General features: G+C 32.0%; 2 protein-coding genes across 2 annotated transcripts; one reads left to right on the top strand and one right to left on the bottom strand.

Moving 5' to 3' along the window:
* Positions 1–12,793: 12,793 nt before the first annotated feature.
* On the top strand, positions 12,794–25,922 carry LOC127699427 (target of EGR1 protein 1-like). The gene is made up of 7 exons (XM_052203035.1): positions 12,794–12,874; positions 17,297–17,421; positions 19,495–19,535; positions 20,551–20,878; positions 23,061–23,320; positions 24,343–24,526; positions 25,133–25,922. The coding sequence occupies exons 2-7, from the start codon at positions 17,305–17,307 to the stop codon at positions 25,664–25,666; spliced, it is 1,464 nt and encodes a 487-aa protein (XP_052058995.1). The 5' UTR covers positions 12,794–12,874; positions 17,297–17,304; the 3' UTR covers positions 25,667–25,922.
* Positions 25,923–29,732: 3,810 nt separating this feature from the next.
* Positions 29,733–50,744, bottom strand: LOC127699683 (midnolin homolog). The gene is made up of 7 exons (XM_052203059.1): positions 50,236–50,744; positions 41,460–41,547; positions 40,977–41,033; positions 39,972–40,208; positions 33,585–33,696; positions 32,718–32,888; positions 29,733–32,221 (listed from the first exon to the last, which is right to left on the bottom strand). Exons 1-7 carry the CDS (start codon positions 50,445–50,447, stop codon positions 32,010–32,012), a joined length of 1,089 nt encoding a protein of 362 aa, XP_052059019.1. The 5' UTR covers positions 50,448–50,744; the 3' UTR covers positions 29,733–32,009.
* Between the last annotated feature and the right edge of the window lie 14,772 nt (positions 50,745–65,516).

Raw genomic sequence — 65,516 nt, 5'->3', positions numbered from 1 at the left:
GAAACTTATTAAAAATCATTTTTAAAACCACAATCATATGTTTTAAAATATTACCTGTTAAACTTTGTTATTTCAATTATTCATGCAAATTCCTATTGTCTTTTTTTCATTATTTATTGACATGATTGGAAAAAAAAATATATAAAAAATCATGTACACACAAAAACCTAAAGCTCCTTTCATAAACCAATTTTCAATTTAAAATATTGTCTTAGTGTGAAAGTAACTGATGTTCGGGTTGAAAATTTAAAGGAAGTTTTTTTTACAAGAATAGAACTTTTTAATTAATTTTTAAAAGAAATTTAAGAACAGGTCGTCTCTATTTTTCTGCATGCATAGGCAGTAACCTCGATAAAGTCCCAGGAAATGTTTATTTCTGAATGCTGTCCGTTTGAATTTGTCAGTAGAAAAATAAATTGAGGTTGGTATGAGTTTTACACAAAACTCCTGTAGGCTCCTGTCCTCATTGATTGCTACATTAAGATGGAAATGATATCATAATATTGTAATTTTGGATTTATTTTGATTTTTTTAAATATTACTATTTACCAGAATATTTTCTTGTGAAATCATAATTAGTAGTGTCCTCATGGAGATAGTCATTCACAATTCCATTGCGAATGCAATAGCTTAGACCTTGTTACTGTAGTTCAGAAATGTTTGTATTATTGTGAAAGTTGCGACAGAATAGGATTTGCAAATATAAAATCTGGCATTTTGAATTTTGATAGAATTATTTGTATGCAGCATTTCTGAGATCTCAATAATTAATCACATATTTGTGTCTTTTGTTCAACAATCACAAACATAAATGCACACACAAATTTCTGAATTTACAGTATGTAAAATTTAACAAAGTTTATTTTCTTTATTCTGTATTTAAGTGGCTTCAAAATCTCACACAATTTTAGTATATTGGTTGAACCTACACAAATGTTGCCATCTTGAATAGAGGTATTTATTCATTTTAAAATTTCATGAAAATTCAACAGATATAATTAAATATAGGGGATATATACAGACACCTACGCCCAATAACCAAAACATATTTAAAGGGCAAGTCAAGCTCTAAATTGTACAGAAACAATTAACAATCCGCTGTCAATACCATATTCTAAAGACATAAACTTCAAATATGACATAAGACAACCAATGACAAGGTTCCTGTCTTGGGATAGGCACATGAATATGCTGTTGGTTTTTTCTTCATTTTCTTTTTTATCTCAAGCCTCCCCCTTTTAAATCTCGATTAGTAAACTAACAAATCAAACATAAAGAAAATATAAATAAAAATCAGTACAGGAAAACATAAAACTTGCAAAAAACCTGTATAATAGATGACAAAATCACAAAATAATAAACAATATTATACCTTATTAAGGAATGCTTCAATAACTGAAAGCAAGTCCAGAGTATTAAACTAGCTGATAACAAATCATGGTTTTCTACGCACTAGAAAATTAATACCTGATACAACTATGCAAAAAAGATTAAAAGGTGAAAAAAGTAGCAAAAATCATGGTGGTATATTGCACTAATGAATAAAAAAAAAATCTGTTAACTATGATAATCTTACAACTTAAAGATAGTTTGGAAATCTGAACAAATGTTATAAAATTTTGGAATAACCTTCATGAGGTACATGCAGCAGGTTTTGTAGAAAATGAATAGATAGAGTCGAGCGCACGGTTTTTCTAAAGTTGGATTTTTCTATATTCCTGTCTGGTCATATGCAAGTGTCTTGAGACTTGGGTATAGAAATATGGCCACTAGTAGTAAACCCATGCGATAGAAGGGGTTCTGTATTTGCTGGGTAGGATGTATTGCACGTGCAACCACACCCAATTAGAATGAATCCGATCTGTATAGGGAAAATACCGAACTTTCTACACGTAAAAAGAACCATTAGATGTTCACTTTGATGGGTCTGTATGTGACCTGTTGCAAAGCAAAGTTTCTGCCCCAATCCAGCACATTCTCATTCAATAACGTCAGTCTAAATTACATGTCCTTCATTCTTGTTGACCCACTTTGCAAAAAACCACCAATAAATATGAGTGTTTATCTGTTCTCAGTCCGTATATACATGAAATATTGGCCACTGTATGTTAGGCAAACAACAATGTATGTTCTCCCTAACCATGAACTGCATATGCATGTATGCCTTTAAACTATCAGAATAAGTAAATTGCAAGGGAACTCGGGCATAATTTTTTAAACAAAATTATGAAGAAAACAAGCAAACAAGATTGTTTATATACATAAATGACAGACCATTAAAGTATTTATACCGTAAAAAAATTAGGGAAAATGTTAACCCTCTGTCCAAACTGTTTTTAATCAAATTCAAATGCAGATCCCGTGTTAGTGTTAATATACACCTGGTATATACTTAGTAATTAATAGTCTGATTACACACCAAACAATGACAATCCTCTTGCTGACAAACCATCATGCCTCCTTACCTTCTAATTTCTTTGTTTTTTTCACGGTTTATCTTGCAGAGAGAAGATGTTATTTTCTGTTGATACTTTCTTTAATATTTTTTTGTGGATTGTCTGTATACGAGAGATTCCCCTTTTATCTGCATCTTGTGGAGTACACAGCTTTGAAATGTTTCAGAGTGAGTATTAACAAGAGCCTCCATATGTTGATTGATTGGGATATTTGCTCTTCAGTTCAAGTAGAGTAAGTACACAATAGCGCTCTTTAAATCTAAAAATGGATTGAAGAGAAGCTTTGTTACACAGAACTCCAGTAAAGGTACAGTCCAAAAATAACAATGAGCAAAACCCATAACGCATACTAGTACGCTATAAAAGGCCCGGCATGTGCAAATGTACAATTCAAAAGAGAAGACCGATGGCCTGTTTTATGCTAGAAACAATAAACGAAAAACCCAAAAATTTACAAAGAGCAAAACCCATAACGCATACTAGTACGCTATAAAAGGCCCGGCATGTGCAAATGTACAATTCAAAAGAGAATACCGATGGCCTGTTTTATGCTAGAAACAATAAACGGAAAACAAATATTACAGACAGCAACTAACGACAATGTCTATTAGTTTAGACAACAGTATGTCACTGAGTTGCTGGTCAATGAGATAACATTTTAGATGGTGCTCTAATCCCTGATAATATATTAGATAGTGCTCCGAGTCCCTATCGGTCCTCTTTCTCACATCAAAGATATCTTATACACTACATCCATGCTCTCTTGTGGAGAGTTCAGGGTCGTAAATTATAACCTGTTTAATAGGAGGCATTGATAGTCAGGCGTCTGGGCCACCTAAACCCTCAGAAACTGAGCATTGTTCATGCTTTATCATACTTTTTGTCCTTTCCGAAGATATTTCAACTTGGTTTAAAAAAAACACATTTTGAAACCTCAAAATTAAATGTGCATTCTATTTTTCAAGAAAATTTAATTATAGTCTCGGTAATATGTAGAATGAAAAAGGCGAGGAACAAAATAAGCGTAATGTCACGACGGCGGCACGCTGCAATATCGTAATTTTCCATGTTTTTTTCTTCATACATCAAACAAATGATAATGATAAAGACTGCAGAGCAAAGTCTGGAGATTGCTAATCATGCTAATGTTTCATACCATTAAAACGAAAATGTGCACAGCGATAACATATCATTTTTAAACAAAGTTCTGTTAAAGGAAGTTTGAGAAATCCCGATTTTAAGCTAATAGAATGCGTTTGACGCTTACGTTACGGTAGAGAACTAGTGTTTGTTTGACCATTGCCACTTAAATTCATTTCTTTTTAAAGTGACATTTTCTGCCCTTTTAAGATCTGAAACCATGTAGACATCACAACTGATGGTAAATAACAGACAAGGAATTGCATATAGAATATTCAATGCAGAAGAGACACTAAAGATAAAAAAAAGTTGAAAATATATACATTAAGTATGTTGAAATGATAAGTAAATAAAACAAAACATTGAATCTCTAGAGTCTTTATATTAATGCTACAAATACCGATTTTCGATACTCAGATACAGTTTAACTACTTCTAAATGCATCCGAAATTTCATAAAAAATCTGAATAATTGTGACAATGACAAGATTCTGATCTGAGATTACAAAACATTACACTTCGCATTTGGAGAGTTTTGAATAATTCTCGGTTTGATAATTAAGCGACAAATGACAAATGTTATAACGAATGCAGAGGCAGTTGTTTGAAAACATACTAAATAAAATACTAGAATGTTTTTTTTTTTTATTTTAATGATGAGGCTACGGGTATGATTTATGTTCTAGAATGTCGGGACAGGTGTCAGGCGTCAAGACAATAACTATCAAATCCCATATATTTTTTTTTTTTTTTATTTCTCGTTTATTATCATTTGTGAGTCGATCTACAATAGGAGGCAACTGCCTACATGCCTCTTCATAATTTACGGCCTTGGAGTTGCCTCATTGGCAATCATACCACAGCTTCTTATTTTTATATGGGTAGTCAGAAAAGTAAACTTGCACAAGGTCATGCTTTTCTCATCCGATGGATGTGTACTGATTGATACTTTAGTTTAGGAGAACAAGTTTTATTTATTAGTTGTAATTACAATTGGTGTCAGTTGAACTAGCGTTCAATACCGGGTAACTAAGATTACTCTTACATCGGTACTTTGTGTATTTTGTTTTTATATAAGCGGATTTTTGTTTGTGATCGTGCCAGTTGAAGAGTCAAGCCGATTTTCAACTATTGTTTTACAGACAATTCTGTTCTTATGTAGTGCTGTTTCATCACTGTCTTAGGTAAGAGAGAGGATTGAACCATCACAAACATATCTAACCCTCCCATATTCTTTTATGTGCCTGTCTAGAGCAGATCTAGGAACTGGTTGTTTGCACCTTTTGATTTCCTTACCTCAATGATGTAACTTGTGATTTCCCTACCTCAATGATGTAACTTGTGATTTCCCTACCTCAATGATGTAACTTGTGATTTCCCTACCTCAGTGATGTAACTTGTGATTTCCTTACCTCAATGATGTAACTTGTGATTTCCCTACCTCAATGATGTAACTTGTGATTTCCCTACCTCAATGATGGAACTTGTGATTTCTTTACCTCAATGATGGAACTTGTGATTTCCTTACCTCAATGATGGAACTTGTGATTTCCTTACCTCAATGATGTAACTTGTGATTTCCCTACCTCAATGATGTAACTTGTGATTTCCCTACCTCAATGATGTAACTTGTGATTTCCCTACCTCAATTATGCAATAAGACCAGCTGTCTCTACCACAGGGACTCGGTTAGCAGATTTAAATTTTGTTGCTGATGATGTCAAGTTTTCGTATTTCCTGTCTATTTGTATTACATAATTAACGTATTTAACGTTGGCATCAATATTTCTTTGTTTTCTAGCAATGTGCAGTTAACTATCCATATCCGTATCCTTTTTCAGTATACGGATATGGATAGTAAACTGCACATTGCTAGAAAACAAAGAAATCCCTTTTTCAGTATACGGATATGGATAGTAAACTGCACATCGCTAGAAAACAAAGAAATCCCTTTTCAGTATACGGATATGGATAGTAAACTGCACATCGCTAGAAAACAAAGAAATCCCTTTTCAGTATACGGATATGGATAGTAAACTGCACATTGCTAGAAAACAAAGAAATCCCTTTTCAGTATACGGATATGGATAGTAAACTGCACATTGCTAGAAAACAAAGAAATACCTTTTCAGTATACGGATATGGATAGTAAACTGCACATTGCTAGAAAACAAAGAAATCCCTTTTCAGTATACGGATATGGATAGTAAACTGCACATTGCTAGAAAACAAAGAAATCCCTTTTCAGTATACGGATATGGATAGTAAACTGCACATTGCTAGAAAACAAAGAAATCCCTTTTTCAGTATACGGATATGGATAGTAAACTGCACATCGCTAGAAAACAAAGAAATCCCTTTTCAGTATACGGATATGGATAGTAAACTGCACATTGCTAGAAAACAAAGAAACCCCTTTTCAGTATACGGATATGGATAGTAAACTGCACATTGCTAGAAAACAAAGAAATCCCTTTTCAGTATACGGATATGGATAGTAAACTGCACATTGCTAGAAAACAAAGAAATCCCTTTTCAGTATACGGATATGGATAGTAAACTGCAGTGCATGGAGACTAACTTACAGTCTAAACTACACAATACAGTAGCACCATATTGTTCCCTCAGTTTTCTGCTGTTTATATGACACTAGAATGGGGAATGAGAAGTTTAACAACCATGACAATTAACAGGAACAATGAAAAGAAAAACGTCGATAAAAATGTCGATTAAAAAATCTCCAGTTTTGAGGCCCAAACTCCAGCTGAAAATTTTCAAATCTCCAGTTGTAACAAGACAACTCTGTCACATGTATGCTGCATATTGCTAGAAAACAAAGAAATGGTGATGCCAACGTTAAATACGTTAAAAATGTAATACAAATAGACCGGAAATACTAAAATTAAATTTTTAAAAACATCGAGTAACAAAATTTTAATCTGCTAACCGAGTTCCTGTGGATAATTTAACTACCAGTATATTTGTTTTAAAATATTATCCTAATAAAGTATGACATCTCTGTCAGACAGGTTTCACTTAACCGTTGGATTTTTTACACACAAGGGGATAACATGAATATGATAGGAACGCAAACAGCCTTCCGATAAACTTTATTGCATCAATTGAATCTATATTATATCAGGAACATATATATTGACCCAGATTATATGTAAGTATTTAAGGGGCCTCGGTGGCCAAGTGGTCTAAGTAGTTCTACTACTGTAATCACTAGCCAGTTAACACTGAGGTTATGAGATCGAACCCCGCCCGTGCGGGTGCACTCGACTCTAATCTTAATTGACTAGGATTGTCAGTTTTCCTATCGAAGGTCGGTGGTTTTCTCCGGGCATTCCGGCTTCCTCCACTAATGAAAACGGGCCACCACCAAATAGCCCAAAAGTGGCGCTTAAAAGTGGCGTTAAAACACCAACAATCAATCAATCAATCATATATAAATATTTGAAGTTAACACTCTTTTTTTTTTTAGAAAAAATGCAAACTTTTGAATCTGATTTTCTTGGCCCCAAAATTTTACCCGCAAAGAAAATATTCTGACTTATGGCTGATTCCAATAACAAAAGGTCACTTCAAAAGAACTATCGGAGAGAGAGATGGACGTTTAAAATAGGCCGTTTAAAATATTATATTGAAAGTACAGTGATATACTGATCATTCACACATGCCCCACCTGATTAAAAAAATCACCGGGAAAATTGCATTTTCCCAACCAAAATTTGGTATTCGAAGAAAGCGATGGTTGAAATCGTTTTCAATTCCATAAAATTGGTTGATTTTTTTGGGTGTATGGATTGGAAAGTGGCAAAATAAGTCACGGAAGGTGGTGCCGGAATCACTCAAAGTGAGAAAAAAAATTTAACTCTAAAATTGAAAATTCTTACAGTTTTTTTATGAACAAAAATTAAATCAGATGTGTGATGTGTTCAAAAGAATACATTGATTTTTTTTTATCGATTTGAAAGGCATTTCTCTAAGTCTTTATTGTAGTATAATGAAATTATAAAAAAAAAAAAGAACAGACATATTTTAAATGGAGATGGGATACCTTGGTAAAATCTATAAAATGTTTTATTTGCAATCTTGAACTCCTAATTAAATCTTCCATAATCAATGTCACGAGGTCATTTGACAAGAGATGTACAGACTGTTGGTATTTAGATTTGGGCATCCTTGTAACACTGCAATCTTGGGAAACTTTTCACGTCCATTATAAATACTAACTTGACTGAATATTTTTGCAAATGAACTGAATATTATATCTGAGAACCAGACTGGATTCCGTAAGGGATATTCTACACAAGATAACATTTTTGTATTACACGCACTTATTGAACTTTATTTTTCTTTTGGGAAGAAATTCTTTTGTACATTTGTGGATTTTAGAAAGGCATTCGATACTGTTTGGCGTACAGGGCTGTGGAAAAAATTATAAAAAAGTGAAATTAAAGGGAAATGCTTTAAAAAGTTGTGTATAATATGTACAGTGGAATAAAGTCTTGTGTTCAGTTTAATGACTGTGAGTCAGAATTTTTCCCTTGTCTAACAGGTGCTAGACAGGGGAGAATTTATCGCCTATTCTCTTCTCGATCTTTTTAAATGATCTCGAAGACTATTTATTTTTGTCAGCTAGATGGACTGCCGTTAGAAAGGATTAAAGAGAAACTTGAGAGTGACTTGCATATTTTTTATAAAATTTTTATTATATTATATGCATCTTAGCAGAGAGTAAAGATGGTTTACAAAAAGCTCTTGATATATTTCAGTCTTATTGTTCATTGTGGAAACTACAAGTAAATGTAAATAAAACCAAGGTTATTATCTTTTCTAAAAGACAAGTAAACCACAATTTCAGTTTTACATTACAAGGTCAAATTCTTGATATTGTAGATACATATTCTTAGGGAGCTACCATTTGATTTTTAGGGGGGGGGGGGGGGGGGGGGCTAGGATGAAATTTGAAAAAAATAGGCAGGACAGGAGTTTTGAGAAAGAAAAAAAGCAGGATGAGACACTTGCAAAAAAAAAAGTCAGGATGACAATTTAGGTAAAACAAAGTCAGGATGAACTAAAAAAAAAAGGCTGGACCGAATAGAGTGAAAAATAAAAAGGCAGGACAGTGATTACAACTAAAAAAAAAATGCAGGACAAAATTTTTCATCCTAGCCCCCCCCCCCCCCCCCCCCCCCCCCCCCCCTCCTAAAAATCAAATGGTAGCTGGTAGCTCCCTTACCTAGGAGTTATTTTTAAACATAATGGTACATTTATTGAGACTAAGAAAAAACTTGTAGAACAAGCAGAAAAGGCAATGTTTTGTGTTTATAAACTTATCAGAAATGAGATATCCAATTAAAGCTATTTGACTTGATGATAGAACCAATTTTATTGTATGGTTCCGAAATTTGGGGATACGAAAACCGCAAAACTATCGAATCTATTTGAAGTTTTGTAAAAGAGTATTCAAAGTAAGGAACACTACGCCAAATTTTATGGTTTTAGGTGAACTTGGTTCTTTGACGTGGAGCATGTATATTTTATAGTTAAAGTGTCAGGGTTTGATATTTTTTATGCCAAATTCTCTCCTGTAATTGTCTATGGTATATTAAAATGATTGGATGGATCTTAACAGCAGTAGACCAATAACGAGAAATTCCAAATTCTAGGGTATAGGGCGTATAGGGCGTTACTTTACATTTCAATAGTCCTAGGCCAGGATTTTATGAACAGGAGGCGTAATTCCGGTTGCCCTGGTATAGGGTCCATGGGGAAGGTCAGAAGCTCCTGGATTTCAACAATTTAGCATCAAATTATGAAGTATTATAACAGACTCCATGATAGACAAATTGGTGAAAATAGTCTGCCTTCGGATCATTCAAATTATGTATTGATTAACATGTGGATATCAAATCTTTGGAAGAACTTATAAATTCAGTTAAAAGGTTATATGAAATGGGCATGAAAAATGGAAAATAAATCTTTAACGATAGCTTTTTCTGAACTTTTGATATATATATATATACCCGTTTTGTTAAAATATACCTTTTCACTGTTTTGGTCTTTTGGACAAATGTTGTTTGTGCTGTATTTAGACCCCTTTACCAAGAAATTTGTTTTGCATGCACACGTATAAAAATTGCGGTTTTTATCCAACGCAATCATAGGTTTGAACGTTGTTTTCAATTTAGTAGATATAAAAAGATGTGGTATGAGTGCCAATGAGACAACTCTCCATCCAAGTCACAATTTATAAAAGTAAACCATTATAGGTCAAAGTACGGTCTTCAACATGGAGCCTTGGCTCACACCGAACAGCAAGCTATAAAGGGCCCCAAAAATTACTAGTGTTAAACCATTCAAACGGGAAAACCAACGGTCTAATCTATATAAGAAACACTTATGAACCACATCAACAAACGACAACTACTAAACATCAGATTCCTGACTTAGGACAGGTGCAAACAGTTGCAGCGGGTTTAAACGTTTTAATGGTACCAAACATTCACCCTTATCTGAAACAATAGTGTAACATTGTATTTATAATATCCCGTTCTAGATAGTCAAATCTGACCCCTTCCAATGCAAGGCAAAAAAAACATAACCCCATTTCAGACAATTTAGCTGAAAATGCAACCCCGTTTGTCGGAAAATACCCGGTATCATATATATAGCGAGTATCCCCCGGGTAGATGTAGAATGGCCATTGGGGAAGTGTCACACAAAACAACCATTCCATGTATAGATTTACTAACCGCTTTGGTTGTTTAAAAAAGGTGTCCAAGTCGACCATCGGATGGGGGAATCAGTATAAAAGAAATCAGAGTATGTGTTTAATTAATGAATATGATAAATTGCCATATTCAATACAATATAAGCAGATAACGATAGTTTTTTTTTGTTTTTTTTTTTTTGAAAAGGGGGGGGGGGGGCGTACGCCCATTACGCCCTTACCTGGACCCGCCCCTGATCATTCTGGACAAGACTTGTACAAAATGATTCAAAACTAAGTAGTATTTTATATCAACTGATGTTATCCTTACAAATTAAAACTAAATATACCTTCAAATGGATTAAATGTGTAGAAGTTATTTTTAATGAATTTTGAATGAGTTATTTTTAAAAACCAGTCTGCATTTTGTGATAAAATTGTTGCGAAGCAAATTTTATGTGACCAGTTTATACAAAAATGGTATAGTGATATACAAAATTCCTCCCGTGGCCTCTTTTATTCGATATTCAAAAAACAGTTTTGTTTGGAAAATCACTTATTGAAACTCAGTGTGTTTATCGAACTTGGTTCACCAAACTACGTACACATCTAATTTACATTTACCTATAAAAACTGGTCGTTGGTACAACTAGTATCCCAAGGGAGGATAGAACATGTAACTTATGCACAAATGGTATTGGAGATGAATTCAATATTGTGTTTATATGTAAAAATGAAAATATTGTGTCATTAAGAAACAATACCTATGTACTACCAGAGACATATAATACATGTGTATTATATGTCTCTGGTACTACACAGCTTACCCGAGTATTCTCAAGTTTGAAGGTTTACTGTCTTATTGTAATACACTATACAAAAAGCTGTCCTTGTTCATCAGAAAAGTTAATGCATTTCTTTGATGTATGGCATATCAATCCATATATGTTGTGTATCTATTTACATAATTATTCACACTGTTTGATGCTAATGAGCTATGTGTATTGACATTAATATGTTAAATTGTTCTTCTGTCATTTTATTTACATATATTTTATTATATATTTGACCTCATGTTACACGTTTAAATGTGTCCGAGTGTTTTCTAATAAATCGTTAAGTCGCAATCAGAAACATATATATACATTTAGATATACTGTTCCCAGCTGAAATATAACGAATATCTTATATATACAACATTTGTTGTTCGACCTGTTAGTCAAATGCGTTTTGTTAAAATATACTTTTTCACTTTTTTGGTCTTTTGGAAAATGTTGTTTGTGCTGTATTTAGACCCCTCTAATAAGAAATTTGTTTTGCATGCACACGTATAAAAATTGCGGTTTTTATCCAACGCAATCATAGGTTTGAACGTTGTTTTCAATTTAGACTTGTTTATATTTTTTCGTTTGGGCTTGTATTATATTTGCCTTCGGGTTTATATGATCCGTTCATCCTATTTTGACTCCTCAAAATTCAAGTCTATCCCAAATTGAGGTAAATTGTATGGTTTTCCAAATACCGTTTCGATTCCTAACATCACTGAAGAGACATTAATTGTCGAAATCCGGATATGGTGTACTAATTTTTGCACCTTTTGTTTGCGGTATACCATCTTTTCCGCAAGTTTATTGTTTTCTGTTTAGTATTAGATTATTAATTTTTAAAGATCCATTTTGTTACATCTTGTGATCCGTTTATTTGGCAATCGCCAATGGCAGTCAGCAGGGTTTAAGAACATCAGTTGTTCGACCTGTTAGTCAAATGCGTTTTGTTAAAATATACTTTTTCACTTTTTTGGTCTTTTGGAAAATGTTGTTTGTGCTGTATTTAGACCCCTCTACGCAATCATAGGTTTGAACGTCGTTTTCAATTTAGACTTGTTTATTTATATATATATATATATACACAAGTCTAAATTGAAAACAACGTTCAAACCTATGATTGCGTTGGATAAAAACCGCAATTTTTATACGTGTGCATGCAAAATATATATATATATATCAAATAAGATAAAATATTTAAACAAATGAAAGTAGATCTCCATCAACTTAAAAAAAAACAAAGAAACTGAGACTTTGGCCGGCCTAAACCACTTTTATCATATGGTCGAACATTATATGAGCCGTCGGGGCCTCGGTGGCCGACTGGTATGAGTAGTCGAACTACTGTATCACAGTGACACTAGCCAGTCAACACTGAGGTTGTGAGTTCGAATCCCGCACGTGGCAGGTGCACTCGACTCCAATCTTAATTAACTAGGATTGGCAGTTTTCCTACCGAAGGTCGGTGGTTCTCCGGCTTCCTCTACAAATATAAAAAGAACGCCACGAAATAGCACAATGGTGTTGAAAGTGGCGTTAAACACAAATAAATCAAACCATTCAAGGCCGAACTTGTTCAATGGCCGAAATGTTGTTTTCAAACAATCCGGAACTGTCCCGCCCGTTAATGTTTTATTTTTAGAATGAGCTATTAGTCGGAAGGTTTCTATGTTTTTCATTGACAAAACATGTGGAGGGAAAAATAGAAAAATAGAAAAAGTGAAAATTATCTTTGTAAGCGAATTTCAGATTTCCAAACAAACGCACATTTGTTTGAAGTACAATAACACAAATATCTAGTAATCACCATCAACAAACAATTAAAACTGGCAAACTGATAAGTTGCATGTTGCTAGTATAAAACATTTCACAGACACAGGCACTGCAGCTGGTTTCATTCAAGGATTTATAATAGTCCAAATAATTATGTCATTTATGACGTCTTGAAAGGCTATTTTTTTTTCTGTGACGCCTTCATCCGACGTCATAACGCATAAGCCCTTTTTTCCGTCTGGATGGTCTTTAGTCTTTAGAAGTGTCAACTTGACAGGTATCGGGTCCGTTCGCGCCCAATACACGTTCGCACCCTACACGTTCGCACCCCACATGTTTGCCCCCTAGGTCCGTTCGCACCCTTTTTTTTTATTCAAAAACCTGATAAATTTTTAGATGTTTTGTAGATGTTTATATCAAAATATTTTTATTTTCATAAATATAAATTCGAGAATTTTTAAATGGAATATAGTTTTAAATTGATTTGATGATTAATTATTAAATGTTAATTATGTATGATTACTGCTAATTGGTATTTATTCACAGCCTAATTTGGTGTTATTGTTGAGTGTTTGAAAATCATGATTGTTGTCATGGTTGTTTTAACTTGCGTTGATGTAAATACTGCATGTATTTAGCTTGGTATGAGTAAAACTTTGAAGATTTTAAATAAAAAAAATAAAAAGAACGTGCATGGGGGCGAACGTGATTGGGCGTGAACGGACCCGGATTCAACTTGACACTATAATCTCTCTGTATTTTCGATCACTCTGGTAATTTTATGTCACTATTGTATAAAACTCATTAGTACATTTGTATTTATGATGTGGCAATGCAGAGAAAAATAAATAAATAATTAAATAATTAATTAAAAAAAAAAAAAAAAAAAAAAGAATTAACCCTTATAAAACCTTAACTATCTATTTTGTGAACCTTCCAGTATCTTTAATAAAGACCCCGAACAAATGTTGAGTATTTTCTATGTGATGTTTGTAATTTTCATTTTCTGTTGCTAATAATACTTCTGAATTAAGTGTTAGTTTTGATGTTATGAAGTAGAGTACAGAGCGGAGTTTCTCTCTAGCCTCCTCATAATTTTCACAATACAGTAGATAATGGTCAACTGTTTCTATTTGTCCACAGCTGCATTTGTCGATGAGTGCTGGGCATATCATTGATTTGTAAGAGTTTAAATTACAATATCCTGTTCTTAAACTAGTAGTTATCCGATATATTTCAGTTGACGGTTTGTTTTTTGGAATTGTATTTTTTACATTTTGTTGAAATGAATAATATCTTCTTCCTTTATCACTGGTGTCCCATCGGTTTTGCCATTTTAACATTACACTGTCTTTTGCTCCTTTTTGTATATCTTGTTTTGTAAATATTGGAATGCTTTGTATTTTTTCTGCCTCCTGTGCTGCTTTTTTAGCTAGTTGGTCTGCTAGTTCATTACCTTGTATATCAGCGTGTCCAGGGGTCCATTCAATGGAAACAATGATTCCTTCAGATTTTAGTCCCAATATACCGATTTTAATATCATGAATAGTTTTGCCGTAATTATCTGATTTCCAATTTGAAGTTAAAATTCCAATTGCTGATTGGCTGTCGGAGAAAATTTTGATGGATTCAGTGTTTTTTCTGTTGTTTGGAATTATAAGAAAATCTATTACCAGCTTGATAGCTACTAATTCCCCTAATAAAATAGATCCTCTATTGGAAACTGGCTGTGTTAACTCCACATGTTCTGTGCTGTTTGATATTAAAATAGCTGCCCCAGCCCCGCATGGACCTGGGTTTCCTTTGCAGGAGCCATCAGTGAAAGCTAATGTTGTATTCTTTTTTAGTTGATGTATTTTTTCCAAAATAATAGTCTTTCCCTGAAATGCTTGTTCCTCTGATCTAGACTTTGAACTTCCGAGATTTTTCAATACTCTGGTGGTGATTTTGAGGCTGCTAACCCTCGGAATTCAAATTGAGACTCTATACAATCAGAATCAATCTCTGTTGACCTCTTCATGTCTTCAGACTATAATACCATTCTTCCAATTGGTGAGGTTATTTTTTCAGGTTCATTTATATTTTTCCAATCTTCAAAAATTTGTTTAATAGGGATAGTGATTTTATATGATTTTATTTTTGCAATTTGTCTTATACCGGCTTCTTCTCTTTTGAGGTCCAGTGGAAGTATTCCTGCTACTACTTCTAAGGCTTCTATACTAGCTGTTGTTGGTTGGTTGAGACATAAGGCTAGTCCTTTTCTTTGAATAGCATTTAATTTATTTATATGCGTGTTGTTGTTGATTTGCCATACACTGCTAGCATATAACATTGTAGACAGCACTATACTTTGATATATTTGTATTAAAATTTTTGTAGATACCTTTGCTATTCCCTTGATGTTTCTGATTATCCCTAAGGACTTTTGTGCTTTTTGCTCAACAGTGTCTATGTGTTTATTGAAATTACATTTTTACATCTAAAGTAAGGCCTAAAATTTTGGGGTTTGGATTGTATTTTAATTCCTTTCCTTGTAACATTATCTTGATGTCCTCCTTTGTCATACCATTTCTGGAAAATACACAAAATTCTGTTTTTTTCTATACTGAGGTTTATTCTCCATTTTGTTGACCATTCATGGATAGAGTTAATATCTTTTTGTAACTCCTTCACTAATTCATGTTTGTCTTTGCCTGTTTTCCAGATTGTCCCATCATCAGCAAATTTACATTTGTTAGAGGAAATTTTAGGAAAAAAATCAATAATAAAGATGTTGAAAAGTAAGGGGGATATAACTGAGCCTTGTGGAAGCCCAATTTGAGTTTTAAACCATTGTCCCTGATGCTTGTTTATATTACATCTTGCTTCTCTTGTCTTTTAAAAAGAGAATTTTCGGCTGAACTTTGAGACGCAATTTTGCCATGAAATTTTCATTGACGGCTAGATATTCTTTCATATTTACAAATTCTTACCTTTTGTGTGTTTGTTGGTGCATAATATTTCAAGAAATATCCAAAAGTAATGATAAAATAAGTTACGATTTCATTTGAGGTGTGATTATATTTTTTATCCTGATGTGAAATAAAAATTGTAGGTCACACGAAAATTACACTTTACCATCTGAGTCATTAACGAAGTAGACCTGTCCACCTGATAAAAGAGGATATTGGTTTCATCCTTTGTCAGGCAATCCCATTTTTGAAATCAAAATGGACTAAAAAAATTTCAATCTATGAAATAAGAAAATTCCCATTTGTTCATGTTTGTGGATATCTCTTTCTTTAAGCTTAAATGTCTTTCGTGTTTTGACGGGTCCATTTCATCTATGAGATGAAAAATCTTACAGAATTATGACAAAAAGGGAAAACAAACTTAATGTAATGGGCTTTTACATAGGTTTTGATTCACAAAATTATTTGCGCAAACAACATTTCAAGATAAGTTTGGATGGTCTTTTTTTAGAAACGCAAACACTACAGATTATTTTTAGATTTTTATTATTTTAGAACACAATGTGTAATCATTTCTGATAATGTTTTAACATGCTAAAATAATGCATTTAATCTCAGGAAAATGATACTACACAGATATTTTTATTTATATTTCAGGGATAATGTATTTCTTAGGGTCAGCCGAAATTAAAAAGCATGAATTATCAATTTTTTTTGTCTGAAATTCGGAGAAATTGGGTAGGCGGTTACGTAAACCAACAAATTAAAAAACTCTTGCCTAATCAACAAAAAATATCTCTTTAATCAATATTTTATTTAAATTGCACATCTTAAATTGTTTAAAGTTATATTAAAAGAATTACACCTCAGTGTTCTGCCTTCCACTAATGCCTAAACCTTTAACAGTTAGGTTTTTGCTCAGATTCCCACTAGATGGCAAAGTTATTACATATAGGTACCAATCAGGACAGTCAGAAAGTCTGTCAGGTGTCCACACATCTTCCATACTGGATGGACCACAGATAAATCCTGTGATTATTTTTGCATTTGCGTATAGGTCACTGTGATTATGGTCCTATATTCAGAGCACCATCATACATACGAACAATAAGTCTTGAGAACTGAAAACCAGGATTTATACAAATATCAGTGTTTGAGCATTGATTGGAATTTTGGAAAAGGGCAGTGCTCTGACCATTTTCTTTATATTGTTCCAATTCAAGTTAAAGGATTCATTAAAAAAAAATCTTTTTGATGTACAAACTGATTATTCAATGCTATGATTCCATATTTGAAGAGTTTTTTTTTTATTTCATATAATTTGAAATGCCAAGCCTAAACATGTTGAAGGAGGGCAACAAAATTGAATTTGGATTATTCTTCAAAATGTATGTATCATTTATTTGTTAATTTTATTTATGGTTCGTTTTAGGTTAGATCATGTCAGCATCCTTTGAAACAGTTCCAGTGGTTGATGTACACAAAGATAATATACAGACAATATGGCCATCTTTGATGTTAGCTTTGAAATCTGCAACTTATGTAGCCATAGACACAGTGAGTTATATCTGATGAGACAGAAGGTGTAGTAATTCATGACACAAAATATGTTTTTTTTTCAAAACCTGAAATAAAGGAACGGCTATTTAAATGATGTTATTCCTGGTAATTTCAGATTAACAGTGAATCCTTCAATATGTCATAAAAGATCACACCTCACAGTAAGTTCAAATGACCTCTTGCTTTACTTGAGTGGAAGACTTTGCAAGATGTTAATAATGAGTGCAATGAAGCACACAGACATAGGGTTATGTCAACAATCTACAGACTATAATGAAAAAAAAAATATCACAATAACTATCATGATTTGTCTGACAATCTCATTATAAAATACTGAAACAATACAGTCATTTGAACAAAAACCAATGTGCACATCAACATATTTATTAGATAACTTGACTCTTATTTATATTAGTTATATATAATTTTTATGGATGTTCATGTCAGCAATAATTTTTGAGGATTGTTAAAGTGAAACTTTTGAAAAGGATTAATTAATAATTTGTTCTTTCATAATAAGTAGATATAATCATGATTAGGTATACTCTAGTTCATCTGTCTTCGTCTGTCCGTTCACACTTCATACAAATGTAAGAAAAAGCTTTAATGTAACTTGGAATATTTTATTTGATGCTTTTAAAACAGTTCCAGTGGTTGATGTACACAAAGATCATTTAAAAACAATATGGCCATCATGATCTTTGATGTTAGCTTTGAAATCTGCAACTTATTTTCAATAATGCCATAAAATATTCATTTAATTTTTATACGACCGCAAAAAAATTTTGCAGTCGTATATTGGTATGACATTGGTGTCATCATCGTCCAAAGACACATTGGTTTTCGCACTCTAACTTTAGTTTAAGTGAATGGATCTCTATGAAATTTTTCCATAAGGTTCAATACCTCAAAAGGAAGGTTGGGATTGATTTTGGGGGTTATGGTACCAACAGTTAAGGAATTAGGGGCCAAAAATAAGCATTTTTGTAACTTCCAGACATAACTTGTGTGTTAGTGTATGGATCTCTCTGACATTGTACCACAAGATTCCATATCACAAAGGGAATGGTGGGATTGATTTTGGGGGTAATTGCCTCAAAATTTAAGGAATTAGGGGCCAAAAAAGGGGAAAAAACAAGCATTTTTCTAGTTTCAGGACAATAACTTGTGTGTAAGTGTATGGATCTTTCTGAAATTGTACTACAAGGTTTCATATCACAAAGGGAAAGCTGGGTTTGAGTTTTGGGATAATTGCCCAAAACATTTAGGAATAAGGGGCCAAAAATGGGCCAAAAATAAGCATTTTTCTAGTTTCCAGACAATAACTTGTGTTCAAGTGTATGGATCTCTCTGAAATTGTACTGCAAGGTGTCATACCACAGAGGGAAGGCTGGGATTGATTTTGGGGGAAATTGCCTCAAAATTTTAGGAATTAGGGGCAAAAAAGAAGCATTTTTCTAGTTTCAGGACAATAACTTGTGTGTATGTGTATGGATCTTTATGAATTTGTACTACAAGGTTCCATATCATAAAGGGAAAACTGGGTTTGAGTTTGGGGGTAATTGCCCTAAACGTTTAAGAATTTGGGGCCAAAAAGGGGCCAAAAAACAGTTTCCAGACAATAACTTGTGTTCAAGTGTATGGATGTCTCTGAAATTGTACTGCAAGGTACCACAAAGGGAAGGCTGGGATTGAGTTTGGGGGTGATGAATCATAAGGGGGTTCAAAAAATGGGGGGGAGGGATTTTTTTTTCCTTTTTTTTCTTTAAAATTTTCCATTTTATATTGGTTATTTCTGATTTATATATAAAAGCAAATAATAATGATATGGTTTGAATAGGTAAATTAAAAAAATTTAAGTTCTTAGACCACATTCATTCTGTGTCAGAAATCTATGCTGTGTCAAATATTTAATCACAATCCAAATTCAGTGCTGTATCAAGCTTGAATGTTGTGTCCATACTTGCCCCAACTGTTCAGGGTTCGACCTCTGTGGTGGTATCAAGCTGCGTCCAGCGTAGCATTTTATTTAGAGTAAGATGAGTTATTAAATTTGATATGTTTTTATAGGAACTGAGTGGTATTGGGGACAGAAAGACATTAAACGCAAGGTAAGTTGATCACAATGATGTATTAATTACTTCAAATGCATTTGATTCTCAGTTATGACACATGCATGGATGTATTTAAATAATAACATGGAATGCATTCTTTAATTCGGGTAGAACAAATGCAAATGTTTTGGATCACGAAAGCAATCACTAAATGTGAACATTTACTAACTTCCAGTATACATATGTTGCAGTATGAACTGAAATATGTTAATTATTCCACCAATAAAGATTGAAGAAGTGGGTGGTATATATATATATATAACTGCAATCACCTTGGTCGTTAATCCATTCATTTTGTTACACCATATTATTTGATATTGTGGAATGTTATTATGTGAGTTGTACCATGTAAACCATTTTAAGTTCTGCTGGACAGTAATTTTTTGTTTGATAATAATACTTTCAATTATAATTATACCTCCTGAGGATGGAATTTTTCGGCAATATTTAAAAATAAATGATGGAATACTTTACAAGACATCATATGAAACTTAATGTTATTTTTTCGTTAATTTGTTTGGACAAGAATCTATTGAAATGCATATCACTCATAGATGTCCTTCTCACATGGGGAAAAAATAAAAATTGGGAATTGAATTTCTAAAACTATTCAAAAATTGTTAGAGAACATTCCTAAAATTAACATACATTTTGTTCAATATTCTCATTGATTCTGTCACAAACAGGAAAATAATATAATTAAGGTTATCTTCTTTCTGTATAAAATGTAATACTGGTCATTAAATGTAATACTCTTTAGGAATAACATTTGTACACTGACTTGCTTTGTTTGTTTGTTTGTGTCTGTTTAATGCCACTTTCAGCGACCTTGGCCTTATGACAGTCAGTTTTTATTGGAGCAGTACCCAGAGAGAACACAACCTTTCAATAAAATACCAGCAATCCTTGTAAATTAAGATTGGTGTTAAGCACACCTATTATTGATTAACTTTGATTAACAGTTTTAAGGGTACAAGACAATGTTGAAATTTACTTGTATTTCATTTTACAGACAAATAGAGGAGAGATATAAGTCAATGTCAGAAAGTGCAAAGTCAAGATCAATTGTCTCCCTTGGTTTTTCATGTTTCAAACTGACAGAAGTGACAGGATGTAACAGTAGCCCTGTAACCAATGGTGATGGAGATGATTGTAATGATGAAAATAACTTTGCTAAGTCAAATAAATGGGTGTTTTCAGTACAGACTTTTAACATTACAGCCTTGTGTTCAGATGAGTATATAGTTGAGCCACCATCACTTGAATTCTTGGTTGACCATGGATTTGATTTTAATAAACAGTATGCTAAAGGAATTTCATATTACAGAGGACCAGACAGGGTTTGTATAAAAAAAAATATTTTACTAAGATTTTTGTGCTTCATAATTTAACACTATTGTCTACTGTGAATTTCTTTATTTTTTATGGGTACCAATTTTCGTGGACTGAAGATAATTTTTAATTTCTTGGATACTGTAAACCAACTTATTTTCGCGGATACTTTATTTCACATTTAGCCCTTTCTAGCCCATTTCGCGGCGATTTAATTTCGCGATTCTCAAGTTTACTTGATGTAGATAAATAAGGAAAAATCCAAGTTTTACATATTCACGACGATTTATATTTGCGTTATTTTTCTGCTCGCGAAAGTCGCGATAATAAATCGCTTGCAAAAATTAGTTGGTTTACAGTATTTGATTTTGTGGTTTTTGCCAAAGTCTGCATACAAGCCTATAGAAAATTTGTAATTTGTTGAACATTTCAATTGATGGTTTTTCTATCACCCGTGAAAATTGGTACCCTACGAATAATAAGTAATCCACAGTATGATCTTGTAAAAAGTATTTCAGATTATGCTCAATTCCTCTTTTAAAGTATAAAAACGCAGAATTAACAAAGTGAGATGTCACAGGGAAAAAAATCAGAAGTTGAAAATAGATAGACAATAGCTAGCCAATAGAAAAACATGTTCATATCAGGGCTTCCAAAATGGTCGTATTTTCTGGACATGACAGATGAATTATAAATATGACTTGTTGTGCCAAACCTGAAACGGACATTTAACGTAGGTTTGCCATTTTAACATAATTCAGAAAAAAATTGAAGTTTTTGCGATATTTTTTACCCGACCTTTTGCCTTAAACAGCCACATTTCCGGTCATAAAAGGGACATGGTGAATAAATACTATCAAAACAAATCCTACTGTATTACCCTCTCATTACAATCAAGATTAATTAGTTGTCAGACAGTTGAAATTTACCTGTTCAGGTAACAGGTAAACTAATATGTACCGGACATTGATCGGTCTATTTGAAGTTATTTTTATAAATTTCAGCAGTTTGCATCTGATTAGTTTAATCAAAAAGATTTGAATTATCAAAAATATGTATATAAATATGATTTGATGAAAATTTTTAAAAGGTAGTTATAAAGGTTTTAATCGTCAGGACTACGTTGTTTGAACAAAGTACACGTGTGCGCAGGTGCGCAGTTGTGAGATTTAATTATGCATCCAAATTCTTCAAAAATACTAAAATTACCATTGATACCTTTATCTAATGTTCATTTCAAGTATTTTCTTGAAGAAATAATGATTGAAGGAGCTACTTAAACTAAATTGTCCTTTTTAAACGTACACTGATTTTTCGTAACTGTCTCTGGTCCGTGTTTTAACATTGTATTAAAGTCAACACCCGGTATGAGAAAATGTACCTTCAAAAACGAAAGTAAAGATTTTGACAGGGATGATTTTGACCGTAATTTTGCACAAATAAAGATTCTAAGGCAGATATTAATACGCTAATGTTGCACACTTCGATTAATGCACTGTCAATTTAACAGTTTACGTCAGTACAGCGAATTTGTATCAAAAGTCCTGTTTAATATCGTTTTTATGTCAATCATTCATTATTTATATGATGCCCAACTGATTAGCATGATTACCTTTTGTTATGTAGTCTTAAGGGATCAAAATCGGGATAAGACAAAAAATGTCTGGCTGGCACAAATATGTTTTGGAAGCCCTGGTTCATATAACACTTGATTGAGCAACATAGAATGGAAATCAAGTGTTAATGAAAGGTCAGCAGTTCTTGCTCCTCTCTTGAAACTTGTTGTGCTACTTTTGTTCAAATCCATCAATTTGCCAGAAGATGTTATAAACCATCTGTACACATAAATTATCTTACCCTTATTTATGATGAAATGTAAAAGATTGATATAAAAACAATTTTGCAGGGCATAGGATAGTCTGCAATGGGTTTATCAGATACAAATGTACCTTTTTGATATTAACATCTTTGTTATGTTTCAATAAATTAAATATCTTACTGGATAACCATAGTTTATTATGCAATAAAATTACTGTCATTTGGCTGTAAATACCATATCAACAATGTTTATTACTCGATTTATTGTGTAAGACTATTAATTTTCAACTGGAAATTTTGTAATCAATAGAAAATGCTTTATTTGTTTATTTCAATGCCTCTATACCGTAGTTTTGCATATTATATTTTCAGCCAGATTTTCCTGGTCCATCATTTTTACGTCAGTTATTCATCAGTGTGCTTGTGTCTGAAGTTCCAGTTGTATTCCATAATGCCTTAATGGACCTGATGTTCCTGTATCAGAACTTGTATACAAACTTACCCACATCTTCATCAATGTTTCTAGCAGATCTCACTGAAATGTTCCCTAATGGAATGATTGATACTAAATATGTCACAGATTTTCAACACAGAATGCCTGCATCTTATCTAGAATATGTATTCAGGAAAAGGTAAGGTTTACTTCATCAAAAATATTTTACTTCAAGTATCTTTTACTGTCTGTTTCATCTTGATTCAATATCACAAATTTTGAAAGTAATAATAGGCACATGAACTATCGTCATGGTTTGGCACTTACCCTCCATTTTATGTTGCATCTGGATATTTGGTTGGTTTATATATGCCCTTAATTGATGGGTAGTACATGTATTATGGTATACCATAGTCTGTATGTCAACATGTTGTACGATTACTCAAATTTGCTTTAACCGGTTCTCATGAAGTTTAAACACAACATTAGGCTTGACAGAAGAAAGCTCCCTTTTGATTTTGAAATTTTGTTTGTTTGTTGTTCCAGAGTCAACTTTTTGGTTCTTATACAGCCTTGGCTTACAAATATTGGGCTTTAAGCGTACCTGATGAAGGTAAATCCAGAAAAACACATCAGACAAATGAAATTTATAACATGTTGTTTTCATTTTTTATGGGACTTAAACCATCATATTTAAGACAATATTTCACATATCACACACCAACTCTAGTTGGCATAGATCAATCTATTTTAAACTTTTGTTGGTATTGATTGATCAAAGAAATGTCGCTTTTGATTTTGAAATTTTTTTATTTGTTGTTCCAGAGTAACAGGACAGTCAACATGGAAAAAGTCTAATTTTATCCATCATTTTCCATCAGTCCTGTCCCATATATAAAAATAGAAAATAAGGAAATATCAGTTATGAGTCTTTGTTCATGAGTAGTGTTTGAGTTCCTTTTATTCCCAATCAGAAACATTCACTGAACTTGATCAATAGAAATAATGCACATCCAAACAAAAGACCTTATTTTCATGGCTGTACATTGTATTTATAGTGGTGCAAAAATTAGCAAGCTACAGGGGAAAAAGGTAATTCTAGATAAATTTAGAAAGTAAAAATTGTAACTAAGAAATACCCAACTTTATGCAATGTTGTAGTTTCATATGAGTGGCAGCTTTAAGATATAAAATAAATACATGAAATTTACTTCTTTTTAGACAGAGAGATAATTATTTTGGAATAGAGAGCCATAGATCATACTGTGCAATAGACATTCCTAACTACGCCAAGATGTCTGACCAAGTAATTGTATGTAACGTTAAATTACCACAGTCATATACAACAGATATACCAGAAGAACAGATTGACAAGCTTAAGGATTCTGTCTGTGAAGTTTTCGGGGTAACTTATTATTTTCTTTACCTAACAGTAGAACACGGTTATCATCCAGTTTGGCTCTTAGGGCCAGTTTGAGTTATTGCACTGACTTGGTATTTTAACCATCTGTCAAATATTGGCGATTGGATCCAAACCAGCCAGAATAATGTTTATGGTGTCTTTTTTCAAAATGATATCTGGTGTTCATTGAACAGTTAACTTGGCCACCATTACCAGTACTAAAAATAAAATTAGAAAATCTACTTTCATATCTCAGTATGAATCTTATGATAATGGTAGCTTTATTTTAACAGATTTAGTTGTTGATTAGATGAGAAATTCTGTATTTTTTACAGGAAAAGTTCCTTTTTATACTTTTTCAAAACATATAAAGATCATAGTTTAATATGGCTAAACAGAGATAGGGATTTAAATGTCAATGAGACAAAACTCAACAAGAAAAATAACTAAAAGACATGTAGAGGGCAACTAAGAGCCTTCAACAATAGACAATATACAATATGTCAAGCTTTACATTGCTCCAAGTCTATAAAAGTTAATAGATTCAACAGAAACATGTTGTCATTCACTATAATTTTTTTAATGTTGATTTAATAATGTTCATTTCAGGGTCATGGTTGGTGTGGTAAAGGAAGTAAATGTAAAAGATCACATGACATTGACCTTATCCTAGATTTAGACCAGTTTGTTCAGACAAAAAAGAGACGTAAACGGAAGCGACGACGTCATAATAGGGAAAACAGTGAGTTATCAGAAGAAAGTAAAGATACCTTTGATGATTCAATACAAGAGGAGGTAACTCCAATTGAAAATGTGGAAGAAAATGAATGTCATGTTAAAGATATAACACTTCCTGCAGATATATTGAAGAAACCTGTGGAAATTGTACGATCAGGTAGTCATAGAGCAGGATTTGATGCTTTCATGACTGGATTTATTTTATCTACATACATAGCTCAGTATGGATCTTACAATGGTAGCTTTCTATTAAAAGATCTAGGAGTTGATCAGATGAAAAATTCTATATATTTGACAGGTAAAGATCATCCACTTAATATTGTCAAGAGTAGCTTTTCCAAAACATCCAAAGAACATAGAGACAAATTTATGAAACTGAAAGTAGGTAGACCATTGGAATCATAAGTTTTATTGTATTTATTAAAAATATGTTGTATAATTGTTTTACAGAGACAAGAGTTTAAAGTTTTAGCCTATTTTTTGCATCAATTACCATTTTAAGATGATTTTGAGAGTATTTTCTACCTTAAACATGTGCGTCTATTTGAAAACATTTTTCAGAAATTAAAAGACATTGATGCATTATTTGTTTTATTTTTTAAATTAAAACTTGACATTTCTATCAAATTGTACACCAAAGCTCATTAAATCTGTAAATTTGTCAATTGAACTTTCCTGTCCATATTGAATTTAGTGTGTTTTATTGATGTATTGGTAAGTGTAATAATGTGTTGTATAAATAGCATCAGTACATCAAAGGCTGAAGACAGTTATTAAAAAGTAAAATAACAAAAATAGCAAACTCCTAGGAAAATTTCAAACGGAAAGTCCCTAAGCAAATGACAAAATCAAAAGCTCAAACACATCAAACAAATGGATAACAACTGTTAAACCACAGCTTCAGTATTATAAAAGCTATAAAGCATTATAAAAAGTATGTGTAGTATAAATGCCAATGACTTCTATCGGTACATACTAGTCAATAGATTGCTACATATGGCAAAACACATAAAAATATTAAATGAGACAGTTTAAAATTTGTTCTTGTATTAACCAAAAGTCCATTTTAAATCTAAAGTCTAATAAGTAGATCATGTTGACCAAGACACATATCAACCATAACACCACCAAATATTAAAATAACATAAACAGAAAAATATTTAATTGTGGTAGGTAAAATCTGCACATGGCAGGTTATAGGAACATTACAAAACAAAATGTAAAACTGTGTTGATATTCACGGGTCGTAGAGGATGTACGATCCTTTGATTAAAATTTAAAAAAAATTTTTTTAGTCCCCTACCGACGAAGTTGAAGGGGACTTTAGGTTTGCACTCCATCTGTCTGTCTGTCTGTCCATCCGTCAGTCCGGCAAATCAGTTTTCCACACTTTTTTTCTTCGTGCTTGAAGGTATTGATTTGAAATTTGGTATATAGTTTTATCTTGACAAGTTACAGACCGAGTTCGAATTATTTTCCGGTCTGATGATTTTGTGCAGAGTTATGGTCCTTGGACTTAGAAAATTCACTCAAATAATCAGTTTTCCACACTTTTTTGTCATGCTTGAAGATATTGATTTAATAATTGGTATATAGTTTTATCATGAAAAGTAAAAGATCAAGTTTGAAATTTGTTCTTGTCTGATGATTTATGTAGAGTTATGATACTTGGACTTAGAAATTTCACTCAAATATTCATTTTTTCACACTTTTTTTGTCATGCTTGAAGATATTGACTTGATATATGTTATATAGTTTACACCATGACAAGTTATAGATCAAGTTGGCATTTTGTTCCAGTTCAATGAATTTTTCATTGGTAGGGGACTATGTATTGCCATGCAATACTCTGAGAATGCTTGTATTGCATAAAATTCTCAAAAATAATTGTTTGCATCTCTATACCAACTTGCAATAGCATGGAATATCATCGTGAGGTGATTTATCCAAGAACTTTATATGTTGGAGACATAACTGGAGCATAATATAATTACTGTGAGCTTAAGCTTGGCACAACTTTGCCAATTCAGTAATTTGGTATGTATATTTAATAAACCTAAGTACAATATGTTTTGCTTTAAACAAATTGGATGTTGATTTACTCAATACATATTAAATATTGATGAAGTCTGTGGAGTGCATAGTGAGGAAGGAAAGAAAACTAGCTTTCAGTAATTGTGAAGTACACTTATATTGTTGCTTTGTGTCTATTGCTTTTATGTTAATTGGATTTTTTTGTGATTCATACAGATTTATTGAGTTAAGCCATTTGCAACTGATTTTTGTGGCCCCGCAACAAAGTTGTCGGGGCCATATAGTTTTACCCTTGTCCGTCATTCCGTCACAAACCATTATACGGACTTTTTTTCTAAACGCCTTCAGATATTGGGCAAATTTTTGGTATGTGAGTTAACCATGATGAGTTACAGATCAAGTTTAAGTTTCATTCCAGTTTGCTAATTTTTACCGAAATTACGGGCTTTGGACTTTGATAAATTGTTGAAAATCACAGTTATACGGTCATTTTTTCTAAACGCCTTCAGATATTGGGCTAATTTTTGGTATGTGAGTTAACCATGATGAGTTACAGATCAAGTTTAAGTTTCGTTCCGCTAATTTTAGCCGAAATTACGGGCTTTGGACTTTGATAAATTGTTGTAAATCACAGTTATATGGACTTTTTTTCTATATGCCTTCAGATTTTGTGCTGATTTTTTATATGTGAGTCTACCATGATGAGTTACAGATCAAATTTATGCTGATTTTCATTGTAGTTTCAACACATCTTCAGTACATCCACTTCCTGTTTTCTGATAATTTGAAATTTAACTACTCATTGATCAAGGAAATTTTTCATCAAACTAGTATTGGTCTTGAGAGCTGGATACTTCCATGCATGTTTGTGTCCACATGTGTTGTTAAAATTGCAGATTTTTAAAACTTTTTGAGACAGGGCCATTCATCTCGTTCCGACACATCTAGTTTCAGTTTGTTCTTATGTTGAGCTGTAACACCACTGTCCGATGTTAAGGGGAGGGTTGAGCTCTTACAAACATGTTAAACCTGGCCACATTCTTTAAATGCCTGTCCCAAGTCAGGAGCCTATAATTCAGTTGTTTTTGTTGGTTCATGTCTGTCATATTTGATTTTCGTAAATTGTATTGTACAAATTAGGCTGTTAGTTTTCTTGGTTAGAATGTTTCACATTTTTCATGTCGGGGCCTTTCATAGCCAACTATACAATATGAGTTTTTCTCATTATTGTAGATTGTACTGTAAAATTTAATTGCTTTTACCTTAGGCATTTGAACTCTGGTGGATAATTGTTTTTTTGGCAATGTTTACCTAAGTAGGCATTTGAACTCTGGTGGATAGTTGTTTTATTGGCAATCATACATTATATCCAAATTTTTATAAGTCCCCTACTGACAAAGTCGAAGGGGACTTTTAGGTTTGCACTCTGTCTGTCTGTCTGTCCGGCAAATCAGTTTTCCACACTTTTTCTTCGTGCTTGAAGATATTGATTTGAAATTTGGTGTTTTGTTTTATCATGACAAGTTACAGATCAAGTTCGAATTTTGTTTCGGTCTGATGATTTTGTGCAGAGTTATGGTCCTTGTTTTAAAAAGCTTGTTCCCTTACAATTTAATGTTCATGAAGCTAAATTGGCTTCCCAATCTTTTTCTTCTTATTAGCTGATGTTTTTGCCAGAAACATGTTGTGCACTCTGAATTCCATATGTGAATATCAATTCTTTGTACATGCTCATATTTTTTGGAAGCAGGTACTTAAAGTATTAAGATATGAAACAATTTCTTGAAAAATCGGGGATTGTGGAACTTTATTTTGACTGTCAGTACCGATTAAAGATTTTTTTGTACGGCCTTCAACAATGAGAAAACCCTTACGGTATTGTCGGCTATGAAAGGGCCTGACATGAAAAATATGAAAAAATTCAATTGAGAAAACTGTTGTGTTTTGTATACTGATGTTTGTCTTGTGGTCCTTTAATTGTTTTTTGCCATGGCATTGTCTACCGGTAATAGTCTTTTGGCATCTTTCTGCCCTCTAACGAAACTTCAAAACCACCTTACAGTTACTATAGTACATGTAGTAGCTTACATCCACATCTTTTGGACTCTGGTGGATAGTGTCATTGGCAATTATACCACATCTCCCTATTTTTATGATATTAAATTAATTTAGATAAAACGAAGTTAACTGTCTGTTTCATAGTGGTGTACAACATTTCAATTTTTTTTCAATATAACCATATTGTTATATTAACGTAAGGACACTTAAAGTGGTTTTCCATTTTTGCTTGATGATTTGATACCATGATATTTTAACTTGTGGTGAAGCTCAGTACTTGTGTTACCTCCTTTTCTTTGAATAAATTAATGCCTGGTACATGTACCAATGAAACCAATGTAGACAAATATGTAACTGAGAAATAAAAATGAATACAATGTAGTTTTCCATCATTTTATATTCCAAAGAACTAGAGTAAATTACTATGAAGTTTAATTATCTAAATGCAACAACATCTATAAAGAGTAAAAGGTTTAATAAATTAAAAATATTAATTTATATTAAGCCCACAGAACAACATTTAGTTATAATATAATAGGAACAATAAGTTATGCTTAAATATTTTACATTCTGTCAACAATAAATATTATAAGGAAAATTTTGGTCTAGCAAACTTCCAATTATTGTTGTTTTAATATAAAAATAAGAGTGATAAAAAGTCTGTGAATACACATTCTTAGAATGCATTTAGATTGACTATTGTGTATTGGATGTCTACTAGACCATGTATTGCTGGGTAAGAATTCTCTATCTTATTCATATTCTGTAATTGTATCACAGTATGATTTTTACATTGCACATTGTTATATTTTAAATCATCACAACATTCATATATACAAATATAAATATTTCCCCTAGGTGTAACTAAAATGAGCATATAATGTTAGCAATGTTTCTTCCTCTAATAATAATTCACTCTCTTCATGTTAACACATATGTATTATTATAAGTAAATGTATTTAATGTGTACATGTCAGTTGTTTTGGCTACAGGAAAAAGACCTAGTCTGCTGGTGTCATAGAGAAACTACTCAAGAAAAATTTCTAAGACAACAAAACAATATCAATTATTAGTTGGTTTTTTTTACCTTTTACTAACCCAATATCTTGATAAAGTAGCAATCTATAATTTTCTTTCTGTCCGTTCGTTTTATGAACATTTGGCATATGATTTTTAACTGATATTTTCTATACTTGTGCTGTTGGATATATTGTTGATCTAGTATGCTACTGCTTGATCCTTAAATTATTGCAGGAGTTATAGCCCCTTGACTTTCTTTTACAAAAATCTTAAATTTCGACAATGATCAAGCTCATTTATGTATGTTCCATTTAACCTAGGATCAAAATTAACCATGCCTTAAACTACTTGTCCCATATTAGTAGAAATTCTAACATTGGCTTCTATCACAGCCTAAATTTCTGAATGAAAACAAATAATAGTAGAGCAAGATGCAGAAGTAGCCAGACTAGGTCTTTACTGCTACAGAGTTTTGCAGAAATATTCAATTTCAGTGCATAGAATCAAAACAACAAGCTAAGTCTGATGAACAGACTGAGTTATAAAAACAATACTGGCCTAATTGTACCACGACGGCAGGCGATTCAAACTGTCTTTGCATTAAAGTGTAATGTTTTACATGATTAATGATAAGACTAATACATATAATTCAATTTAAACCCCTGATATACTGTTAATTGTAGAGTTACCAAATATTATTTTTCCTTGGTCATTATGATTTAAAACAAATTCATTATTGCAGTCAAGTTAGAAACAGCTTGTTGAAAAAAAGTAACACATATGTTTGCGAAGCAGTATATTGCCTACAATGTGTCTCACAATAGTAACATGTATGAAATTGTTCAATCTTGAACCAGTGAATCAATAAAGGAAATAACTTATATATTATGGTAATAGATAAAATTATATGAATTTGTTTACCAGACATAAAATTCACAAGACATGAAGTATTAACATTTAGACAACAAACATTATGGACCGAATGCACTAACAATAAAAATATTGGTACCAGAAATACAAGTTACAGAAACACTATATATGGTTCTTGTTGGGTGGTAAAAAAAGTTTGAAATGCTTGTTCACACAACATAAAATTATTTTTAACAAATTTTTATTAATCTTTAATGCATGAACAGATTAATATTTTGGTGTGTTTATGTTACTTAAATTCAACTGCTTATGATTGTAAATTGTAGAATCATGGATATAAAAAAGACAATACAACAAAAATTATGTCTCTATAAAAAAATTCAAAACTTCCTATTGAACAAAAAAATTCAAAAAATTCATGGCATAAATTGGACAGGAGTTATCTTTCTTAGCTTAGTTGCATACAAATAAATATATACAAAATGGAAAAACCAGTCAAGAGTTCTTAACCAAAATGAATTTCAACCAGTTAATGACTCTGAAAAAGATCACAGCACACATTGATACTTTTGCATGACAGAACATGTTCTTTCTTTGGCTTTCTTGTCATCAGTAACCATGATGACTTCTTATGTAATATTAAAACCCACTTAATACAACAACCACTGGTTTGTAAAACTGACAAATTCTAAAGTCAGAATTAACTGACAATAACAAAAGTTATGTCAGTTTCATGGGGAAAACCAACTTGAAATTTGTGAACTGTTCAGACAGCTAAAGTTTCTGATTCTTTTGTTGTGATAATGTCTGCTTTTTCACAAATGCTTTCTTTATTTTCTTGGTGTCTTGATTCTATGATGTAAGGTGCAATAGTTTGTCTTCTATTTTGTCTTCTCTTTTTCCTATCTCCCATCATCCTTTGTAGCTGTTCAACCTTTTCTCTCAAAACAGGGTCATCTTTCACATTCTCTTGTTGAACTAAAATAAAGAAGAAATTTGTAAATATATATATACATTTGTTATGGAAATTGTTTTAGTGGATTTAAAAAAAAATCATCAGTTTTGAGAATTTAGTGCTTCCAAACATTTCAAAATGTAGTTTGTAGTATCCCTATTGTTAGTCCAAATGTTTTCATTTTTAGAACCTGGGAATTGTTTCATTATACTTCAACTTGCTATAAATTTTCAATACTGTTAACCAACTTATTTTTCATGAAGAAATAAATAACAGGAATGTGTAAATCTGGGATCTTCCCTTATATAAATACACCAAGAAAATTAGAAAAAGTTGGAAAATCAATTGTTGCAAAGGCTGCTCAGCAGGGTTAAACACAAAATTAAGTTTCCAAATAAAATAACTTGATTTTAAGTAATGCTATATTGGTCATCAAATATGAAAGAACTATTAGTACTAGTTTACTTTTTTTTATTAATGGTAAGCTATCTTGGAAATATTGACTAGTCTGATATTTACCTGTGTCTTGAGTCTTTGAGGTAGTCTTATTTAACTGGTCTCTTAAAGATCCAGCCCTAGCTATATCTATGCTGGGAGATGCTCCTAACAGATCATTCAATATATTTGCTATTGTACTAATATTACGTCTTGGCTGCCCATCTCTCTCTTGAACAGAAGGGTCTAAAACACCTGCAAGAAAAAATAGGAAGTTGATAACAAATTGGATTGAAAAAAAATTTCAGTCAGGAAAAATAAATGCTTATATAAGCAATTGACCTAATAGATACATCCATAACTTTTGCAGAATATATCATTTAAAAGAACCCAGAAGTAACCAAGCATTTTCTTGATTGACAATTGCCATTACACTTTCACACATGTTTTCTTGAGTTCCAGTTAAATTAAGGGCTAAATTTCCAGAAATGTGAAACAGGTTACAATCTTTAGGCTAATTTGTACAAAACATTATATTCCAGTTAAACTAAAGTATAAACTTTAGGTAGTGATTTCAAGTGGCATGTATTTTCTGAGATTGTACTTAACACCAGGGCTTATTTTAGGATAACATATATTTAAACAGTATATAAGATTCGGCATGATAATATGCTCAGACACCATCTCTTGTATTACTCAGATATCATGTACAACAGTATCTTTAAACATAAAAAATACTGACATAAATTGTAGGATCACATAGGGGAAAGCTAGTCACAATAATGTTCCTTGTCTTTTTCTCTTTTGTGGGTTGCTGTATTTCATTGTTGGATTTTGTCCTGTTAGCCTTTTTGTCTATTTTATATTCCTTTAGTTCATGGCTAGTTTACAGTTTTCTTAACTTGAAGATGTTGTTTGTTTTAACTTTTTCCAAAAAACCCAGAAACTAACCTGAAAATGTCCCTGAGTATATGCCTTGACCAAGATGTTGCATTCTGTGAATAACTGCACCAGAGTTATGTTGTGATGGTGAGGATGGATGATTTGATGATAAATCTGTATTCTGAAAGAGAGCATAATTCTATGTTAACTACAAGTAAATGTTAGATAAATCTGTATTCTGAAAGAGAGTATAATTCTATGTTAACTACAAGTAAATGTTAGATAAATCTGTATTCTGAAAGAGAGTATAATTCTATGTTAACTACAAGTAAATGTTAGTTGATGATTTGATGATAAATCTGTATTCTGAAAGAGAGTATAATTCTATGTTAACTACAAGTAAATGTTAGATAAATCTGTATTCTGAAAGAGAGCATAATTCTATGTTAACTACAAGTAAATGTTAGATAAATCTGTATTCTGAAAGAGAGTATAATTCTATGTTAACTACAAGTAAATGTTAGATAAATCTGTATTCTGAAAGAGAGTATAATTCTATGTTAACTACAAGTAAATGTTAGATAAATCTGTATTCTGAAAGAGAGTATAATTCTATGTTAACTACAAGTAAATGTTAGTTGATGATTTGATGATAAATCTGTATTCTGAAAGAGAGTATAATTCTATGTTAACTACAAGTAAATGTTAGATAAATCTGTATTCTGAAAGAGAGCATAATTCTATGTTAACTACAAGTAAATGTTAGATAAATCTGTATTCTGAAAAAAGCATAATTCTATGTTAACTACAAGTAAATGTTAGATAAATCTGTATTCTGAAAGAGAGTATAATTCTATGTTAACTACAAGTAAATGTTAGATAAATCTGTATTCTGAAAGAGAGTATAATTCTATGTTAACTACAAGTAAATGTTAGTTGATGATTTGATGATAAATCTGTATTCTGAAAGAGAGTATAATTCTATGTTAACTACAAGTAAATGTTAGATAAATCTGTATTCTGAAAGAGAGCATAATTCTATGTTAACTACAAGTAAATGTTAGATAAATCTGTATTCTGAAAGAGAGTATAATTCTATGTTAACTACAAGTAAATATTAGATAAATCTGTATTCTGAAAGAGAGTATAATTCTATGTTAACTACAAGTAAATGTTAGTTGATGATTTGATGATAAATCTGTATTCTGAAAGAGAGTATAATTCTATGTTAACTACAAGTAAATATTAGATAAATCTGTATTCTGAAAGAGAGTATAATTCTATGTTAACTACAAGTAAATGTTAGATAAATCTGTATTCTGAAAGAGAGTATAATTCTATGTTAACTACAAGTAAATATTAGATAAATCTGTATTCTGAAAGAGAGTATAATTCTATGTTAACTACAAGTAAATGTTAGTTGATGATTTGATGATAAATCTGTATTCTGAAAGAGAGTATAATTCTATGTTAACTACAAGTAAATATTAGATAAATCTGTATTCTGAAAGAGAGTATAATTCTATGTTAACTACAAGTAAATGTTAGATAAATCTGTATTCTGAAAGAGAGTATAATTCTATGTTAACTACAAGTAAATGTTAGTTGATGATTTGATGATAAATCTGTACTCTGAAAGAGAGCATAATTCTATGTTAACTACAAGTAAATGTTAGATAAATCTGTATTCTGAAAGAGAGTATAATTCTATGTTAACTACAAGTAAATGTTAGATAAATCTGTATTCTGAAAGAGAGCATAATTCTATGTTAACTACAAGTAAATGTTAGATAAATCTGTATTCTGAAAGAGAGTATAATTCTATGTTAACTACAAGTAAATGTTAGTTGATGATTTGATGATAAATCTGTATTCTGAAAGAGAGTATAATTCTATGTTAACTACAAGTAAATGTTAGTTGATGATTTGATGATAAATCTGTATTCTGAAAGAGAGTATAATTCTATGTTAACTACAAGTAAATATTAGATAAATCTGTATTCTGAAAGAGAGTATAATTCTATGTTAACTACAAGTAAATGTTAGATAAATCTGTATTCTGAAAGAGAGTATAATTCTATGTTAACTACAAGTAAATGTTAGTTGATGATTTGATGATAAATCTGTACTCTGAAAGAGAGCATAATTCTATGTTAACTACAAGTAAATGTTAGATAAATCTGTATTCTGAAAGAGAGTATAATTCTATGTTAACTACAAGTAAATGTTAGATAAATCTGTATTCTGAAAGAGAGCATAATTCTATGTTAACTACAAGTAAATGTTAGATAAATCTGTATTCTGAAAGAGAGTATAATTCTATGTTAACTACAAGTAAATGTTAGTTGATGATTTGATGATAAATCTGTATTCTGAAAGAGAGTATAATTCTATGTTAACTACAAGTAAATGTTAGATAAATCTGTATTCTGAAAGAGAATATAATTCTATGTTAACTACAAGTAAATGTTAGATAAATCTGTATTCTGAAAGAGAGTATAATTCTATGTTAACTACAAGTAAATGTTAGATAAATCTGTATTCTGAAAGAGAATATAATTCTATGTTAACTACAAGTAAATGTTAGATAAATCTGTATCTGAAAGAGAGTATAATTCTATGTTAACTACAAGTAAATGTTAGATAAATCTGTATCTGAAAGAGAGTATAATTCTATGTTAACTACAAGTAAATGTTAGTTGATGACTTGATGATAAATCTGTACTCTGAAAGAGAATATAATTCTATGTTAACTACAAGTAAATGTTAGTTGATGATTTGATGATAAATCTGTATTCTGAAAGAGAATATAATTCTATGTTAACTACAAGTAAATGTTAGTTGATGATTTGATGATAAATCTGTACTCTGAAAGAGAATATAATTCTATGTTAACTACAAGTAAATGTTAGTTGATGATTTGATGATAAATCTGTACTCTGAAAGAGAATATAATTCTATGTTTACTACAAGTAAATGTTATTTGATGATTTGATGATAAATCTGTATTCTGAAAGAGAATATAATTCTATGTTAACTACAAGTAAATGTTAGATAAATCTGTATTCTGAAAGAGAGCATAATTCTATGTTAACTACAAGTAAATGTTAGATAAATCTGTATTCTGAAAGAGAATATAATTCTATGTTAACTACAAGTAAATGTTAGATAAATCTGTATTCTGAAAGAGAATATAATTCTATGTTAACTACAAGTAAATGTTAGTTGATGATTTGATGATAAATCTGTACTCTGAAAGAGAGTATAATTCTATGTTAACTACAAGTAAATGTTAGTTGATGATTTGATGATAAATCTGTACTCTGAAAGAGAGTATAATTCTATGTTAACTACAAGTAAATGTTAGTTGATGATTTGATGATAAATCTGTATTCTGAAAGAGAGCATAATTCTATGTTTACTACAAGTAAATGTTAGTTGATGATTTGATGATAAATCTGTATTCTGAAAGAGAATATAATTCTATGTTAACTACAAGTAAATGTTAGATAAATCTGTATTCTGAAAGAGAATATAATTCTATGTTAACTACAAGTAAATGTTAGATAAATCTGTATTCTGAAAGAGAGTATAATTCTATGTTAACTACAAGTAAATGTTAGATAAATCTGTATTCTGAAAGAGAATATAATTCTATGTTAACTACAAGTAAATGTTAGATAAATCTGTATCTGAAAGAGAGTATAATTCTATGTTAACTACAAGTAAATGTTAGATAAATCTGTATCTGAAAGAGAGTATAATTCTATGTTAACTACAAGTAAATGTTAGTTGATGACTTGATGATAAATCTGTACTCTGAAAGAGAATATAATTCTATGTTAACTACAAGTAAATGTTAGTTGATGATTTGATGATAAATCTGTATTCTGAAAGAGAATATAATTCTATGTTAACTACAAGTAAATGTTAGTTGATGATTTGATGATAAATCTGTACTCTGAAAGAGAATATAATTCTATGTTAACTACAAGTAAATGTTAGTTGATGATTTGATGATAAATCTGTATTCTGAAAGAGAGTATAATTCTATGTTAACTACAAGTAAATGTTAGATAAATCTGTATTCTGAAAGAGAATATAATTCTATGTTAACTACAAGTATATGTTAGTTGATGATTTGATGATAAATCTGTATTCTGAAAGAGAGTATAATTCTATGTTAACTAAAAGTAAATGTTAGTTGATGATTTGATGATAAATCTGTACTCTGAAAGAGAGCATAATTCTATGTTAACTAAAAGTAAATGTTAGTTGATGATTTGATGATAAATCTGTATTCTGAAAGAGATTCAGAATATTACTATGTTAACTACTAGTAAATGTATCATTTGTGTTATTCTGAACACAGGGACTTGGTTAATAGGGAATATAAATTGTGTTTTTATCATTGGAACTAGGATTTTTCAGTATATGGACATGGATAATATATACAAATCTTGGTACCAATGTTAATTATCAATACAAATTGACAGGAAATTATGAAAAAAAATTTGATTTACAAAGATGGAAAAAATGTATATCTGCTAATCAAGGCACCTGTAGTTCAGCGGTTGTCGTTGGTTCATGTCTGTCATGTTTGTTTTTCGTAAATTGTTTTGTTATAAATTAGGCTGTTAGTTTTCTCATTTGAATTGTTTCACATTTTTCATGTTAGGACCTTTTATAGCTGACTATACGATATGAGTTTTTCTCATTGTTGAAGGCCATACTGTTACCTACAATTGCTTATATCCTCTTATTTGAACTCTGGTGGATAGTTGTGACTTGCCTTATTGGCAATGATACCACATCTCCTTTTTTATATTAATTGAGTCCCTGTCATTCTGAACACCACGAGATATTGGTTATAATTATAGTGCATATTGTGAAAAAAATAGCGAAGTCTTCGTCATATAATTGTACCTAAACTTGACAGTCATTCATTAATTTCTATCAAAAGTATATATTATATTCACAATGATACAGGAATAGAAATATTAAAAAATTACTCTATGGTCTTCTTTCTCTATTTATCACACCCCTAACATTACATTCAGAGCTATTTAATTGGATGTATTCTATAAATACTATTCTATATTTATGTTTATCATTTATCACTCCTATTTTCTTACATGTTATAATGGATACTATAATGCCAATATGAAAGACGTAGGTTATATTTTTTTCATGGAATTTCGTCATATATTTTAGTATTATACATTCGTCAATGTTCTAATTAAGGCATATCTTGAATTTTGAATAGTATTACAGAAATGTATTCATATTTGGCAACTTCACATTTTTGAACTAACAATTTCAGTTTATTTTACAATTTAATTCTTTGAATAGACAAAATGAATGTCTTATAGTAGCAGGTGCAAAATATCATCCCAACAAGTAGTAATAAAATGACCGTAAATTTCTATTCTGAACATAATTGGTAGTTTTAATATATTCATTAAGGCATATAAATGTGAATATTTATGACGATACTATTGAAAGGTACGCACAAAGTGACTTCTTGTTTGTCTATTTTGAATTTAAAGAAATGTTGTCGTTCTTCTTAAGTATCATTGTAACAACTGTACCATATACAATTATATATTTAACTGTAATGAATAGAATGTTACTGCTGAACAGAATACTAAGTGCCAGAGTACCTGTTTATTTATTGATTTCTCCGTCTTGTCTTTCCTGCTGGATTTTCTTATTTTTATTACATTTCCTTTCTACAGTAGGGGGAAAGGAACAGAGCCTATGTTTTTGGTTTCTTCAGTAATCCCCAAATTTTATATAAAATTGTTGTTTAAGATTTACTTGATCTAATATAGCAATCAGGGAAAACTACCTTTTTTTAGATTTTGATTTTATTTGTTTAAAACGTTTTATTATTAGTTTACCATCTGGTATTAATGTTTGCATGTGTACAAGAAAGTCTTATAATTCAAATCTTGTTGTGTGAACCTTTATGTTTCACCCTTTTAGTTTTTAATGCTCTCACATTTTACATTAATTTGGCTTTCCAAGTTCTTGCTTGTGAGCTTGTCTTACAACGTTATTCCAGAAATATGTTGTTAACACTGAAATAGGTATAATATCTTTATGTAAAGGAAATTCTAATTTTCATTGGTTTATTTTTTTTATAAATTATATATAATTTTTATAAGAAATTTCACCAAAATGAGTCAATCAGGACTGAATTTCCGATATTTTTATTCTGGATATGTTTTAAACCTACGATCATCTTCGCTAGCAAAGGGTAATGATCTAGGGAAGATAACCTTTGATGTGTATTGAATTATGTTGTTTACTATTTTCAACTTGACTTCTGATAATAAATCTTTCATATATCCATACAAAAAGTGAATTTTCAACCATAATACATCAGGGAATACTCTCTTGTAATGGTAGCTATATATTCCTGTAAACATCAAGTCTATACAAGATATATACCTTCACACAGTGTTCATATTGTCTGTAGTTTGTGAAGCTGTTATGATCAGGAGTAGTTGTTGGTGAAGGAACTTCTTGATGATCTTTGACAGAAGAATTAGATGGGACTTTAACAGGTGCTGGACGGTGATGTCTTCGACTTTGGTACGTTGATAGTTGGAGTTGAATGAACACAATGTGGTCAGCTACTCTCATTCCCAGCACTAATGGTGCTTTTCCAGACAGGAAATCATTCACCTGATATCAAATATTTGGACATTTAATATACAAACGCATCTCTATATTCATCAAGTGAAATTAAACAATCTTTATATAAACATGTATTTTAACCTGATGCCTTTTCTTAGTGTGTCTGTTTAGGGATAGCTGTTAAATTTGGCAGAAAGAAACATTTTCAAATAAAAGCCTTGTTTTTATATCGACCTTGTTATTGCATCTCCTTTGAAATGTATAAAAAAAGTCAGCAGTTTTTGGTATGACATTCAGATGTTTCTTTTATATTTGAATTTTGATTTGAGCCTTTTTAATGGATATATGTCCACTTATAAATTCCTATTCGGCTTTGGCTTTAAGTTTAATGCAACATAACTTTTCAAAATTCTTCTCGTCAATAACATGCATGAAATATTTGCCACTGGACATTAAACTACCGACAATCAATCAATCAATCAATCAAAAGTCTTCTTGTGAAAGTCAATATTGAAAAAAAGTTGGCTGATGGTATTAAGATGATCATTTTAATGTTACATTTATGGACAATGTACTTAAGTCATTTTTGTTAGAGTAATATTTCATAAACATCTTTCATGTGCCTACATACTCATAAGCCTTAATCACATCTTTTCTGATATTTTTTAGGGAAAGCTCTTATATTTGGTAAATAGTTTGTTCATACATTTAAACAGATGCTGCTATTTTAATTCAAACATTTTGTGGGAAATCTTATCTGCAGGCATTTGTGTACCTGTTAGAAATATTTTTATTTATTTTTAAAATCACACTAACCTGAGAATCAGTTAAACTTTCTAAAGCTTTTAAAACATTGGAGTTATCCTTCTGAAACTGAAATAAAAAAAAAATACATTCAGTGAACAAGTACCAAGGTATTTTGCATGATGTAATAATAAGATATGAATATTCTGTTTGAAAAAATACAACTTAAGGTGTATGCAGGTGGGTGTGTTTAAGTTAGTCGCAAACAACACTGCACAAAAAATAGTTTTTTTAAACAAATTCGGGGAAGTACTGATGGAATTTCCGTCAATATTATTAATAGGACTTACAGGATATAGAATTTCCAATTTACTTTTAAAACCCAATTATTTGTTCTTCGTTTTTTTTTTATTTACTTTGATTTGTTAAGTAAACTTTTATCTACCCAATAAAAGAACTTGTACGTAAACTAGGTTAAAATTTTTCTTTGTGCACTTTGTTAAGCTTGGGTACACATTTTTCACCTAATATTTTTACTGATATATCGTGACTTACTGTTAATCCACTTTCTAAATGCGGTATAAGAGTAATTTTGCTGTTATCTGTTACGTTATTTTCTCTTAGAGTTCCATGGTTCAGTAATCTGTAAAAGATTTGAAGGTTACTGTTAAAATATATTCTTTACATGATCATAATTATATTCATAGCATGATATATAAATTATCTGGCACAACTAAAATGATTTCGAAGAATTTTTTGTTTGTACTCGATATTATATAATGATTGCTATTTCTAAAGTTTAAACAAATTTATCATATTTTTGATCTGCAATAACAAATTGAGAGCAAGGACAAACTCATCATAATTCTTAAAGGTGTATTGAAGTGGATCAGACGTCCATACACGAACTAGATTAAACGCCTACACGTGTAACAATTTATAATTGTTATAATAGGTATTAAATTTAACAACAATCCAAGCAACCTACTGCTTACTGTAAACAAAAATTTAACAAGGCCACAGCGGAGTTTAAGATTGTATGGCGTAAATACAACTTCCTTATAAGAGAGAATTTCTTAACAATTATTAGTTATATATATGTTTCAAATAAAATTCGCCTCTGTGGAAAATGGTAGACACGTAAAGCGTTGATTTTTTCTCAAAGGAAGCAATAGATCGAGCTAGCATTAGAAATTTCGACATTGAAATAATATGTTATAATGCCATGTGTCTCTCGTTCTTACAACATTTCATTAGATACATTTGAAGTTCAGTATACGATATAAAACAATAGCGTAAAAAAACAAAAGTCGGGCAGAAAAATATGTCTGGTCATATCTGAGACTACTATTACACAAAGTAAGTGTAAAATATTAGTCTCAGAATATAACAAGACCACTCAAAAACCAAAGTTTATCATTGTTTTGTCTAATCTTTAATCGGTATATATCAGCTGTCCATAGGCAAAAGTCTTTAGAGCATTATCCACCTACATATTTGTATTATCATTATGATAATACTGAATTCCGAACATCCTACATGTATAGATGTTTGTTTAGCATATCACGTTGTACATATGATTAAATACGGTTAAGTCTTTAGGCTATGAAAGGAAATGAAGGTATAATTTGCATTGTCTGACTGGTATGGTTTGTGTTTACTTAACTATATGATGATGTTCTATCGGTGTTTAACCTCCAGTGGCGAACATTACATGCATATCGGGACCAGAACATGTTACTGTACATAGTATAAGTATGACCCCTGCTTTGTACTAAACCGACACGCTAGTTCGATTTTTAGTGTGCAAGTTCACAAGGTGACAATTGCTAGGAAGACATGTCGCTCAACCCGGGGCACATTTTTCTGACTCCGATCCAATCAGCGGAAAAGAAGTAAACCCAATTTTCAAGTCTTTTTTTTACCGGCTGGGGCTCATACCCACGATCACCTGAACTCAAGGCGAGCACGCTAAGTAAAACCAATTTTCAAGTCTTTGTTTTTACCGGCTGGGGCTCGAACCAACGATCACCTGAACTGAAGGCGAGCACGCTACCACGACACCACAGGCACTTGTCAATGAAAAAAATCCTTTATACCTCAAGTTGTATTAAGGTATATAGGGGGAAAAATTCATAGACAAGTACCTGTGTACGACGCTACCAAGGCGGTTCACTTAACTATAAAACTTAAGTTAATGGTTAAATAAAAACCTAGTGCTGAATCTAACTATACAACATTCCGCACAAATTAGTCCAAAACTATGTAAGAGTTGGATGCAAGTTATAATTATATAATCAAGTTAAAAAAGCAAATCAAGTCAACAAAACGGTTTATTCATGCTATATGATTTAGGGAGTTTTAAACACACTTTGAAAGCGTTCCGTTAGATTCAATAAAGTGTTTGAAGTGATGGCACTGAATATTTTAGATAGCTTATGTGGTTAATTTTTTTTATTGTCATAAAGATTCATTGGAACTTAAAATTTCAAAAAATTTCGTTCATCATAAATTAAAGAAAATTCCCTACATCATAAAATTTATGGATTTTGTAGAAACATTTAATGCAGTCACGCTTTCTTGATATACCACACACACACACACACAGACAGACACACACAAATGTATATAACATTTATGTATATTACCTAGACAATATTTATACAAATGATTTTAAAGTTTAGATAATCGATGCTTCATTTACGACTGTTGAAATGAATATTCACTTAGAAGTATCAAATATACCAACAATCTCAAAATAGAGAAGGACTTTTCACGGATGCCTTTGTTCTTTACATCGCTTACATGTGGACGCCATTGTAATACGAATGATTTTAAAGATGGTCGGAAGATTAAACTTAAAAGTTTTAAGTTTTCCGTTACAATCTTTACATCAGTATTTTGATGAATCTTTATATGCGATTTGGGACATCACTTCGCCTCTCTTTTCATTACGATTGATACCAACCCCATTTAGATGACACAGGCTGAAGAAAATGAGAACTACAAAGGTCAATAAAACATAATTATGATCAAATGAGAATCGTCATTCTTAGAATTTTAATCACAATGAGATGAGAAAGTAATTGTTATATTAACGTCTTCAGACGAGCCTACAGAAAACTCTTGCCTACTGTTTATCACTTCCTTTTATTTTGACATTTAGAATGTAGTGCGTTGACATCACGAGAGAGAGGATTAATTGTCAATAACTGCCTTCTACATTCACTAAGATGTTTATTTGCATTAGAAGGTGAAGGATACATATTACACAAACTCTTGACATTAAAACCATCCACTTAATGTATCCATTGACGTCATTCATTGATCTAACAGTCTCGTATGTTTTTGTCAGCCCCGGGCTGGCTAATCAGCATCTCCCACTAATGAGAAATTCTAAACGATGAAATTTTCTTCGAAAAGCCAAACTTAAACGTCCATACTTAAGCATTGTATGTCTGGTTAATAGATTAGATCGTATTTACATTTTCCCATTCATACTCTCCATTTATTATGATAATATAGTCTGTATGTTTACTATTGAATCATTAGAGGGAAAAGATGAATTTAGTCAACACGTGATTCAGTGTTATGTCAGTATTTATGAAACATAAGCGATTCACTTTTCATATTTAAACGTCCTTCGTGACTTATTGACTATCTCGCAAATCATACCTTAAATGGTAATATGACCTTATATTCAGAATGATCTTATATAAGTATTGTTTATTGAAATTTATTACTATTTGTGGACTAGAAATACACTCTATGAACCGGAATGATTCAGCGTATTGGTTGTCGAATTAGCGAAAGTAGGACTCCCGTGGTATTAGTGCGGAAGTTATAGAAATTTGATTTAAGGATTGAATATACTTAATTTACGTAGATCTGCAGTTCTATCCATGGTGGTTTACTTCTGGGATCGACAGTAGAGGTAAAACTCGTAGTATTGTCATATAATATATTCTTTGTGAACGGATCGGAAATAAATTAAGCAGTCACAGAATGGTATTGCCTTTGGAGAATAATAATGTAAATGTTCCTCTCTAGATAACAAACGTAATCATGACCATGTGCTGATTGTAATTAAAACATTTAGCTTCACTATAAACACTCCACATTCATTTCCATTTTAATTTGAAAAAAAATCCCTAATATAAACATGTCAAATAAAATTACAACTAAGACGAAATAAAGGAATATTGACCTATTCCAAGGTCATTAATCATGATGATGTAATTAAAAACTGAGGCAATTTAAGTCGTAGTTCACCCTCGCATAAATAAGTTTAAAGACATCAAATATATAACGCACTCCTAATTTATGTCGTGTGGTGTACCATATTTATTTTTGTCTTCACACCTTGTAACATATTCATTTTCTAGGTTAAGTCAGTGACAAATATTGGTTTGCTCCTTGTATATTCAATTCTAAAATCGTCATTTAGTGCAGAATTTGCACTCAGCTTTACTGTTGTATTAGCAGTTGAATTTGGTCTCATATTGTACGGAGATTATTAACAGGAACGAAACAGTTTGTTCAAATAATTATCACCTTTCAACATTGTTTATTATAAAGGTTGCCACTTGTTTATTATAAAGGTTGCCACTGTTTAAGTATATCATTATCTATAGTTCTTAGGTCATTGTATGTCCAAACTGTCTGTGGCGAGAACTTTCTTCTTCCTACAATTATTCTTAGACTGACCTGTGGTTTCTCAAATTTTATCTTTTTTTTTAATATTAAATAGGGTGATCATACTATTACCATTAACGTGTTTATTCTAAGAAGAAAGGAAATACGTAACAAATTGTCAGCAAACTTTTAAATAATAGTATAACAATACAATATAAGATACTCTCCATGCATACACTTTGCAATACAATCTACTCCATGTAGTTGTAAACTTGATAAATTGCATTTCCTTAAGAAACATTTAAGGTCAAAGGTTAAATGATAAAGAAGTTAGAGTATTCTACAGGGCATCATAGCTGCTGGCATTTCATGCGATATTGCAATTATTGTCTGACCACGTAAAGGTCAACACTTTATTGCTAATATATACTGTGCCTAACATAGTCGTTAAGTAAAAGGTCAACCAGATATTAATATTTATCTTAATAGTAAACATTTATAAGAAGACGGTATTAGTACCTTGCGATTGAAATGTCTTGTCCAGCTTGATGCGGATATTGATTATCCACCTCTTTAAAAGTTTCATTGCGTAGCTCTTATACTGAGAATTTCGTAAACAGGTTTACACATGGAATCCACAACAAAAACTGTATCTTGTAGTGGATTCTAAACCAGGGTGATATGGTTATATATTTACTGTGCAAATCTTTAAAGTGTTTATAAAATTTTTGTAGTATCTTCATTTCTACAATTAAAAGCTGTCCCTTCTTATGACAATCATTTAAATTGATATCAATATGAACGTATCAGATTAAATACCAAGAAATACCAAATATATCAGAGTATCATAGTTTTGTTTTGCTGCTCTTCATCTCTATACAGTCGGGCCAAGTCCTCAACGATGAATTCGTTTAAGCCGTATTTCACAATTTTTACAACAAGATCATGATAGTTCACTAAAACGTCAAAATAATTATATCAACATTACCATTTGTAACCCTTGGTTCGATAGCTTCTGTGTAAGGATCAATCCTCTTTCAAGAAAATCTAATAGAAAAAGCTTGGAGGTTACCACTCCATGCATATGCAGAAGCTGCTGGAACTTTGCTACTCAAAGATGGAAAGTTCACAATGGGAAAAGTTAACTTATCTTTTTTTTATTTAGTTTAATTCTCGACCGACCCTAAATTGTATTATAACTTAATAATCTTTTCCTAGATATTCAGCCATCCGTTGTCCGACATAGGCCTGACTTTAAAACCATAAGAATTCCAAAAATGCAACCAAAAGCAGGCATTAGATAAAAAGTCTATGATATCGAAGATGAAGTCCTTGTCAAAGTTGGTATGTCACTTCATTTTGCATTCTAGATAGAAGTCATTTAGAAAAACTGGTGGTCTACATTGATGTTGCGGTATAGTTTTTGGATTGTGAATTTAAGATGAAAGGTCGTCATACCATGATGTTAAACAGACAGGCGTAAATTCTGATTTATTTTGAAAAGTAACATGAAATCGCCCCAGGTTGTTTGAGTTCAAAAAACATTTGTATTAATAAATTGGAAATCTACACCAGTTTATACACAAACTAAAAATCATACATCAGCAAATTTCATGAGTAGAATAAAGATGTTAATAGAAAGAGTAAGTAATTGTTTTTATCTTAGATTTTCAGTAGAGTCATCACTAATTTTAAAATTTAACTTAATAGCAACGATGGTATTTATTTGATTACTGTTTGCAATACAATAAAACAGTGAATTGTAAATGTCATTTAAAAGTTCAGTTCCGTCGACATTTTATACTTCACAATATGAAATTTTTGATATTTGCTAAAATTCTTAGATCAGACTGACTATCATATTGAATTATATACATTTTTATTGTGATGTATAACTACCGTATGACCTTTCGTTTTATGAGGAGCAAGTTGAATTTATACTTTGATATATGTCTATATAATCATCTTGCAATGACAGCTAACCTTTTAAATGAACTGAGGTGTATCTTGAAAGAAAAAAATGTTGATTTATTTTCAAGCCTTAATGCGGAGTTTTACGTCAAAGACTTTTCTCGTGATTTAATCGAACTTCAGTTCAGATTTATGTTTTAAGAACCAGTTGAAGAAACGAATCGATGTTTTAATGTTATTGCAAAATTTTGTCATAACTTGTTGCAAAAATGTATTTACATACCGAATGTACCAAATATATATTGACGAAAGGTATAAAAAATAAAAGGTGAGGAGGCGAGATTTGTTTATTCGGATTAAGTGTTGTCCTCCTCCACAAAATAACTCACAGGCCTCCTGCCAAATTCAGTTCACTTTACTTTGTGCATGATATGTTACTGTATTTTATTTATGTTTACTTTTTCTTCAGTTATTTACCCTTATACTTATAGTATAGATGAAGGAAGTCCTTTATTTTGAACCTTATATGCGAGAACGTGATATTTCAAATTGTTCACCTTGACGAATGTAAAATAAACAATAATACATATTATTTATAACTACTTATTTGATATGGTTGAGAGAAGATGTTATACTAATACATAATCAGCATGATATAATTTGTCAAAAATTGGAAAACAGTAAACTCTTGTGTGTAAGTCATTGACACAGTTCATGTTTGAAGGTTTATGACCCCCCTTCTTGGCTGCCCACACAGGCTACTGCCAAATTTTTGTGGAGGTGTTTCATGACTGATAAATTACAGCTGTTGCAAGGCTTCCTTACATACAGTAGTGTTACATATTAACAAGAAAATCGACACATGGTCAGTCCATATTAACTCATAAATAACTATGTGTCAATATAACAACTTGTCCATGATTAAACGTAACAAACTGACATTTAGTCAGATCATTCCATGTTTCTAAATTTACATACATCTGTTTCAAGATATAGAAAGGTCAACGTAAGCGTCATATTTAATGCCACGAACTTTATCATACACGAAAACATATATTCGTATGTAAGATTTCATGTGAATGTTAACAAATATAAACGAATACATTTGAAAAATTTATTTCCATAGAAAACCTAAAATACCATGTTAATCATAAATATGCATGGAATAAATATGACATTACAATAATTGTTGCACCGATCTTGTGGTTTTTGTAATGCATTACTATAAAATAATGTTTTGCGGTTGTATTTAATGCCTAGAGTTTATTTATATAAATCGTTGATCATTAACTGATGTGGCTTTTCTGGTGTCAGTAATGATTATAGGTTCTCTCGTGGGGACGCTTACAATTTACAATAAATATCGTATAGTTAAATCAATATTCTCAAAAGAATACTCCATCATTGTGGCAAACGGCTCCGTTTACATTGTCTAGTGATGTAAAATATATCAGCTTTTGGAATCTGCCTTCAAAAGCCCCGTTTGTGGTTAACCGCAGTTCAGATTAGATATACAACATAATGACATATATCTCAAAACTGTTATTGGAAGCTGAAGTGTGGGCGGCAAATCACAGCTGATTAGTCGGGACATCAATTTTAAATACAGCATTGTATAAGATGCTTGTTATATATTTTGTAATAGTCGCTACTGTCCTTAAGATTTACGACAAGTTTTATAAAAAAAGACACTTAAAATGATCTCGTATTCGAACAGACACTATGAATCTTAGCGTGTATAAAATTCGAAACAGCGTATTACTAAATGTTTATTTCTTTATAGAATTTTCTATTTCACTTTTCAAAGAAAACCGTATTTCCGACCATTGTTCTCTTAAATACGATTTGTTATACTATTCATCGAACGTACATATGATTATTGACAGTAGAAAAAAAGAACAATGGTGCCCATTGATTCCTGACCTTTCATATCTAAAAGCATTTGTATTGATTGCAGGTTTAAATGTAATGATTGGGAACGTAATGGAGATAGGCTGAAAGAATCAGATTATATAGAGCTATTCTGTTGGACCCAAGAGAAAATGTAGGACGTAGAAATTTGTCTGCTCATCGGAAATTGAAAATCTGGACCGAGAGAAATGTCAATTTAATATTCTGCAGTGATTGAAATTGTAAGAATGCCTTTGACCCTCTTATCGGTGTTTTTTTTTTTGGTGCTTAATCGAGATAAAATTAAAAACGCAGAACATTACAATAGTTATCATTAAACTAATTTTGAAGACATTCTATCCAGCGTACACGAACTACTCTTAAATTGCACCACTTAAGAGTAGTAACTAGATATTGATATAATACACGAAATGCTATTTCCAAATTCAACCAGGTGATTAAGAAATGTAAATTTCATTTACTGATCACTACCGATAAAAGGAATATCTAGGTCACTGAGTCAGCTGATTGCCCCCGCGGACTGGGTCATATTCATCGGTGAGTGTGCCACCCTTTCGTTCAAATCAATATTGCTAAGGAGTGAAAGTCATATCACCAATTAAATTTCACGACAAGGAAGTTTAAACTTTTTCTATGTAATTCCAAGAAAGAGAAACGTAAAAAAAACCAGTCTGCTTGAATGGCTGCAGATTGCATTCTGATTTTGACAGGACAATGTCAACAAAGTAAAACAAAAATACATGTCTTTTATCACCTTAATTGACGAAGTAATTAAAGCAATCAACAGTACACAAAACAAAACTATTCAAGCTAATTCCGGGAGTAGCAATATTGCTTTAAAAGTTTTAAAAGTAATAAAACTTTTCGTTCCTACCTGTTTCTATGCAGTAACTTGATCCTCTCATGTTGAATACGCAGTTTTCTTGAAATAAAATATTTCAGTCCTTGCACAGTTTCGTTTCCTGACACTTTGAGTTCAAGCTTTCCTCCAGTTGTAGGACAAACAAATATGCGCGTGTGGCTTGCTCTTGAAAAGTCATTGTTATTTTGCGCAAGGCAGCAAGCTACACTTTCCTTATTTTCCATTTTCCAATTTGCTTGGTTTTTTTTAAAATTTAACACTCACTGCAAGATTTTTAAGCACACAATGAAATATCAAATGTTTATGTTCAGTGAGTTATAACTGGGAAACGTCCAACGAAGATATGCTAAGTGCAGATAAGTTTTCGATAGTAAAGTGTAGTCCTTTCCGTACTGGCAGAATGTATGCAGTTCACTAGAAACGGATAAGTTCGATTAGAAATATTAGATATTGCCAGTAATTTTCGCTGAATATTTGGAAATGGAACAAAAAGTTAAAACTCGTCCGTATATATGTTATTGATATCCCTCTTTAAAATAGACTCGTCCGTTACTATCAACCGTGAAACCGCAAATACGTCAATGGGAAAAATCACGTGTTATTGTTTTCCTTACACATCGATGAGAGGTATTGATCTATGTACTAGTGTTTATAATGACATGGATTTGTTGTGACGATGATCAAAAACAAAGAATTAGGAAATACATATCATTATTTATCAAAATACCTTAATTATCACTGAGAAGTTTCGTCACAGTTTGTTTGTTACATATTGTGCAACAAGTGTACACACTTGTAAACCTGTATGAAAACAACGACGAATGAAATATTGCAAAACCTATAAAACGACAAACAAATAATGATATTTAAGAGAGGGAAACCTAGGATAATGATAACTAAACAATGATGATGATGTTTTAATTAATTTTGCAAATGCTTCCTAACGTTATCGTAAAGACTCCTAAGAACATCTTGTTATTTGTTACTATTATGGTCTGGATCAACATTCATATAATGACTCATTTTACATTCGAACCCTTCTGCCCACCCAATTTCTTTTGTCCCAAACGGGATTGTTTCTGATACCCCATTTTTGCCATCTTATATTTTGGGTCTTATTTTCAGTTTAATCTTACTAAATACATTTATTATCAATTTGCGGTTTACTACCCAGGCGGAAACTAAAATAAAAAAGGGTTTTTCAAAGTTGATTCTTTGTGCACACATTACGTTTGATGTGTTCAAATTATATTGACCGGGAAAATATGACAAGGATTACTTCAATATTTGAGGTAATGATTTAATTGTTTTTATTAGCGTTACATATGGGGATTTTAATTACTTTGACTCTCATTGCCAATTTTCCAGGATATATTTTATATTCTCCACTGAATTAATAAAAAAGTTTGAAATTTAAAATTTTCTAAATGCGCATTTAAAATAATATGAACATGCGTTTCTCCAAGTAAGGAAGATCAGTCGTTTATAGTGGTCTTTTGTCATATTGTATTTGGTTTTTTTCATGGGGGGTGGGGGGGGGGGGGTGATTTTGTGGTAATAGCAGATTTTTGATAGTCTCTGTTGAACTTGGTCACCTCTTGTCCAGTATCAGGGAAATTTAGAACTCGCTAAAGTTGAGTATATAGACAACCTGTTTATTGTTGAAGGTGACTTTTTTTGTTGTTATAGCGATAACTGTCTCATTGAAGTCACCTACTCTCCTTTAATTCATGTTTTCAATGATCAATCAACCATTCTATTCATAAAAAAAATACTCTCCTTTAATTCATGTTTTCAATGATCATTCAACCATTCTATTCACAAAAAAAAATACTCTCCTTTAATTCATGTTTCAATGATCATTCAACCATTCTATTCATAAAAAAAAAATACTCTCCTTTAATTCATGTTTTCAATGATCATTCAACCATTCTATTCATAAAAAAAATCACCTATCACTGAGAAACCGTACATACCAGATGACACGATGAAAACACACACAAAATAAGCATCGATCCTCAAAAAACTCTACAGAAAACTGTAGACAGAGGATCACGAACCCCACCAAAGACTGAGATAAACTCAGGTGCCCAGAATATTCAGCATTTACTACTCCACCAATGGCACCAATCATGCTGTTTATGTTAAAATTACACATTAGGTATCATATAATAGCAGATAGGTTGATTCAAATTATGTTTTCTTTTAAACATGACCTGTCGATTATTTTGCCTTGCATTGAACTCACTATAAACTCATGATTAAGTGACCTATCTATTTTGTTAGGGAGATACCATGGAAAAGCGTTAGTTCGCAAAAAATAATATGAAGCGCCCGAAAAGGTAAAATTGCATCCTTTTTAACTTTCGATTTCCGTTTTGTATGTTACTAATCTTTTTTGTTTTAACTATTGTTATCATTTATTTGGTCCAGTTATTAGTGGTTAAAAAAGAAATGTTGAAAGACCAAGCACTGGTAACACACGAACTTGCATTATACAATCGAAAATTTTTTACATAGTGAATGCGTATATTATTTTTTTTTTCAAATCATATTCTTTTTGATGACGGTATAGAGCCGATTAATTTTAAAATACGCCGATCACTGAATACTGCCAAGCTCTGAACACATTAAAAAGCCCTTTCAACAACTCTTTGTAGGAGTATAGATGACCTGTTGGAAACTTTATTCATAAAAGCGTTCAAATCGACCCACTTTGCAGAACCTTAAATTATTTTTTTGTGTAGAGTCCTTTATGATAAAATTGCAATTAAAGTGAACAATTGAATGTAAGTACTTTAATATATGTCAGCGCTATATTAAAATGCATTTGTTTTACAAGGAAAAGAATCAACGGTGAATGACTCTATATGCAGACCATATAGAAGTTTAAACAATGGATAACCTTTCACAACCTTTAATTGTATGCTATATAGAACATTTTGAAGTGTTTAAATATAAAGGTAACACATACCGATGTTCAAAGTGAACAATTGAATGTTACGACTTGAATAATATGTGTCCGCGTTATTTTAAGATGCATTTGTATTACGGTGAATGACTCTATAGATATGTAGACCACTATAAAGGTTAAACAATGAATACATAACCTTTAATAACCTCTAAATGTATTTTGTGTTTAAACATAAAGGGAGCATATATCGATTTCCAAATATTGCATAAGTCCAGTAATGAAACACACGAGTAAAAAAACTTATTTACACCATGATATTACGGTTAATGCAAAATTATAGCTTTAAATTAGTAAAGAGGGGGGTTTCTCAGCAATATTGCATGAAAGCACGATACATGCAGCATATCCAATTACATTTAATGCACCATGGTGTAATTATTGTTTTAATCTTATTTAATATTTTCCATTAAAACGAGCATTCTAAATGCCAATTCTGCTTATTTGTTTACAAAGGTCATTTACACGAAAACAAAATATGGCCTAATTTTGAAAAATAACAAGCAAACAAAATGTAGACTGGTCTACGTCAAGGTCGCGACAACAGTCATTATTTTATTTAATCATTTAGTAAATTCAATCAGTTGTGACAGTTTGCGTCATCAGTTATTGATCTGTCGAATATGTGTGTCACAAATTCCTACACTTAGTTGTCTCCCTTTTATCGTTTGTTATGCCATCTTTTTTTAGTACATTACTGCAGGAGTATACAACAATTTTGTTAACATATATTGTATTGATGAATATCAGCTCTGTAATGAATTTGTAGTTTGACTAATTATAAAATATTGGTGGCCTGTTTCTCGCTATAAACTATACTATTTTTTTTTCTTTTGACATTGATTTTAATTAATCAAAATAAATAATAATACCTTCGATATAAAAAGTAAAACATTTACAGGATTCAGAGGCTTAAATATTTATGATAATGAATATAAATATACACGAAACTTCGCTTGTGTTCTACTTCACTTTTTTGCTGACCGGACTCCAATTTAAGGGTCATGTGACCTATTGTCATCACTTGGCGCCTGTCGCCGTCGTCAGCTGTCGTAGTCGCGTTAGGAGCTATATTACCCAAAAGAAAATAAAAGGAATAGCCAAATTCATTTAAGGTCAACCTTGTCTGAGGGAGTTTGAACTTTAGTTTCTAAATAATTTCTTGATTTATCAAGGGGGCCGGAATTTATAAATGTATGTTGTTAATCATGTTCAGCACCAATGCACTGACTACTGAGCTGCTGACGTCCTCGGGGACTAACAGTCCACTAACAGAGGTTTCGACCCATCGCTAGTAAATGAAAATAACAATATACATTTCGTGTGTCCGAAGCTCTTTTCTGAATTTACCTTCTTCACAAACGCTAAAACCTAAACATTTGAAAGCCAGGAATGTACAAACACATAATCGTTAGGAGCTATATGACCAAAGAGGAAATAAAAGGAATCGCCAAATTCATTTAAGAGAAACTGTAAACAGTAAGAATTATCAGCAAACAAAGGTGTAGAAATACGTCAACATGACCAATATTGTCAATCAACTACTTAGAGGAGTTATTGACTTTGAATTACAAGTTTTACCAATTTTTAACGTTTTTGGCAATTACCTTTGAGAATTAACAATAGAGACAAACTGATAACATTTTTTTTCTGGGAAACTCTGATAGGGAGAAACTAATAACATCAAAATATATCGGCAAGGTACAATCTACAATTAAGTCAAAATCACCGAAATTGTAACATTTTACCTTAGCGTCGTCATCACCTCCCAAGCTTGTGACTGTCTATTTATTATACACATTTGAATTGGTCATGTAAAGAATAGCTTGTATGCAAATTTTCGTCAAGAATCACCTTTGGATCAAAACAGTATTGTATGCCCTTAAATGATGATATTTACCTTTATAAAAATAAGATATGGTATGATGGTCAATGAGACAACTCTCCACTAGATACTAAATGACGTAGAAGTTAACAACTATAGGTCATCGTTCGGCCTTCAATTATGGGCAAAACCCATACCACATATAAAGATAAAAAGGTACCGATATGACAAATGTAAAACAATTCAAACGAGAAAACTAACGACCTGATATATGTACAAAACAACAAACGAAAAACAAATATGATATACTGCAACAAACGACAACCGCTGAATTGTATAGGCTCCTGACTTGGGATAGGCACACACAGATTGTGGCGGGGTTAAACATTTTTGCTGGCGCCAAACCCTCCCCTTAACCTGGGACAGTTGTGTAACAGCTAGTACAACATAAGAACAAACTATAAAAATCAGTTGAAAACGGCTTACCTCATCAGATCGATACAAAGCACAAACCTAACAAAAAAACACAAAAGTACAGATCTGATAGTACTCACAGTTACTGAAAGCTAGTTCAAAGCCAATAAAAATAATTAAAAAAATCATGTATCTAAGACTAAAATATCAATCAGCACACATCCAACATCCAATGGATTTATTGTAAAGACGTCATTTACAGTCATTAATTTCAGACTTTAAATTCCCAAAGAAGTTATGCATTGAGTGCACATTTCACCGAATCCTTTATCTAATAACACAATCAAAATCATGAGAAGGTGATGACGTAAATTCACACCTTATGTTGCCCTATGCAACTTTTTTACTGCAGTTTGAATTTGCAAAGCATTAAAGCTTGTAATCACTTACTGTCCATTTTGGACATAATGTAGTTCCGAAAGTTTCAGCGTATTTATGCGTACCTAGCTTACAAATGTTAAGGTTTTCAAGCATTCCTGATGAAGCTAAATCAAAAAAAGCCATTGGGACGGACGAAATTTATAAAGTGTTATATAAAAATAAGAAGATCTGGTATGATTGCCAATGAGCCAACTCTCCACAAGAGACAAATTGACACAGAATTTAACAACTATAGGTCACCATACGGCCTTCAACAATGAGTTAAACCCATACCGCATAGTCAGCTTTAAAAGGCCCCGAAATGACAAATGTAAAACAATTAAAAACGAGAAAACTAACGGCCTAATTTATGTACAAAATAATGAACGAAAAATAAATATGATATACAGAAAAACACGACAACCACTAAATTACAGGCTCCTGACTTGGGACAGGCACATACAGAATGTAGCGGGGTTAAACAAGTTTGAAGGCACCAACCCTCCCCTAACCTGAGACAGTGGTGTAACAGTATACAACATAATAACAAACTATAAAAATCAGTTGAAAAGGGCTTAATTCATCAGATAGATACAAAGTAAAAATACATCTTACAAAACACAGAGTGGACGTGGCAGGGTACTTATACATACTCACAACAAAAAAGACACTAAGTACAGATCTGAGAGTACTCGCAGTTACTGACAGCTAGTTCAAAGCCAATAACAACTAATTACAATTATATTCATTTTCTTCAAATTAATGTTTTGTTGGACTTGAACTTGTATTGTTCTTCGAATCATCAAAGTTCTTGTTTTTACCAAAAAGTCAAATTCCGAATAAGTTAACAGTATATTGGGAAACTCTAAATAGAAATAAATGTATAATTTCAAAACCTTCTTAAACTCATCAGAGATACCAGACTTAACGTACGCCAGACATGCGTTTCGTTTAAACAAGACATATCTCTTATCTGCATACCTAAATTACATAATTGTCCTTACAAACAACGTTATATTGCTGAGTTTTCCAAGTTCTCCATGAAACCTCGATCTCTTTCTAAATTATTTACATCAATGTTATCAGCAATCAAAGCCGGGCTTTAAAGTTATTGTGAAACTATACCTGTTCTAGAGGTGGCTAGAATCAGATGTGGATACTAAAAAATCCAAAGATCTTTTAGAGAACATAACTCTAAGACGCTTTCATCTTTCAAAAGTATTAAAATATTTAACTTTTCTACTCAAGTATTCCCTATTCCAAACTAACAGACAAACTGAAAGAGTTGGTCCTGCTTTGTTTCATAAAAAAGAATGGCCAACGTAGATACAAGTATCTTGTCTTAGGGAGGGATAATCGTACTTTGTAAAACAATAACTCTGATTCAAACAAAAAATTCTCTGAAACTGATATTATCAAGATGCTTGATTTCTTGATTGACAACATATTTTTTACGTTTGGAGGAAGAGTTTTTCAACAAACAATCGGCAGTCCCACGGGAACCAACTGTGCTCCTCTTCTTGCCGACTTGTTCCTTTATTCAAATGAGGCTTTTTAGGAAGAAAATAAATGAAGCATTATCCTTTAACGTCACTTTCCGCTATATAGATGATGTTCTCTCACTAAATAATTCAAAATTTGGTGACTATGTTGAACGCATCTATTCTATCGAACTTGAGATAAAGGATACAACAAATACAGTTAAGTTGCCTCATATCTTGACTTACATCTAGAAATTGACAATGAGGGTTGGTTAAATACAAAGATTATCGACAAAAAAGATGATTTCAGCTTCCAACTTATGAACCTTCAATTTCTATGTAGCAACATAGCAGCAGCGCCTGCATAAAAATGGAATTTATATCTCAGGGCTTGTATTTCCTATCATGATTTCCTTGATAGAAGATTGCTGCTCACAAGGAAGAGTTCCAAGATGTGAAGTTGAAATCAACCCTTCGTAAATTTTACGGACGCCATCAATAGTTGGTTGACCGTTATAGAATATCCGTTTCACAAATAACGACGAATATGTTTCAATTGTCGTAACTGCAATCCCGTCCTCTTTTCCCCGAATGTGACCTACCGAATTAGACTTATCACCGCGTTTTTATAACTTACACGTGCAACATGACGGGTGCCACATGTGGAGCAAGATCTGTTTACCCTTCCGGAGCACCTGAGATTATCCACGATTTTTGGTGGGGTTCATGTTGCTCAGTCTTTAGTTTTTCTAGATTGTGTCTTTCGGTCTTTTTCTTTTTTTTTATGTTATGGCGTTTTCAGTTTATTTTCGACTTTTGAGTTTGAATGTCCCTTTGGGATCTTTTTCCTCTCTTTTATCGGTTTGCGCTGGAAAAAAAAAAGGTTCTAGGGCCAAATCAAAAACAAAGTTTATGACCATTGAAAACTTTAAAAACTTCAAAAACATTGTGCTAAATCTGTATAAGGATTTGCTTGGGGTACTAAAACCTTAGTATTTCAAATGATTTTAACGTTTATTGATTGTTAAATTTACAGGAAATGACCGCATACATTAACCAGACATCTATGTCAAAAAAACAATAATCTTTCAAAATGATACCTTGAAAAGATTGGAGTTGAATATTCCATTTCCTTTAATTTTGTGAACCAATATGTGCTCATTTCTAATAAAAGTTTTATTTCCATGTTGACTATGCATACCGAGAGAAAAACCTGAGGGAGTGGCATGACATTCAACGGAACGAATGTCCACGATGCTGAAGCGACATGTACATGTAGTTAAGCATCGATTTTCAGTAAGAATAGACACTATTTGTGATAAAAATTGGACTAAATAAATGTTTAAAAATTTGTTTTGGGTTCCACTTAAGGAAAATAATATATATAAAGTTTATCATCATGACCTGAATATTTTAGACATCATTTGCATATGTTATTATTTCTATTTCTATTTAATTATTTCTCCCGTTTATTACCATGGAGTTTAACATAAAAAGGTAAAAAGTACTGTTTTTCTGTGTATTCTGAGATGTACCCTTCATCCGGATTCAATCTTTATTTTTTCGCATTTATAAATTTCATATTCTTCTTTTTTTAATAGTTTCAGTTTGGGACACCATTTTTTGTACGATTCTGTTGTAATGATCTATTGACTAAATGTTTTTGTTCTGGGTTTTGTAGTCGCGATACCTGCTGACAACACTCAACAAATCATTATCAAATCGCATGTCCATTTAACATTCTTAAACCAAGTTTTAATCTTTATACTGAAAAGACAAGAAAATCCATTACGATCACTGTTACATTTTTAAATTAAAACATTTCAAAAACTCATAAAATATATCAGGCTTATAATTTAGTATGCCAGACACGCCTTTCGTCTGCACAAGACTCATCAATGGCGCTAAATTAAGTTGAAGAATTAAATCAATTACAAAATTGAAGAGCATTGACAACTTAAAATTAAAAAAAAATCGTTGTGCTAAATCTGGCTAAGACCATCTATGCTTGGAATACAAACACTTCAATACAACAACGATTGCAACTTTTAATAAACAGTAAAAAGAGATGACCACATCAATAATAATTCACCGCAAATCTGGTATATATATATGTTTAAGAACATCCGTTGTTCGACCTGCTAGTCAAATGCGATTTGTTAAAATATACTTTTTCACTATTTTGGTTTTTTGGAAAATGTTGTTTGCGCTGTATTAAGACCCCTCTACCAAGAAATTTGTTTTGCATGCACACGTAGAGAAATTGCGGTTTTTATCCAACGCAATCATAGGTTTGAACGTTGTTTTCTATTTAGACTTGTTTATATATATATATATATACAGTCCGCCAAAAGTTAAGCACCACCTACATATAACTGGCAATATTTTTTTAACAATTGCGAAAACATTATTAATGTTTGGTGTTATGAATTGCCTTTAACATACACTAAAAAAATTCATTACGACCAAAAAGATTGAACTCCAATAAACCCGTCAAGCAACTTTTTATTAAAGGTCATCTGCACTTTTAAAAATATACTGTTTCGATACCTTTAAATCATCTTTCTACTGTCACACGTACAGGTGAAATTTGACCTTCATCAAGTTATTGGGAAATAAGGCAAGGCTTAATTTATCTGTGGCTTAACGTTGGCAAACATTTGGCATGTCAAATGCCGGTAGGAGTACTAGGACCATAGGTAACCATTTCAATGTTAATCACAACGTCATTGTCAGACTTTTACAACGTCATGTTGACACAGGAACTGTAAATGATAGACAAAGCTCCGGAAGACCCCGTTTAACTACCCGTCGTGATGACAGACTGCTTATTCGTCGTGCTAAAGCCAGCCCATTTATTCCTGCCCCGCAGCTTAGACACCACTGGCCTCCAGGTGGTCATGTTAGTGTTCACACATTGATCCGTCAACTTCATAGAGGCAACTTAAGAGCACGTCGTGTTGTCAAGAGACCTGCCCTAACAGCGAGGCACCGTATAATCAGGTTTCAATGGGCTAATGACCATCGATTAAACACGAGAAGCTGGCAAAAAAATCATCTGTCAGATGAGAGTCGGTTTCTGTTACGACCAGTAGACGACAGAATACGAGTTTGGCGGGAAAATAAACCTGCTTATGACCAAAACAATATTTGCCGAACTACTGCATTCGGTGCTGGTTGTGTTACAGTATGGGGCTGCTTCTCATACCGTTGTTATGTGTGTATTCATATTCTGCAGGGTAACATGAACGGACAGACATACAGGAATTTGGTGCTAAGAAACATTGTTGTACCTCATTTTGACAATCACCCACTTGCGTCAAGACCCTTGAGCATGGACGACAACGCTAGACTACACAGGGCAAGGATTGTAACCGAGTACAAAGAGCAAGAAGCCATTGACACTATCGTTTGGCCTTCCATGTCTCCAGACATGAAGCATATCGAACATGTCTGGAATACCTTTGGCAGAAATCTTAATCGCAGAGATCCACCACTGCAAAATCTTGGCGATTTAAGAGTGGCAATTGCTGATGAATGGAATAGATTTCCTCAACTAAAGTTCAGAAGGCTTGCGCAGAGTATGCGACGTGGTGTTATGGAAATGTTCCGGAAGAGATGTGGTTACACATCCTATTGACTCAAATATTGACATTAAATTTGCAGAACATACCAAAGATTATTTGTAGAGAATTTTCATGATATTGGGTGATTAATTGTTGTAAAAAAATTAAATCACAGTGAAACTTAAATTCCATTTCTGATTTGTGTAATTTGCACTATTTCTATGAACGCAAAAATGTAATTGCATAGAACCTGCATAAGTGACCAAACTTAAGTTTATGGTTTGTTATGGTATATGTTAGCAAAATTGCTACTTGAATGTTTTCCCTTTTCTGAGGAATAACTGATTTTTTTAAATGAAAAAAATTTCGATGCATTAAAAATAGGTGGTGCTTAACTTTTGGCGGACTGTATATATAAAACTAAAATTATCCAAAATGGAACTACATGGACATTCTTTCCTTTGTAATTCATGCCAATACTCCAGGTTTTCTTTTGTTTTGAATTCTAAAATGGAGTTTAACTTATTACTCAACGATAAACTCTAGCTTACCCTGATTGTAATTATAACCCAAACTACAAAGTTGCGGATTATTTAGTTTTTAACCTGTCTGCCCGTCCATCAGTCCATCCGTCATTCGGTCATCTTGGGTTCCTGGGGATTTATTAAGGTCAAAAGGAAGTAATTAAAGATGACTGGCGCCACCTAGTTGTTACATCCAAGATTAGAGGTAGAAGTAAATTTATTTTCTGCTGCCCTGTTAATTAGAAAACAAAATTGAAATAGTGAGAAATGATTGTTGGCTATTGGTGTAGAAATAGCAAGAAATTTGGAGGAAACTCTCTATGATGAGCAAAATTTTCTGTGCAAAATTAAGCAAGGGATGTTCCTCATTCTTTTGTCATTGGTTTTCTATGTTGTGTCATCTGTACTATTGTACTATTATTTGTCTGTTTGTCTTTTTATTTTTGGCCATGGCGTTGTCAGTTTGTTTTCGATCTATGAGTTTGACTGTCCCTCTGGTATCTTTCGTCCCTCTTTCATACTATTTTCAAAAATTCCGGAACAACAGAGTACCCTTAAAAAATGCAATTTTTCTATCAAAAAAGCTGCGGCACCATATGTGTTTTGCAGTTATATTCACACCCAAAGGTGTTGAAAATTAGAATTTGACAGCTTTTTCAACAGATCTTTCATAGCGAAAACGCAGAATCCCAAAAAGCTACCATTGTCGCCTATGTAAATAATTACTTCATTTTAACCTTAAATATTCATTTATCGGATGACAAACTTACTTTGATATATGGCCACATATGATGATAGGAAGATCCCTACTGATCTTTATTTCACTATGTCGAAAATTTAAGTTCATATTTACTAAAAAAAAAGACCAAAATAAGTACAGAAAATGGATGTTTGGATAAGAATCTATTGCAAATGTACTTGGATATATCGTCACATATAATGATATGAGGTCATTGTGGCTGGGTTCAAGATCAAAGTTTCTAAAAAAGACTTAAATTAGTACAGGGACGGAGTTTCCGGATTTAAACTAAAACCACAAATTGAATTCAAGCTAGAATTAAATATTTGGTCACGTATAGTGTGTTGAAGATCCCTATTCATTATGATTTCACTGTGCCCATATTTCCTGAAAATAGAATGAAATAGTTACAGGAAAGACGTTTCTGGATAATGACCCTGGAACCTTATTTGGATTGCAATAAAAGCATGTACCTGATATTCATATGATGAAGACATAATCTTTCAATCAGTTTAATTGAAGTCTGGAGCTGGCATGTCAGTTAACTGCTAGTAGTCTGTTGTTATTTATGTATTATTGTCATTTTGTTTATTTTTTTTGGTTACATCTTCTGACATCGGACTCGGACTTCTCTTGAACTGAATTTTAATGTGCGTATTGTTATGCGTTTACTTTTCTACATTGGCTAGAGCTATAGGGGGAGGGTTGAGATCTCATAAACATGTTTAACCCCGCCACATTTTTGCGCCTGTCCCAAGTCAGGAGCCTCTAGCCTTTGTCAGTCTTGTATTATTTTTAATTTTAGTTTCTTGTGTACAATTTGGAGTTTAGTATGGCGTTCATTATCACTGAACTAGTATATATATTTGTTTAGGGGCCAGCTGAAGGACGCCTCCGGGTGCGGGAATTTCTCGCTGCATTGAAGACATGTTGGTGACCTTCTGCTGTTGTCTGTTCTATGGTCGGGTTGTTGTCTCTTTGACACATTCCCCATTTCCATTCTCAATTTTACATATGGTAATTTATTATGAGAAGAGAATCCCTATTAATTATGAAATCATTGCTTCCAAGGTCAATGTCAAAGTTATTTAAAATAGACCGAAATTAGTGGATAATAGCAATAAAGTCGTGTATATGATTGGAACTCAAACTGGGGTATATGGTCGTATATAATGAAAGGAAGATCCCTAATGATTATGGGGTCAATTTGGGAAGGTCATTATCACTTAAATAAATGAAAGAAATTGTACAAAAGTAACTGACCGTTGCTAGGTGATAACTCTGCGACTTTAAAAGGAATTGAAACCAGACTTTAATGTATCAAAACATATACGAGAGTCGTGACATCATTTTCTCGTTATTCGGTCATAATCATCTACTTGCATAATGTTTGTTCTTGTTTTTTGTGTCATTTATCATTGCGATACCTGCTCATGGGACCTTAAACAGCATAAATAATGCATTATCGCCTTTGAAAACAGGAAAATTTTGAAAAAGCTGTTAAAAGGTCTTGTTATATAAATACGATTTCGTCTTATTATGATCTTTTTATATATAAATTGAAGCGCCTAAATTAAATTTTATTAATGTTTGTAGGTTGGTTTGGTTGTTGGATTCATAATACGTAGGCGGATATAATGACAATTGTTAGTTTACATTTGCACTTAGCGATTTATACAAAATTGGTTTAGATTTTTAAGGTTTCATATGTGATTAAATGTTCAGTTACAATATTACGAAAACAGTTCTAATTGTTTTAATCTCAAGAGAAACAACATATTTTCATGCTTACCTTAATAACTGAATATTAATTTGAAATTTTTGCAGTGACATCTTTATTGTAAGATCATTTTGATGGTTTAATGGATATTTTTCCTGTTAAAATAAAATTGAGAATGGAAATGGGGAATGTGTCAAAGAGACGACAACCCGACCAAAGAGCAGAAAACAGCCGACGGCCACCAATGGGTCTTCAAAACAGCGAGAAAATCCCGCACCGGAGGCGGGTTTCAGCTGGCCCCTAAACAAAAGTGTGTACTAGTTCAATGAAAATGGACGTCACACTAAACTCCAAAACATATAAATGAACTAAAATTAAAAAACATACAAGACTAACAAAGGCCAGAGGCTCCTGACTTGGGACAGGCGCAAAAATGTGGCGGGGTTAAACATGTTATATGAGATCTCAACCCTCCCCCATACCTCTAGCCAATGTAGAATAAACAAACACACAGCAATACGCACAGTAAAACTCTGTTCAAAAGATGTCCGAGTCCGATGTCAGAATAAGTAACAAAAGAAACAAAGCAAAATGACAATGATACATAAATTAACAAAGGACTATACTAGCAGTTACTGACATGCCAGCTCTAGACCTCAATTAAACTGATTGAAAGATTATGTCTTCATCATATGAAAATCAAGCACAATCCCTCCCGTTAGTGGTTTAGTATCATACCATCATAAAATGTATGAGAAGAACATAACCCGTATCATGTCAACAACTGGTTTCAGAATAAATGTGTTTATTTCCGATGCAAAGACCCTATAAACATACAATAACTTAAAGATCATTTTTTAAATTCACCTTCCCAACCTTTGTAAAAGGTTTTGGATTTTCAGATATTTTGTTCTTAAGCATCACCGAAGATTTATTAATTACAGATATGCGCATCCGGTGCAGTAAAATTGGTACTGCTTAATCTAGTTATGTAGTAACAAATATATTGTCACTATATTCAGGATCATTCTGTTCTAACACCTCCCCTACTTGGACAAAGTACAAAGTTTTAATCTGTACCTAAAAACGATATCGGTACCAATTTTACTGTACCAGATGCGTTTTTTGACAATCCATGTCTCTTCAGTGATGCTCGAGGTCAAAATATTTGAAATTTAAAACCTAATTCATACGATGACGAGTTGATAAAACCAGAAGGGACCAAAAGGGTAGGGCCAAGTTCTAAAGGGATGAGAAATTTGTTTTGAAGCTAAGAAGCACAATTTAAACCTTTTTTTACATTTTATGTGATTCTGGTTGCGTTTTGCCGATGTTTGTTTGGGTATGGGTAAGCTGATGTCGGTATTCTATATATTTGGTTATGGCGTAAATGTCTGTATGTTCGGCAGCGCGAGATATTTTTTAGGGGACCTATTGCTTAAATTTGTGACCATTTTCGCTTTTAAAACAAGAATTTGCAAAAGGTTAGTTCACTGCCTTTTAAAAACTTCACCGGGGGTATAATCCGGCCAGTAGCACGTACTTTGGCTAAGGCATTATCTAACTGAGATATTTAGTTTGTAAATTTTCAGTTCATTAAGTATGTACTTGCACAAGACACTTATTTCATAGT

The sequence above is a fragment of the Mytilus californianus genome, unplaced genomic scaffold (assembly GCF_021869535.1).
Source record: "Mytilus californianus isolate M0D057914Y unplaced genomic scaffold, xbMytCali1.0.p SCAF_1, whole genome shotgun sequence".
Classification (NCBI taxonomy): Eukaryota; Metazoa; Mollusca; class Bivalvia; order Mytilida; family Mytilidae; genus Mytilus; species Mytilus californianus.
Note: the sequence above shows the minus strand (reverse complement) of the source record. Positions and strands in the feature narration are given on the sequence as shown.

Excerpts from the sequence above, each read along its gene's own strand:
- LOC127699683 (XM_052203059.1), bottom strand. The coding sequence starts at position 50,447 with ATGGAAAATAAGGAAAGTGTAGCTTGCTGCCTTGCGCAAAATAACAAT. Across the intron at positions 41,034-41,459 it reads ATTTAGAAAGTGGATTAACA|TTTCAGAAGGATAACTCCAA; the intron begins GTAAGTCACGAT and ends TTTTTATTTCAG. Across the intron at positions 33,697-39,971 it reads AATATGAACACTGTGTGAAG|AATACAGATTTATCATCAAA; the intron begins GTATATATCTTG and ends GCTCTCTTTCAG.
- LOC127699427 (XM_052203035.1), top strand. The coding sequence starts at position 17,305 with ATGTCAGCATCCTTTGAAACAGTTCCAGTGGTTGATGTACACAAAGAT. Across the intron at positions 19,536-20,550 it reads AGAAAGACATTAAACGCAAG|ACAAATAGAGGAGAGATATA; the intron begins GTAAGTTGATCA and ends TTCATTTTACAG. Across the intron at positions 24,527-25,132 it reads CTGTCTGTGAAGTTTTCGGG|GGTCATGGTTGGTGTGGTAA; the intron begins GTAACTTATTAT and ends TGTTCATTTCAG.